Consider the following 72,089-nt stretch of genomic DNA (forward strand, 5'->3'; position numbering starts at 1 on the left):
TAGTACAATAATTAAAAAAGTAGTTTCTTAGAGCATTCATATCTGCATTTTTCATTCCACATTGCACTGCCAAAATGTGCAGAACCAGCCCTATCTGTTAAAAAGGGGCATTAAAGACTTAGAAAAACATATAATTTTCCAAAGCCATAGACCAAATAGCCAGTAGACCAAAGTCTGCAAGATGAGAACCTCTTCAGGGCACATGTACTAACTTGTTCAGGAATGTTCAAACTCTGCTTTATCCCATTGTTCTTTGGTTTGCGTGGAATAAATATTCCAGACTGATACACACCATACACAAAGGTCCCTTCCTGGCTTAGGGGACCAGGGACTGTATTGTGTTTTGTTTGGTCCTAGACTTGAAAACAAAAGGCTTCAATTAGAGATATTACTCATTTTCTGAGCAGCAGCAAAAGTAATCTGCACTCTAAAAATAGCATTCAGGTGTATTCCACTTCTTCAGGAGAAGTGTAGGTACTCAGCCTTGTGCTGCACTGTACTCCCTTGTCATTTGTGCTAGCATCAAAGTTTGCTGGGCTGCACTGTCAGCCAGGGTAGAGGACCGACATGGCTTCAATCCTTCTTGCTCCCCTTTTCTGTCAGAGCACAAAGACTTAGAGATGAGCCTCTTTACTTTCTGGAGGGCTTCAATGAAAGGACAATTCATTCGCTAGCTGCTGGCCCTCAGCCCTGGATTTGGTCATTCATTTGGGCCAAATTCTCCCCTTGGGCATGGCCTAATGGTCGCCGAGGAGACCAGCTCCAGTGCAGGTAAGGCCTCACTGGGGAAGGGGATCGCGGCGGGTAAGGCCGGCAAAAAGGCTCTTTTGAGGGCTTTCGTGGCTGGGAAAAGCGGCTACCTCGTGCCGGAACCGGCAGCTCGGGGGTGGGCTGCTGACGCGGCGGGGGCGGAGACAACGACACACGCGGCAGTTCTAAACGGACTGTCCCGGAGCCAGCACGCAGGCAGCTGGTGGGTGTCACCGCGGCGAGAGTGGGCGTACAGGACGCAGCTCCTTGAACAGTAAGTCACTGGAAACCTCTCGACCTGACCAGGACGTCATGGTAAGAACTCGGCAGAAGGCCATGCTATCCCTGAGCTCTGCACCGAGCAGCTCCGATGTGGCCACTCAGACAGAGCTTGCATGGGAACATGCTGCCACCCAGGTGTCAGGCTGCAGGGTATGCCCTGCTCTTGCGCCGGTGTTGAATGGTAGTGGTGAGCAGGCCTGTGGGAGGTGTGCCCAGGTAGAGGAACTCCTTCACCTAGTGATGGAGCTCCCTGAGGAGGTAAGTCGTTTGAGAAGTATAAGGGATTGTGAACAGGAGATAGACAACTGGAGTCGCATCCTGCCTTCCCTGAAAGAAGCACCTCAGGCAGACAGAGCTCCACATACAGAGCACTCCCCACCCTCTAGCAGCACAGCTGAATGTGGAGATTCAGAGGACAGGGGCCAGTGGCAACAAGTCCCCGTCTGGTGTGGCAGGCATGCCACCCAGGTAACCCCCACACCATCCCAGGTGCCCTTGCAGAACGGATATGATGTTCTGCAAAGGGAACCGGAGGATGAGAAGGACAACAGCTTGCTGAACTTGGAGTTGTCACCGAGGCCAAGATGGATTACGCCTTGATGTCGTATAACAACATCCTCGGTTATGAAAGAAAGATGGGCCCTTGTAGTAGGGGACTCGATTCTGAAGGGAGTGGAAGGTCCCATATGTAGACCAGACCCAATCTGTAGGGAAGTCTGCTGTCTCCCTGGGGCCAAAGTTAAGGATGTCCAAAGGAAACTCCCTACCCTAGTTAGGCCTGCTGACTACTACCCTTTATTGATTTTTCAGTTAGGCAATGATGAAATTTCAGGAAGAAGCCTGAGGGCAATGAAGAAAGACTTCAGGGCCCTGGGACGGCTGGTTAGGGGATCAGGAGCACAAGTAGTGTTTGCTTCTATCCCAACAGTTGCAAGGATTGATGAGAAGATTAACAGGAAATGCCAGCTGTTCAATGCCTGGCTCAGAGACTGGTGTCATCGGCAGGACTTTGGGTTCTCTGATTATGGGCTGCTTTTCAGGACGCCAGGCCTGCTGGCAACAGACGGCAAAAGCCTGTCTCAGAGGGGGAAAAGGGTTTTAGGGCAGGAGTTGGTGGGGCTCATTGACAGGGCTTTAAACTAGATTTGAAGGGGGATGGGGATAGATCCAAGCTTGCTAGCAAAAAGCCTGAAGGTGGCATGCTGGCACTAGACTTGGAAAAGATAGGGGGTGTAACCAGGCTCCTTAGGAATAAGTCTGGGGGTGGCAGAATTTCGGCTCCCGCCAGTAAAAAGGAGAAAGGACCTATAGCCCAGCTGAAGTGCTTATACACTAATGCACGTAGCATGGGCAACAAACAGGAGGAGCTGGAAGCCATTGTGCAGCAGGATAATTATGATGTAGTCGCCATCACAGAAACGTGGTGGGATGACTCACATAGCTATAGTGCTGCCATGGATGCCTATAGGCTCTTCAGGAAGGATAGGCAAGCAAGGAGAGGTGGGGGTGTGGCCCTGTATGTCAGGGAGTGTTTTGAATGCTTTGAACTAAATGATGGTGATAATGGGGTTGAGTGTTTATGGGTAAGAATCAGGGGCAGGGCTAACAAGGCAGATATCGTAGTAGGAGTCTGTTATAGACCGCCCAATCAGGATGAGGAGGCAGATGAAATATTCTATAAACGGCTGGGAGAAGTCTCAAGATCGCGAGCTCTTGTCCTCGTGGGGGACTTCAATTTGCCAGACATCTGCTGGGAATACAATACAGCAGGGAGGGAACAGTCTAGAAGGTTCCTGGAATGTACTGGGGATAACTTCCTGACACAGCTGGTGAGAGAGCCAACTAGGGAAGGTGCCCTGCTGGATCTGTTGTTTGTAAACAGGGAAGGTCTTGTGGGGGATGTGAAGGTTGGAGGCTGTCTCGGGAACAGTGACCATGAAATGATAGAGTTTTCGATTCTGCGAGAAGCAAGGAGGGGGGTCAGCAGAACTGCTACCTTGGACTTCCGGAGGGCGGACTTTGGGCTTTTCAGGAGCCTGGTTGACAAAGTCCCCTGGGAGGCAGTCCTCCAGGGCAAAGGAGCCCAGGAAGCCTGGATGATTTTCAAGAAGGAAGTCTTAAAGGCGCAGGAGCAGGCTGTCCCCATGTGCCAGAAGACAAGCTGTCAGGGAAAAAGACCGGCCTGGCTAAACAGGGAGCTAGTGTTGCAACTTAGGGGAAAAAAAGAGGATCTATGGCCTCTGGAAGGAAGGGCAGGCCACTCAAGAGGACTACAAAGAGGTAGTGAAGCTATGTAGGGAAAAAATCAGGAGGGCCAAAGCCCAGCTGGAACTAAACCTGGCTTCTGTTGTCAAGGACAACAAAAAAAGTTTCTATAAATATATTAGCAATAAAAAGAGGACTAAGGATAATCTCTGTCCTCTAGTAGATGGGGCCGGCAACATAGTGACCAAGGATGAGGAAAAGGCTGAGGTGCTTAATGTCGTCTTTGCCTCAGTCTTCAGCAGTAGGACCAGTTGTTCCCTGAGTACCCAGACCCCTGAGCTAGAAGACAGGGATGGGGAGCAGAATGAAGCCCCTGTAATCCAAAGGGAAACGGTGAGGGACCTGCTTCAACACCTGGAGGTGCACAAATCTATGGGGCTGGATGGGATCCACCCAAGGGTATTGAAAGAGCTGGCGGAAGTGCTCACCAGGCCACTTTGCATCATTTATGAGCAGTCCTGGACAACCTGGGAGGTCCCAGCTGACTGGAGGTTGGCAAATGTGACACCCATCCACAAGAAGGGCCGGAAGGAGGATCCGGGGAACTACAGGCCAGTCAGTCTGACCTTGGTGCCTGGGAAGGTCATGGAACAGATCCTCCTCAGTGCCATTACACGGCACATGCAGGAGAACAGGGTGATCAGGCCCAGTCAGCATGGGTTTGTGAAGGGCAGGTCATGCCTATCAAACCTAATATCCTTCTATGATAAGGTGACCCACTTAGTGGATGAGGGAAAGGCTGTGGATGTTGTCTACCTGGATTTTTGAAAAGCTTTTGACACCGTTTCCCACAGCATTCTCCTGGAGAAACTGGCTGCTCATGGCCTGGACAGGTGTACTCTTCGCTGGGTAAAAAACTGGCTGGATGGCCATGCCCAGAGAGTGGTGGTAAATGGAGTTAAATCCAGTTGGTGTCCAGTCACAAGTGGTGTCCCCCAGGGCTCGGTGCTGGGGCCGGTTCTCTTTAATATCTTTATCAATGATCTGGATGAAGGGATCGAATGCACCCTCAGTAAGTTTGCAGATGACACCAAACTAGGTGGGAGTGTTGATCTGCTTGAGGGTAGGTTGGCTCTGCAGAGGGATCTGGACAGGCTGGACCGATGGGCCAAGGCCAACTGTATGAGGTTCAACAAGGCCAAGTGCCGGGTCCTGCACTTGGGTCACAACAACCCCATGCAGCATTACAAGCTTGGGGAAGAGTGGCTGGAGAGCTGCCCAGCAGAAAAGGACCTGGGGGTGTTGGTGGACAGCCGGCTGAATATGAGCCAGCAGTGTGCCCAGGTGGCCAAGAAGGCCAACAGCATCCTAGCCTGTATCAGGAATAGCGTGGTGAGCAGGACTAGGGAAGTGATCATCCCCCTGTACTCGGCACTGGTGAGGCCCCACCTCGAGTACTGCATTCAGTTTTGGGCCCCTCGCTACAAGAGGGACATTGAGGTGTTGGAGCGTGTCCAGAGAAGGGCTACAAAGCTGGTGAGGGTTCTGGAGGACAAACCTTATGAAGAACGACTGAGGGAGCTGGGGTTGTTTAGCCTGGAGAAGAGGAGGCTGAGGGGAGACCTTATCACCCTCTACAACTACCTGAAAGGAGATTGTAGAGAGATGGGGGCTGACCTCTTCTCCCTGGTGACAAGTGATTGGACGAGAGGAAATGGGTTCAAGTTATGTCAGGGGAGGTTTAGATTGGATATTAGGAAACATTTTTTCACTGAAAGGGTTATTAAACTGTTGGAGTGGGAGACGGACCCAGAGTAACGATGGAGTCTCAATATGAGTATGATCGTTTTCCCTTTATTCAAGTTTTCACAGAGTATATATAGACAGGCAATAAGAGCATGCGCTAGCAGCAGCTATATGATTGGCTTACAGTCTCTGTTCACGCGCTGTCCATGCAGTTCATTCACAGATCAGGTTGGTTACAAGAATTCACATAGTAAATTGCTTAGTCATTAGCACAACATGTTTTCTACCTTCTCAGTTCCCGTTTTTCCCATGTACTAATTCCATCTTCTACCACCTGTTTTGCTCTTAATCTAATCTCTCATAGTAGGGAGGCTGGCTCACATGGCCATTTTCTCTCAGACACATTCCTACATTAAACGTTGGGATAGGCTGCCCGGGGAGGTGGTGGATTCACCATCCCTGGAGGTGTTTAAAAAAAGGGTAGATGGGGCACTTAGGGACATGGTTTAGAAGTGGCTTTTGTCAGGGTAGGTTAATGGTTGGACTTGATGATCTTAAAGGTCCCTTCCAACCTCAGCAATTCTATGATTCTATGATTCTAATGTGGTCACACAATGACTTCAGTGGAAATCCTGCTCACTGAGCTGAGAGCACAATTTAGATGTTAAAGCTGACACAAATCCTAATGCAAAGTCTTTCCTTTGTCCTCTGTTATCTCCGAAAGAATGTCAGCCTCCCTTGCAGCTGTTATTTTTATTCAACAATAACAACACCTTTGTGGTCTTTACAAAAAATTAATATCTGCTCCAAGCCTCTGCTTAAAATAGCACTGTACAGCATTTAATATATCATTTATCTTGCATTACTGCTTTTAGGCATCACTCTTAACTCCATGGGATGCCTTTTTATGTGTTGATTTAGGTAGTTGCATTTCCTGTTGCAGGGATGAAAACAAGACATATTTTTTTAGAAATACTCTCCAACTTCCAGTGAACAAAACATCCCAAATGGCACAGGACCAAGCTCTCATTCTGGTATTGAAGACTATTTTACTGTCCAAGTTTTCCTATTGAAATCAGTGAAACTATCTGTGGAATAATGCACCATTTGGGAATAGTGGGATACTGACTTTTAACTCTTCATTACAGCAGTGCCTCTGTAACTGTAGCCATGTACCAACCCCAAAACATTTCCTAGAATAATGCTAACCCCCCCCCCCCAACAAATTAACAAAAACCAATAAACCCTCCCTCATGGTTAACTGCATGCTCTTACATTGTCCTGGTTTGAGGTAAAACAGAACCAAGTTTCTGTTCAGTAATTTTACTTTTAGCTAAGCCTCTCCTAACTCTCTGAAATTAAAAGCATATTGTGGAGAAAACTGTTCGTTCTCAGAGTGATAAGACCAATGTTTACAGTTAATGCCAAGGAATGGCATGCAGAGAGACTCTTGCTTATACTTATTGCTATAACAACCAAGGTCAGCTAACTTTGTTATTTGCCCCGTTGGAGGGTTGGAAACGGAAAAGCGTAGAGGGGTCGCATCTGTGGGGAGGAATGGACAGGACAGGTGACCCAAAACTGACCAACAGGGGTATTCCATCCCATCTGCCCCATGCTCAGTATAAAAGCTGAGGGATCAAAGGGTCAGCCCTCTTTCTTCAATGGCGGACATCCAAGGAGGACCCTGTCTGTTCATCTGCCTTTGATCCCGATCCATGTGTTCCTGACTGCAGCTGTGGAATCCAGTTCCCACCCATCTCTGAGTCCAGCCTGGGACTTCCCCAGTGCCTGCCAGTGATGTCATCCTGGGAGCTCAATACGGTTTTGTATATACTGTATCTATTTCATTATTTTCCTTTTTTATCTTATTATTAATATTTCATTGAAGTAGTTTAGTTTCTTCTAAACTCATACATCTCTTTATCTCTCCTCCTCCTCTCCTTGGAGCGAGAGGTGGGGGACAGCATCTGTCATCCGTCATTGGCCGATCCAGCCTAAACTACAACATACATTTAAATGAGCAACAAATTATATATGAATTCCTGGATTAATATTTTCCAAACATAACACCTTTTATGTCTTTATTTTATACAAAGATTTAACGAAATGCTTAATTTTTAAAAATTATTAGGCAGAAAATTAAAGTCTGTTTATATGCTCTACTCTTTCAAGGTCTTAAAATATTGTTAAGATTTTGGGAAAATGGGTCAAGAAGTCAGGGAAATTTGAAGTTTAAAATGAGGTATTACCATTTTCTGAAGACTGTACACACACACATTTAGGCTTGTGATAATGTAGAATGGCTTGTTCTAGGGCATCACCATGGTTCAGATGTGTTATCCTTGGCTCATTGAAATAGCATTTTTGGTTGCTGATGATCTCTGCTAGCAATGAAGAGTGCTAGAAAATCAGTAATCTTATGTAGCTACTAGAAACACTCCACAGGCTGTGCAGGGTTCTGAACTCCTGTCACCCAACACTAAGGGGACAGACAGGTTCTTTTAGGGATCCTTGGCAGAATGATGATGGCACTAAATTGCAGTTACAATTAAATCTCTATTTTCTTAACAGGATATTATGATTAGTATAGCACAGAATTTATGATTAGAATGGCACAGGATTTCTACAAGCAGAATCAATATAGTACAATTTGTAAGCAGTGCAATACAGAATTTTTAATACAACTTAACTTATTATTTCTAATTACCGAGATCCTAACTTAACTTATGACTTCTAATCACCTGGACCCTCTGCAGATTGGGTCAAATCTTAATACATGGTTTGCTGTATCAATATAACAATCATAACCTAGACTCGAAAATCATATAAAAGAATACTTTTAAGGGCTGGAGCACCTATGCTATGAAGACAGGCTGAGAGAGTTGGGGTTGCTCAGCTGGAGAAGAGAAGGCTCCGGGGAGACCTTATAGCAGCCTTCCAGTACCTGAAGGGGGCCTACAGGAAGGATGGTGAGGGACTCTTTATGAGGGAGTAGAGCGATAGGATGAGGGGTAACGGTTTTAAACTGGAAGAGGGGAGATTTATATTAGATATTAGGAAGAAATTCTTTACTGTGAGGGTGGTGAGGCAGTGGAACAGGTTGCCCAGGGAAGTTGTCAATGCCCCATCCCTGGAAGAGTTCAAGGCCAGGCTGGATGGGGCTTTGAGCAGCCTGGTCTAGTGGGAGGTGTCCCTGCCCATGGCAGGGGGGTTGGAACTAGATGGTCTTTAAGGTCCCTTCCAACCCGAACCATTCTATGATTCTGTGATTCTAATACGAATCAGTCAGTTCTCAGAGGAAGCAGATGATGGTGGAGGCATCCCTGGACATGGAGGGGCATGAATCTCACTCTCCAGCAGCAGCTCCAGTCCAAGTTCCCCACTTAGGACTTGTAACTGCTTGATTTTATAGACAGTGCTCTGTGTGCTGTTACACTTCCCTGTTCTGTGACAGGGTCATCAAAAACACCTGGGTGGCCAGGTGCCTGGGACCTTCAAGGCCTGTAAGGAAGGGAGTAATCAGCCTGGCGCCCAGGAATCTTGAGTCTGGTAGGGAGGGGAAGAAGAAATCTGTTTAGTTTGTCTACGTGGTTCACAGGACCTTCAGGGCCTTATAATGAGGGAAAGGGAATGAATACGTGACCTGCTCAGTCACAGAGAATGGCTGCTTGCCTCATAAAATGGCTAACTGCATTACCAGGGGTCGGGATCAGGGGGTACCAGTCACAACTCCTTGCTGCTCACACCTAGAGAGCCTCGCTGCGGCAGATACCACACAGGAACCCACAGTGAGGGCCAGGGCAATTAAGCTTGTTGCTCTTGTTGAGCAGGGCGAGAGAAGTCGTATGCAGAGAAAGGAAGGCAAATGGACATTCTCACAGCATCTCCTTTGGCTTGTATATCTGTGACCAGCTTGGAAAAAACCAGCCCAGCCATTGAATGTAATCCTGAATTTGACAAGGAGTGCCCCAAGACTTTTTTTTCATTCATAACGATATGCCCCAGATTTTGAAGGAGTGGAGATTTTATATCGGACAAAAATTTTTCTGCATGTAAAGTAATTCTGTTGGAAACAGATGACCGGTTCTTAAATTTCAGAAGGGCTTTGGGACTAATACAAAGTTCTTCTTCAAGTTCAAGTTGAGTTCCTTACCCATCTCATTGCAGGGAGCAGGAGTGCTTACTACATGTACTTCAGCAAGCAGGCTTTTGCTTAAGATGAGCAGAAAGTGTGATGTACAGTGGGGAGCATGGGGGTCCTTTGCTTTAGTAGTCACTCATTTGCCCTGTCCTGAAGGCGTGCTTTTCATTCTAGGATGCTTCAGGGAATGGAAAGATACTGACTTTATTTTGATGGTCAGGATGACCTTTTTTTTTTCTCTTTATGAAAAAGAAAAAAAAAAATCTTGGAACAAGATTAAGCCCATGGAACATAGGTGTATACATAGAGAACATGGCATTTTCCACTACAAACGTATGGACAAAAAGCGAAATACTTTTGCAAAAATACTTTATGGACACCATAGAAAAACAAAGTTGTAATTGTCATAGGAGGTTGCAAGAGTGTGATGAAATATCTTGACATTTAAAATAAGACCGCTTTGTGGGTGCATTTTGCTTTCTGGGCTTCCAAATCTGCCCTGCCTCTTCCCTTTCTGTCACCTGGACTGTAACCTATTCAAGAGTAGAGGGGGAGGATGACCTCCCTCGACCTGCTGGCCACACTCTTCTTGATGAACCCCAGGATGCCCTTGGCCTTCTTGGCCACAAGGGCACATTGCTGGCTTGTGGTCATCCTGTTGTCCACCAGGACTCCCAGGTCTCTTTCAGCTGAGCTGCTCTCCAGCAGGTCAGCCCCCAACCTGTACTGGTGCATGGGGTTATTCCTCCCCAGGTGCAGCACCCTACACTTGCCCTTGTTGAATTTCATAAGATTCCTCTCTGCCCAAATCTCCAGCCTGTCTAGGTCTCTCTGTGTGGAGGCACAGCCTTCCGGTGTGTCAGCCACCCCTCCCAGTTTTGTGTCATCAGCAAACTTGCTGAGGGTGCACTCTATCCCTTCATCCAGGTCATTGATGAATATATTGAAGAGGACTGGACCCAGTACTGACCCCTGGGGAACACCACTCGTCACTGACCTCCAGCTAGACTCTGTGCCCCTAATCACGACCCTCTGAGCTCTGTCTTTCAACCAGTTATCTATCCACCTTACTGTCCATTCATCTAGCCCACTCTTCCTAAGCTTCCCTATGAGGATGCTGTGGGAGACCATGTTGAAAGCCTTGCTGAAGTCAAGGTAGGCAACATCCACCGCCCTCCCCTCATCTATCTATCCAGTCATGCCATCATAGAAGGCTATCAGATTAGTCAGACATGATTTCCCTTTCCTCCACATGCCTTCCTTTCCTCCACATGCCTTGAGATGATGCCCAGAACGAGCTGTCCCATGATGATCTTTCCAGGGATGCAGGTGAGGCTGACTAGCCTGTAGTTCCCCGGGTCCTCCTCCTTGCCTTTTTTGAAGACTGGAGTGACATTGGCTTTCCTCCAGTCCTCAGGCACCTCGCCTGTTCTCCAGGACCTTTCAAAGATGATGGAGAGCGGCCCAGCAATGATTTCCGCCAGCTCCCTCAGCACTCTCGGGTGCATCCCATCAGGACCCATGGACTTGTGAATATCTAATTGATCTAATTGATCCCTCACTCGATCCTCCTCAACCAAGGGGAAGTCTTCCTCTTTCCCTGTTACTTTCCCCAAAACCTGGGACTCCTGAGGGCTGGGCCGAGCAGTAAAGACTCAAGCAAAGAAGGCATTCAGTAACTCCACCTTCTCCACATCCTCCATCACCATGGCTCCTGTCTCATTCAACAGCACGCCCGCAACTTCTCTGGTCTTCCTTTTGGTTCCAATATACTTGTAGAAGCCCTTCCTGTTAAGCTTGACATCCCTAGCCAGGTTTAATTCCAAGGCAGCCTTGGCTTTCCTTGTTTCATCCCTGCATGCCCTGGCGTGCTGAGCTTGGATACAGCTAAGAGCTAGAGAAACATTGTTTTGGGCTACACCAAGTGCATCCACAATCAATTGGTGGTCCCTCTTATTAATTCTTTCCCACTGAAGCAATACATCAGACAAGAGCCATTGGTTAGTTCCCAGTGCTACTAGAGAAGACCGCAATGGGTGTTCCAACACATTTGTTGTTGTGTTCAGTTTATTTACAAATACTTTGGCATCTATACTGTTTAATACTCTCAATTCTGTCCCTATGATACCAGTCACATCTCTCCTTGTTTGTCTTGGAGAGGTGAGGGTTCGCCCATGTAACCATGCTAATCATCCTGCACAGGATGTACTCAAGAATGATGAACAGGTCAGTTTGATTGTAGAGATGTTAATTTGCATCAATAGTTCTACTCATTTGAGATCATGATGGATTAAATAACACTCATTGTTGGCTTGTATTTTTGATTGCGTATGGTCCATTTTCAGAAATTTGTGGGGATAGAGTTTTCTTATCCTTTACAATTGGTGCGGATGTTGCTGTACTAGGCTCAGTAATATCATTATCATCTTCGTCTTTATCCCAGCTCCATTTGTTTTCTAAGTATACCTCAGTTCAATGCATAACTATAGTGGAAAGATTTACGTCTCCCTTCCTAGAGTGTATTCCCATACTCCTTGTATACTTAAAACGAGCTTGAGACCATGGCCACTCTAGAGTCCTTTGACCACAGGTTAGAAGCAGCATTGTTAGGGTTTGGAATATTAACACAAACACAGCATTTCCATTTGCCATCCTGCAGGGTGCTGTAAGCGAAAATGTAGACTTGTTTTGGTGGGGAGAGTCCAAACAGGTTACCCCATTAACAAGAAGGAAAAATCCATCATGCATTAATTCCGTTTTGCACCACTGCTATCAGTACCATCCCAGTCATGTGGGCCTGGGTTTAGTTAAGGTCATAGGCGCAATATCTATGGCTGGTAAATTGACCATCACAGGCTGTCCTGGCTGTAATGTCACATATTCTCTTTCCTCTTTGGATGGGGCACTGAGCTCAGATTTTACAAAGAATGCTCAGTTTACATGGCTTCCAGTGAGCCCATATCGATTATTTAATTGATGGAGTACTCTGGGAAGTTACCTATCCCATTGAGCCTCGTGTGGTTTGAGATTCTTTTTCAATAAGCCATTAGCTCTTTCTACCATCCCATTTGATTGAGGGTAGTATGGGGTGTGGAATACCCATTTAATTCCCTCTTGTTTTGCTCAATTTTGCACTTCCTTACACGAAAAATATGAACCATTATCACATTGGATAACATTAGGAGTAAGCAGATTTGAGAACCAAACTGATAGTCCTTGCACTGTATTTCACCCATCGGCTCTACAACACATAGGGACAAGATTTGGAGTATAGATGCCGAAGTACTCATAAATAAACTCTCTGACACTTAGTTGCCACAAGCAAGCCAGAGACTACTTCAACCTCTGTGAGGATACATCAATATCTTGCAGAGGATTTGATTTGTGGTCTGATATAATCAATTTGCCATGTAGACCATAAAGTTTTCCCTTTGTTGATATGTAGAGGTGGTGCTTTAGCAGGATGATCTGCTTGTAATCTCAATCTACGCTGGGGACATTCTGTAAGAATAGTTTCACAAGTTTTCCTGTTTATAGGCCAGTCTTTACTCTGTGCAACAAAGTGCTTCTTTACCTGTGTGGCCTAAGTTTTGATGTAACCATTCTCCCAATTGATACCACTCCGAATCTAAGGTGATTTTCCTAATTTTGGTTAGCTCATCTACCTTTCAATTCCACTTTGTGGCTCGTTGATTATCCTTAGCATGAGCTTTTACCCATCCCATTTTGAAAGGTGTTTTCCTGGCTATATCCAGCAATAATTGCCAATCTTTGTTTCTCCAAACTGGGGATCTATTTACTTCCCAGTTCAAGGTTTCCCATTGACAGAGCCACTGTGTGGCAACGGCCCATACTGCATAAGAGTCTACATATATAATTTTTGCTCCATTCTGTGCCGCCAAAACAACTGCTCTTATTTCTCCTACTTGTGCACTGCCTTCACTGTCCTCTATTAGTTGTATGCCGGTGGTAATATCTAATGCAACAGCCTTATATTGCCATTTACTGTTTACCCTTTTTGCTGAACCACCCATAAAGCAATTGTTTTCTGTTGGTGTACCCTCAGTGAGGGGACAGTGCATCCAGAATGGGTGAAGGTTTAAAAGGTTGTTGTAACGCTAAAGGGTCTGTGTTTATGGGCATCTGCAATTTGGAGACCTTAGTGTGTCCTTCAGTTAATTGCATATTTTCTGCAACTCCTGTTAGGTAGGCATAGCATTTTCTGATAGTGGGGTTTTGTGCAACTCCTTCTGGGGGAGCAGTCCCCTTGAGGATTGCTTCTAGTAAATTAAAAGGTCCTCTAGTTTGCACAGGTTGTCCCTGTTTAACTGCTTGGACTAAAGACAAAAGTCTCTTTTCCCATTCAGAGTACCATTGTTCTGCTTCTTTAAATGTGGTTGAGCTAAACAATAAAGGTCTTTTTGGCCCATCAGGGCCAGTTTGGAACAGGTTACAGTAAGCAGCGTGTTCTGCAAAGCCCCATTCAGCTATAATAGGGTCATGGGGGTGTACTGGTCCCAGTGACCGATATGTTTTTAATTCTTCAATTAGAGTTTTGACTGCCTCTTTATGTTCTAATTTCCACTCCCAGGATTTGCCTTTCTGTAAGACTGAGTATAATGGATGGGAAATGATAGAAAATCCAGACACGTGCTTCCTCCAATATCCTAAAGTTCATATTAATTGTTGGAACTCCTTCCTTGATTGGAGAATTTGCAGCTCTTCGATTTTTCTTAAGGTATCTGGAGGAATCACAGCACTGTTATCCCAAAGCGGGGTCATTTACCCAGTGTGCAAGACACCAATGTACATACAGAGCAGAGTTATTTATTTATATAATTTCTGCGCGGAGATGGGTGCTAGGTGGCAATCCACAAAGCTAGTGCACTGGCCTACAAACTCCTCGGAATATTTATAGAGTTCAAAACACAGAAATACACACCCTTAATTATAATTATTGGTTAGTACCTTATCTTAACAATTTCTATTGGTTAGTACAGTATCTCACTTTCATTTAAAGCTACAATATCCTTTAATTGATGTGCGCACGCTCCAGTACAGTGCGGGAGGTAGTTCTGTTCAGTCTCTAATTGAGTCAGTGATCGTGATTTCCCACTGCTGCCTTTACCTTTCCCCCAGTTACTGCAGAACTTTGTTGACTTTATGATTCTTCTAGCAGCTGTCCAGTTTTCAGCCGGTTTTGGTGCCTCCTGCAGAGGGATGTTCCCTTGTTATCAGCCTTCTGTTCTTCTTCAAGGATATATTCATTTCCTAATGAATTGTTTATACAAAGTGTCCTGTTTCACAAGGCCTTGTAACCTTTTTACAGCTCTTTGCTCTTGCTTAGTGAGAGATTTTACCTTCTAAAATGCATTCCACCTTTTAAAAGTACATTCTTCCTTTTTAAAGTATATCAGCACTGCCCGCTACCCAACAAGTACCTAAAAACTTTACTTCTTTACTTGGTCCCTGACATTTTCTGTGTGAAATCTCAATTTCTGCTTTATTTACTGCTTGCCACACTGCTGCTACCGCTTCCCCCACCGTCTTAGGAGAAGTTCCTCCAATCAGAATATCATCTATATATTGGTATGGTTTCACATCTTGGGGGAGTGAGACTGTCTGCAAAGGTTCAGCAAGTGTGGCACGAGCAACTGTGGGTGAATGTTTATACCCCTGTGGGAGTCTGTTAAAGGTGTATTGTATTCCCTCCCAAGTGAAAGCAAACTTCTTTATCCTCCTCCTTCAAGGGAATCATAAAGAATATATATTTTACATCTAATGCTGCCATCCATGGGTGTGCAGCTGCTTGCAGAGTAGCTGTTAAAGTTGCAATGTTTGGTACAGCAGCTGTTAGCGGGGCTGTATTAGCATTCAGGCACTGATAATCAACTATTAAAAGCCGCTTCCCATCAGGTTTCCGAACCGGCCAGACAGGCGAGTTATATGGGGAGTGGGTTCTGGAGATAATTTGTCATTTCTCCAAATCATCTATGACTTCAGAAATTCCATTTCGTGCTGCAGCAGAAATCAGATGTTTTGGTACATTAGTGATCTTTGAACCAGGGAGTGCAGGGGCCATGCAAAGCACATGCACTGCGGCCTCCCGATTTCTGCTGGGGTTGAGGTTGATGTTTGAGACAAAGGACCACACACTGTCATTCGGCAGGTGCCAGGTTTGGCCATTTAAAACATCGAAACCTAAAATATTTTCATGATGATCTTTAATTGCAAAGCAAGTAGTTGACACGCGCTTCTCACCCAGGAGCCATAAATTGACCTTGGCAGTTTGGCACACAACACTCGCTCTGTTCGCACCAGTAATCTTAACTCTTTGCCATCTGGACTGCATGCCCAGCTTCGTGGCATCTTTTTGTGTTAGTATTGAAATTTGTGCCCCCATATCTATTAAAGACTTCACCAATTGTCCTTGAGGACCAACTGGAATTAAGATGTATGGGTCATCATCACTTATCCACTGATAAGCCTCCACTTTCTGGACAGGCAGGCCCAATTGCCTTCTGGACATCACTCATTTTTTGACTTCATGTCCTGCAATTCCTCCCCAAGTGGGAGAAAGGGATTATCTCCCTTTGGAGAAGTTGAAATGCGCTCTTTGCTTTCACTGTTATCTCGTTTCTGGAATGCTTCAATCAGACTCCAGATAATGCCAGTAGGCTGACCTTGAATCACAGCTCTGGGAATGCACACCGCCACACTCCTTTGCCATCAATATGTAGAAGTTGCACTGCAAGGGAATTCCTAGTGAGGCTGGTTTTGCATACACCAGCCATATTTTCTTCTTAGATGTATCTATTAACCTGGTTTTGCTCCACTGAAGTCAGTGAAATAATTACAGCTTTTCACTGATGCAGAGGAGATCAGAATCTACTGGCTGTGACATTAGCCTTCAGATTGCCTGTTCAAGCAAGTCCCGCATCATTAAGTAGTTTTTTTATTCAGAACAAACTACACTGCTGAGAGGGGCACATGGCTTTGTAGTTAAAGCTCCAGCACTGGTTTAAGGCCTCTTTGTGCTGCTGTTTAGGAGATTTAAGTGATTGTCCTGGTTCCGGTGGGGATAGGGTTAACTTTTCCTGGTATTCCATGCCATGTGAGCCACGCCCACCCTGAGCTGCCGGGGGAGGGGGCAGGAAGTTGCTGCTTAAAAGCGGGCTGGGGCGTCCCGGGTCCGGCCGGTCGGCGAGCGGCGGGGACGGCGGTTCCGTAATCGCGTTTGTATATTCCCCTATCCGTGGTGGTGGTGGTGGTGGTGGTGGTGGTGGTGTTTGCATGTTCCCTTTGCTGTTCTGTTAAACTGCCTTTGTCCCAACCCAAGAGTCTTGCCTTTTCTTACGATCCTTCCTGTATTAGGAAGGCACGTGCGAGCGGCACGTGGTTCTTTGTTGCCATCTGAGGCTAAACCACGACAGTCCTTTTTGGCGCCCAACGTGGGGCTTGAAGGGTTGAGATAACGACAGAATCCAACTAGAACATGGAAAAAACGGGTTTGTTTTTTTTTTTTCTTGTATGCATTTATTTTATTAGGTAAGTAGTCACTGGTCATCATGTTGCTTGGTTTGTTCTCATGGCTGTGTTACATAAATTCCTATATGGCTTATGTACTCCCTGCGATGCTGTTTACCATGTCTGGAAGAGGGATGAGGATTATCATTCTGCTGTCCTGTGCGATATCTGTTTATGATATGATAACATCACTGTTCAGACGGTTATTTTGGGGTGTTTATGTGGTTTTGTTGTCCTGTCCGTACATTGGACACCGTCTCTCAGAATTTGTTAATAGTTTCCCCAGCCCTTTTGCCTCCCTTTTCTCCTTCGGGTCAGGTATGACAGCTTTTGAGAATTTTGAATATCCTTGGGATACTCAAACCAGTGTGTTCCTAGTGCTATGTCTCCTGAATACGTTCCAGGTCTTGTTTAGGGTTAAGCGACTATTTAAGACTACCACCCGGAGATCTGCTCCGAGGCTGGATAGTCAGGGGTGGCATGGCATGTGGGAGAGCATGGGCAGGTACCTAGAGAACTACTCACCTCCAATGGTCTGGGACTTCACCCCTGAACAATTACAGGACCCTGATAAAGTGGTAGAATATTTGAAGGGAAAATGTTGTGGCTATTCTAGAGAGGCACAACTCACCGCGCTGTGCTGGGCCCTGGCCAGTATCTACCAGGCACTGCTCAGAATTATGCAGCACCCTCAAGGGGAAGAGATGGAAACCAGACCGGCAGCCCCTGCGGCTGCTGCAGCCCCTGCGGCGGCCCCTGCGGCTACTGCAGCCCCTGCGGCAGCCCCTGCGGCTACTGCAGCCCCTGCGGCGGACACTGCCACTGAACCAGAGAACCAACCCGTGCCGGTATCAGTTGCCCCCATACAGAAGAAGAAGTACACAAAGAAATCAGTTCGCTTAGTAAGAGATGATGATGAACCAGGGCCATCACGAGAGCAGGAGGAAGAGGCAGAACCAGAGATAATTACTCGATCCCTATCCTTGAGTGAGCTGCGGGATATGCGAAAAGATTTCAGCCGACTTTCAGGCGAGCACATTGTCACCTGGCTGCTCTGGTGCTGGGATAATGGGGCCAGTAGCCTGGAATTAGAGGGTAGGGAGGCCAGGCAGCTGGGATCCCTGTCTAGGGAAGGCGGCATTGACAAGGCGATTGGGAAAAAGACCCAAGCCCTCAGCCTCTGGAAACGACTCCTGTTAGGCGTGAGGGAGAGGTACCCCTTCAGTGAGGATGTTGTATGTCAGCCAAGCAAGTGGACTACCATGGAAAGAGGTATCCAGTACCTGAGAGAATTAGCCGTGCGGGAGATGATTTATTATGACTTGGACAATGCCAACTTACCCACAGACCCTGATGAGGTGCGATGCACAAGGCCCATGTGGCGGAAGTTTGTACGGAGCGCACCATCGTCATATGCCAACTCCCTGGCAGTAATGGAATGGAAAGGTGAAGAGGGACCAACGGTGGATGAGGTAGCTGGCCGGCTCCGGCGATATGAAGAAAGTCTCTCTTCCCCCCTTGTCTCAGCTGTGGAGAAACTGTCCCGGAAGGTCCAGCAACTTGAAGAGAATATGTCCTACTCCCCACCTGCACGGGCCAGCATCTCAGCTATTAGAAGCAGGCATTTCCCCACTCAAGAGAGAGAGTACAGAGGGTACACACCACGAGGCACCCTGTGGTTCTACCTGCGGGACCACGGAGAGGACATGAGGAAGTGGGATGGACGACCTACTTGGATCCTGCGGACACGGGTACAGGAGTTGCAAGGAAGGACAACCACAAAAGGGGATCCCTCCAGGAAAAGTGCCGCCCCAGTTTCCAGTGGGCCGTTCCCCAGACAGAGCAGAAGGCCTGATCTTGCTTCTGATCCTCTTGAAGGAACTTCCAAGTCATTTCTGCAAGAAGTGAGTAATGGATACTATGACGAGTATTAGGGGGGCCCTGCCTCCAGCCAGGTGGAGGAAAGGGACAACCGGGTTTATTGGACGGTGTGGATTCGATGGCCTGGCACATCAGACCCACAGGAGTATAAGGCTCTAGTGGACACAGGTGCACAGTGTACTTTAATACCATCAAGCTATAGAGGGGCAGAACCCATTTGTATTTCTGGGGTGACAGGGGGATCCCAAGAGTTGACTGTACTGGAGGCAGAAGTGAGCCTAACTGGGAATGAGTGGCAAAAGCATCCCATTGTGACTGGCCCAGAGGCTCCATGCATCCTTGGTATAGATTACCTCAGGAGAGGGTATTTTAAGGACCCAAAAGGGTACCGCTGGGCCTTTGGCATAGCTGCTTTGGAGACAGAGGAAGTTAAACAGTTGTCTGCCTTGCCTGGTCTCTCGGAGGATTCTTCTGTTGTGGGGTTGTTGAGGGTCAAAGAACAACAGGTGCCGATTGCTACCACAACGGTGCATCGGCGGCAGTATCGCACTAACCGAGACTCTCTGATTCCCATCCATGAGCTGATTCGTCAACTAGAGGTTCAAGGAGTGATCAGCAAGACTCGCTCACCCTTTAACAGTCCCATATGGCCGGTGCGAAAATCTAATGGAGAGTGGAGGCTAACTGTAGACTATCGTGGTCTGAATGAAGTCACGCCACCGCTGAGTGCTGCTGTGCCGGACATGCTAGAACTCCAGTACGAACTGGAGTCCAAGGCAGCCAAGTGGTATGCCACGATTGATATAGCGAATGCATTCTTCTCAATCCCTTTGGCAGCAGAGTGCAGGCCACAGTTTGCTTTCACTTGGAGGGACATCCAGTACACCTGGAATCGACTGCCCCAGGGGTGGAAACACAGCCCCACCATTTGCCATGGACTGATCCAGACTGCACTGGAACAGGGTGAAGCTCCAGAACATCTGCAGTACATTGATGACATCATTGTATGGGGAAACACAGCAGAAGAAGTTTTTGAGAAAGGGAGTAAAATAGTCCGAATCCTTCTGAACGCTGGTTTTGCCATAAAGCGAAGTAAGGTCAAGGGACCTGCGCAGGAGATCCAGTTTTTAGGAATAAAATGGCAAGATGGACGCCGTCAGATTCCAATGGATGTGATCAACAAAATAGCAGCTATGTCTCCACCAACTAGTAAAAAGGAAACACAGGCTTTCTTAGGTATTGTGGGTTTTTGGAGAATGCATATCCCAGATTACAGTCAAATTGTAAGCCCTCTGTATCAAGTAACCCGGAAGAAGAATGACTTTAAATGGGGTCCTGAGCAACGACAAGCTTTTGAACAAATCAAACAGGAAATAGTCCATGCAGTGGCCCTGGGGCCAGTCCGGGCAGGACAAGATGTTAAAAATGTGCTCTATACCGCAGCCGGGGAGAATGGCCCTACCTGGAGCCTCTGGCAGAAAGCACCAGGGGAGACTCGAGGTCGACCCCCTAGGGTTTTGGAGTCGTGGATACAGAGGATCCGAAGCCCGCTACACTCCAACAGAAAAAGAGATATTGGCAGCATATGAAGGGGTTCGAGCTGCTTCGGAAGTAGTTGGTACAGAAGCACAGCTCCTCTTAGCACCTCGACTGCCGGTGCTGGGTTGGATGTTCAAAGAAAGGGTCCCCACCACACATCATGCAACCGATGCTACATGGAGTAAATGGATTGCACTGATCACGCAGCGAACTCGAATGGGAAACCCCAGTCACCTAGGAATTCTGGAAGTGATCATGGACTGGCCAGAAGGCAAGGATTTCGGAATGTCACCAGAGGAGGAGGTGACGCGTGCAGAAGAGGCCCCACCATATAATAAACTGCCAGAAAATGAGAAGAAATATGCCCTGTTCACTGATGGGTCCTGCCGTATTGTGGGAAAGCATCGAAAGTGGAAGGCTGCTGTGTGGAGTCCTACATGACGGGTTGCAGAAGCCAGTGAGGGACAGGGTGAATCGAGCCAGTTTGCAGAGGTGAAGGCTATTCAGCTGGCTTTGGACATTGCTGAGTGAGAAAAATGGCCAGTACTTTATCTCTACACTGACTCATGGATGGTGGCAAATGCTCTGTGGGGGTGGTTACAGCAGTGGAAGCAGGGCAACTGGCAGCGCAGAGGCAAACCCATCTGGGCTGCTGAACTGTGGAAAGATATTGCTGCCCGGATAGAGAATCTGGTTGTGAAAGTACGCCATGTAGATGCCCATGTACCGAAGAATCGGGCCACGGAGGAACATCAGAACAACCAGCAGGTGGATCGGGCCGCTAGGATTGAAGTGGCTCAGGTGGATCTGGACTGGCAACGTAAGGGTGAACTATTCATAGCTCGGTGGGCCCATGACTCCTCAGGCCATCAAGGGAGAGATGCGACATATAGATGGGCTCGTGACCGAGGGGTGGACTTGACCATGGACACTATTGCACAGGTCATCCATGAATGTGAGACATGCGCTGCGATCAAACAAGCCAAGCGTTTGAAGCCTCTTTGGTATGGAGGGCGATGGCTGAAATACAAATATGGGGAGGCCTGGCAGATTGATTATATCACACTGCCACAAACCCGTCAAGGCAAGCGCTATGTGCTCACAATGGTGGAAGCAACCACTGGATGGCTGGAAACATACCCTGTGCCCCATGCCACTGCCCGGAACACTATCCTGGGCCTTGAAAAGCAAGTCCTGTGGCGACATGGTACCCCAGAGAGAATTGAGTCGGACAACGGGACTCATTTCCGAAACAGCCTCATAGACACCTGGGCCAAAGAGCATGGTATCGAGTGGGTGTATCACATCCCCTATCACGCACCAGCCTCTGGGAAGATAGAACGATACAATGGACTGTTAAAAACTACACTGAGAGCAATGGGTGGTGGGACTTTCAAACATTGGGATACACATTTAGCAAAAGCTACCTGGCTAGTTAACACCAGGGGATCTACCAATCGGGCTGGCCCTGCCCAATCAAAACTTCCACGTACTGTAGAAGGGGATAAAGTCCCCGTAGTGCATATGAAGAATATGCTAGGGAAGACAGTCTGGGTTAGTCCTGCCCCAGGCAAAGGCAAACCCATCCGTGGGATTGCTTTTGCCCAAGGACCTGGGTGCACTTGGTGGGTGATGCGGCAGGATGGGGAAGTCCGATGTGTACCTCATGGGGATCTGATTTTGGGCGAGAATAGCCAATGAATCAGATTGTGTGCTGTTAATTGATAAGTAACACTGTCACTGTATGTCCTCATTGCTATAATTGCTATCAGTTGTACTACAAGTAAGGCACAGGGATGATGGGATAAGAACTGATCTCAGCAGCTGGCGCCCAGCAACTTCCTCAAGATCTACATCTTCAGCCCACGGACTGCGTGCATGAGCCACACCAGGTGCACCAGTCACAAGCTCCGAAAAATACAGCATGCAACAGACCAGCACCACCCAGCATCTCACCTGCCCTGAGAGACTGTTCTAACAGATGGAGCCCAAAGCCGTGGATTAAAAGAATTCAACGGACACTTTGGAGGGATGACCCATAAACTAAGGGCATTATATGTGTGTGTATATATATATATAACAGGGGAAAGTGGTGGCAATTCATTGGAACCTGCTGGGCATGGCATAGATGGTATGGAATAAGGGGTGGATAATGTCTTGGTTCCGGTGGGGATAGGGTTAACTTTTTCCTGGTATTCCATGCCATGTGAGCCACGCCCACCCTGAGCTGCCGGGGGAGGGGGCAGGAAGTTGCTGCTTAAAAGCGGGCTGGGGCGTCCCGGGTCTGGCCAGCCGGCGAGCGGCGGGGAGCGGCGGTTCCGTAATCGCGTTTGTATATTCCCCTATCCGTGGTGTTGTTGTTGGTGGTGTTGTTGTTGTTTGCCTGTTCCCTTTGCTGTTCTGTTAAACTGCCTTTGTCCCAACCCAAGAGTCTTGCCTTTTCTTACGATCCTTCCTGTATTAGGAAGGCACGTGCGAGCGGCACGTGGTTCTTTGTTGCCATCTGAGGCTAAACCACGACAGTGATAAACACCTGTACTAAGCATGTAGCTCTGGTTGACTCAGACTCAGAGACTCAGGAACCCAAGGGCTGGTAGGGATGCCTTTATCGTCCCTTTTTGTATACAATGTGTGGGCATGGAGGGAGTGATCACCTGGAGGAACAGAGATCCCTCCACACCATAACCATACACAAAACTTAGAGCTGCCCTGAATGAAGTGCTCAGTTAGTGTCTGGACTTCAAAATCCTCTCCAGAGGATTCTGCTGTGTAACCTAAATTTGCAATAAAAATGCAAAGAGAACAGTTTAGTGTAAATGTGTCTTTACATAAGTATATACCTGTGTATGGTTCAGTTTTAATATACCATTGATATAATCATCAATAAGAAACAAAAACTGGCATCCAGTGACCCCATAATTTCAGAGGTGCTACAATCAGAACAAGAGAGATTATTTGAAAAACTTGAAAGAATCTTTCCCATTGCAGAATCAGATCTATTGCTGATATCTTAGTTCTTCCTCTGAATAATAATGCTGAAGCTTTATTAGTTAATCAGTAAGACATGATACAGGGTATGATTATCATAAGATAATCACACCCTGGAGCATTTTGAGGCACGAGCCTTATGACTCTGTCACGTCCCACTCAGAAAGGAGGGGGGGTAAGAGATTCGTAAATCCCCAGCGACTAAGGTGAGACAAATCTCAAGGTCCGTATACAAACATTTATTAGGTTAGAAACCAGGTCTTAACTAGGTCCACGATAATTAGTTAGGTATATAACAAATTATGGCAAGCAGTAAGGTATGCATTAAGTTAATTAGCAACAGGTATACAACAAACTATGGCAAGCGGTACTTAATAACAGATATATAATGAATTATAGCAAGCAGTATGGTATGCCTTGCATTACTTCTTTGAAAGGAGAGAGAAAGAAAGAAGAAAGGAAAAAAAAAAGAAGGAAAGAAGCAAAGGGGTAAAGAAGGAGAGATCGAAGGAGAGATCGAGAGGGAGAGAGAGAAAGAGATCACCGGTCCTGGTTTCAGTGTTACTTCGGTCAGCGTGGATCGTAGAAGTGCTCTTCAGGGAAAAATTTTCCCATGTCATAAATCTTCTTCTCTCTCTTCTTCCTTCTTCAGGGAAAGTCTTCCCCCTTTTATGTTCACCCACTCCTAGGGGCAGTTTCGTCTCAGGTTCCCCCCGCCTCCAGGTGCCATATACCATGATTTGGGTGGGGAGACAAGAGCTATAGTCATATATATTTAGCATGATCTTGATAATCTTCATTAGCATATGTAGGGGTGTGAACTTTAATATGTATTTCACAGATAATGAGGCAAGGGTCAACACTGGGCATAGTGTCTTTTTCGGAGAAACAGCTCATCCTTCATGGGAGAGAAAACAGGGCTGTTCTGTTTCTTTGACTGGTCCTCGAGGCGCCAGTGTCTCTCTCTCCCATGGATAGCACAAGAGATAAGCAGGTGTTAGCAGTTCCTTGAGCAGAAGGCCTGGTACTGCAGAGTGTTTGAGATATTAAAAGTCTCTTCAGGCTGCTTTGTTTAGGAGAAATTACGAGTGATCCCTTACAGCCTCTAATCAGACTGGGATGAGATTATCTTTTGATTATCACACCTTTGGGGACTGGCTCATTTCTATTATGAGAAAATTTTATGATTGGGGAAAATGTGAATTTGTGCTGTAGAAAAATGAAAATGGTAGTTTATAATTAGCAGCCATTTCTTCCAAACTGAAAAATCAGACTTCCTTTTAGAATGCTCCAGTGGAATTCCTCACTAGCCATGCTATTTTAAGGCAAAAATAATTTCTAAACAGGTGACATTCTTTAGAGTCAATTTTAACCTACCATATATATCAATATAGATACATATATATATATATATGTGTGCATCAAGGAGGCACACGGGAAAAAAATATCCAATGACAAGTTTGCTGTAGAGCTGAAAACCAAAGAAAGGCATTGCCTTGTTTTTGCTAAAAATAAAAAATAAAAAAAAGAAAAAGGCTAGCAGATTAAGTATTGGTTTTGGTGTCATATGCTACACATCAGATCTCTGTTTATATACATTAGAATCCTATCTGCAGCTGGTTTTTGTCTTCTATTTACTAATAGGAAATTGCAATATTGATAAAAGTTTCATTTCAACTTAAAAAAATAAAAATTAAAAAAAAGAAAATAGCACATTGCACTGAACGAGGAAGTAACCTTTTTGAATTATAGTCATTACAAGTAACAATTACACTTGGGTGTGTACATTGAAAATGTACACATACACTGTTTTTATAAACAAATTCACTGTAGACACTTTTAGATATTTTGGAAGTGCTTTACATGACTGTACATAAGAAGCATTAATGAAAAAAGTCTCATATTAGCAATTAGAGGTGATTGCAAATTTTAGATATTTATAACAAATATCTGTATGAAATGTGCGTGTGAACACAATCAATCCACAGAATCACAGAATGGTAGGGGTTGGAAGGGACCTCTGGAGATCATCTAGTCCAACCCCCCTGCCAGAGCAGGGTCACCTAGAGCAGGTTGCACAGGAACGTGTCCAGGCGGGTTTTGAATGTCTCCAGAGACGGAGACTCCACCATCTCTCTGGGCAGCCTGTTCCAGTGCTCTGACACCCTCAAAGTAAAGAAGTTCCTCCTCATGTTTAGCCGGAACTTCCTATGCTCAAGTTTGTGCCCATTACCTCTTGTCCTGTCCCCAGGCACCACTGAAAAGAGCCTGGCCCCATCCTCCTGACACCCACCCTTTAAGTATTTATAAGTGGTGATAAGGTCCCCCCTCAGCCTTCTATTTTCCAGACTGAAGAGACCCAAATCCCTCAGCCTTTCTTCATAAGAGAGGTGTTCCAGTCCCCTGATCATCTTGGTAGCCCTTTGCTGCACCCTCTCCAGCAGTTCCCTGTCCTTCTTGAACCGGGGAGCCCAGAACTGGATACAGTACTCCAGATGTGGCCTCACCAAGGCAGAGTAGAGGGGGAGGATGACCTCCCTCGACCTGCTGGCCACACTCTTCTTGATGCACCCCAGGGTGCCCTTGGCCTTCTTGGCCACAAGGGCACATTGCTGGCTCATGGTCATCCTGTTGTCCACCAGGACTCCCAGGTCTCTTTCCACAGGGCTGCTCTCCAGCAGGTCAGCCCCCAACCTGTACTGGTGCATGGGGTTATTCCTCCCCAGGTGCAGCACCCTACACTTGCCCTTGTTGAATTTCATAAGGTTTCTCTCTGCCCAACTCTCCATCCTGTCCAGGTCTCTCTGTATGACAGCACAGCGTTCTGGTGTATCAGCCACCCCTCCCAGTTTTGTGTCATCATCAAACTTGCTGAGGGTGCACTCTATCCCCTCATCCAGGTCATTGATGAATATATTGAAGAGGACTGGACCCAGTACTGACCCCTGGGGAACACCACTCGTCACTGACCTCCAGCTAGACTCTGTGCCCCTAATCACGACCCTCTGAGCTCTGTCTTTCAACCAGTTATCTATCCACCTTACTGTCCATTCAGCTAACCCACTCTTCCTAAGCTTCCCTATGAGGATGCTGTGGGAGATGGTGTCGAAAGCCTTGCTGAAGTCAAGGTAGGAAACATCCACTGCCCTGCCCTCCCCTCATCTATCCATCCAGTCATGCCATCGTAGAAGGCTATCAGATTAGTCAGACATGACTTCCCCTTGGTGAATCTGTGTTGAGTACTGTAGTGATAGCTTCCTTTTCCTCCACATGCCTTGAGATGACTCCCAGAACGAACTGTTCCATCATCTTTCCAGGGATGTAGGTGAGGTTGACCGGCCTGTAGTTCCCTAGGTCTTCTTTCTTGCCCTTTTTGAAGACTGGAGTGACATTGGCTTTCCTCCAGTCCTCAGGCACCTCACCTGTTCTCCAGGGCCTCTCAAAGAAGATGGAGAGCGGCCCAGCAATGACTTCTGCCAGCTCCCTCAACACTCGCGGGTGCATCCCATCGGGACCCATGGACTTGTGGATATCTAATTGACTTAATTGATCTCTAACTTGATCCTCCTCAACCAAGGGGAAGCCTTCCTTCATCCAGACTTTCCCTGTTACTTTCCCCAAAACCTGGGACTCCTGAGGGCTGGGCCGAGCAGTAAAGACCAAAGCAAAGAAGGCCTTCAGTAACTCCGCCTTCTCTGCATCCTCCATCACCATGACTCCTGCCTCATTCAACAGCAGACCCACAACTTCTCTGGTCTTCCTTTTGGTTCCAATATACTTGTAGAAGCCCTTCCTGTTGACCTTGACATCCCTTGACAGGTTTAATTCCAAGGAGGCTTTGGCTTTCCTCGTTTCATCCCTGCATACTCTGATGGCATTCTTGTAATCTTTCCACGTGGTCAGTCCATTCTTCCAATTAATGTAAGCTTCCTTCTTCCACTTGAGCTTTTTCAGAAGCTTCCTGCTCAACCATGCAGAATTTTTAGTAGCTCAAATCCAGGATCAGTAGTGACAGAATTCAATAATTTTGCCGAAATTTCAAAGGCTTCACCCTCAACCTAGGTTTGTTTATCATTGGAGCTCACCTCTGTGTTTCCCTCCAACCCCTCCTTCAAGAGACTGGGAAAGGAAGAGATGAAATAACTAGTCCCAATTTACCCAAGACCCCAATAACAGAGCCAGAAGTAAAATCATAGTCTCAGTGTGGAGCAAATCATTACACTATGACTTGCTATGTGCCTGAGAGGACCCAGTGACTAAATTGAGCCCATGTTAGGGCTCTTACTTATGCCTACTCATGGGAAAACATTCCCCTGGTGAGAATATACAAATTGCCTTTGTGCAGAACCACCGAATCTGAGCCTTACTGCAGAAAGCAGAGAGGACAAGAGGTGAGCTGTGACCTTTTGAAGAAGATCCATCCGGTAAGAAGCATCCAAATCAAAGAGAAGTTGTGGCAAAGCAACAGCTGCTTCACAGCCCATGTTTCTTCTTCCACTGTGTTCTTCTATGCTCACCTCCATTCTTTCTGCTGGTTATGATTTTTCTAAACTTTGTCTGCAATTTGTAGGTACATGTGGTTCTTCTTCCATAAAATGAAGGAAGATATTTTAAAAAGGGGATTTTTCTTGCTCTTCCCTTCAGCACAAGCATCTTTCCCACCTTTATTTGCTGCCATTATTCTTAGCCATAGCTGTTTGTACAGTCCAATAACATGAGAGTTTGTGACCACTTAGGGATCAGAACAACTACTAAAACTATTGCAACTAACTCAGGACCTTTTGTTGATCTACCAGGACAATACTTTGTTCCTACATATTTCAATATAGAACTATTTCAGTTATTCTGGTATTATATGTTTTGATTATGATCTTCCTTACTGCAGATTTAGGTTAATGTAATGCTACTAAAATATAGTGGAATGTGTGGAAACTCACAAATACAGGATGAACAGGATTTAACTCTAAGGAGGTATAAGCAGCAGGATCAGGTCTAATACTTAGATGCTTAAAAAAAACCCTCAAACTTAATGGAAAACCTCATAGGATTCAAATACTCAAAAGAATCTTTTCTGTCTTACAGCACTGAACTGAGAGCCTATGTATGATTTCTGTTCCATTTCATGATTAGTCACACTCACACCAGCAGAAGGAAGTGTGCACCAGAATTTTTAAGACCTCAAATTGTTCTGTGCCATTGAAATGTTTAAGACTCAGCCTATGATAGCTCTGTCCTGGCAAAATTTTTGAATTGCTGTTATACTGGCTGCTGGTGTTGTAAATGGACAAGGCTGTAACGGAACCAAAATCTGGGCCATATGCTGTCCAATTAGCTAAATAAACTTGGATTTAAAAAAGCAAAGATGGCAAGGGGATCATCTTTGACACATATGCTAAATTTGCATTTGGCGTTTGTTAGTCCTAGGTCCTTTCTTCTTTTTATTATTATTACAACACAAATCTTATTATTAGAGCATTTATTTTTAATTCCTTGTTGACCATAATACCAGAAAAATTGAAATTAACATGCATTTGTTTGCCAGCTTTGTTTTGGCAAATACTGCAACAATCTTTTTTTAGGGGGAATTATATAAAGAGATTCTGCTTTACTTGTTTCTTATCTTAGGCATGTATGATTCCAACATAATTTGGGGATTAATAATGATTTATTAGTCTATGCTCCATTTACTGACTGGCTGACTTTGTAACAGCAGAGCAAGTGTGCTGGATAGAGCCACATTAGCACAGAGCATTTTTTTGACAAACCACCAATGGATTAAAAAGTAAACCAGAAATGAGAGGTCATCTCATGCAGTGAAACAGTCTTGGAAACGTTCCCCAAACTATTTACCAGCATCTCCTTAATATCAAAGCTGCACAGACACACAACTCTATTTTCTAATTCATCTAAAATTGATAGCTATGCAATATAGATACAAGAAATGTATATTAATACAACAGGGAGGAATTAGTCTGTTATTAGTAACAATAAGCATACTATGACCATGTGTCATCAAAAGAATTATCAGAAACTTTGATTTATCAAAAACCACTGTGAACATTTTAAATGTCATTAGAACTGATTTACAATGCATAGATGAACCTCTAGGACAATAACATCATTGTTTCTCTGGAAAAGCACAACAGAGGGAGGAGGAGGAAAAAACTAAATATAAAATAAGTTCTATAAGCAAACCAGTAATGCTCACAGGTATCGTGAAGGTTTAACTACTAAAAATTTTAGATGATCTGCATAAGAAATGTATGCCAAAGCATGCTTGCCCCAAATTCTTGCCATTAAAGTCTTACTGGACTTTGCACTATTACAATCTAATATACTGATTAAATGTGTGTGAGAGAAATAAAACACGTTTTTGTAAACACTGCAGTGCGTTTATAAGAGTAGTAATTTTCTAAACTGTCAGATCAGCTATTCAGATGTGGGATTTTTTATTGAAATAATACACTGGAATGTCCCCCAAACTCATTTTTGTCTATTAGATAAATGATACATAGAGTAAACATTAACATGAGACTGAAAAGGATAGTAACATTTCTATCTAGCCTACATGGATATCTAAAAACACTAAGGGTACAGGAAAAATGAAGGAAAACATACAAGCTTAAGAGGTGAGACTCATTTTGTCCTTAAGTCTCTCTTTGAATAATGTGGTGTCAGCTTATACTGCATGTTTCATACTTCTGCTTACATGAAAACTTCAGTATTATGTACCTGTCTCTCTTAAGTATTAAACACTAGTCATTTTTTTCTTCACTAACAGCTATTTGCAGCATGAAAACAGATCCCTCTTTCCTGCTGTGCTCTCGGTAAACAACAAGCAATCATGTCACTTGCCTTGACAACATGTCTTCAGAGTGTAGCTTTTTCAATATGATTTTTCATTCATATGGAATTTCCCTTTTAAAGGAAGTATATTCCTTCATTTTCATTTCAGGATGTGATTCCCTTCTAGAAATTTTTCCCTTCTAGAAAATATTTCTTATAAACTGTTTTTAGTGACATTGTGTTTGTGGCATAGTAATGGTCATTCACCCAACTTAAAGGATAAAAAGTAATGTATTTTCCTAGTTTTGTTAGCATGAGAAATAATTGAAGATCTTGCTTACTAAAACACGACCAAAAAGAAAAACCCTCAAGCCATTGGCAGCAAGATACAGAATTCACAATAATATGAAACTGAACTCTGGAGAAAAAAAACATCCTGAATTTTAAAGCGGCCATTATTTGTCAATGCTAGTGAAATGAAATACACTTTGCTATTTCTTTGGGATTTTTTGAAACAATGCACTTGAAAATAGTCTACTCTGAGTCTCTGCCACTGTTAGAATCATTAAAGACAGGAAGGGACCGCTTGAGATCAACTAGTCCATGCCCCTTGCTCAAGTGGGGATCTGCTACAGCAAGTTGCCCAGGACCATGTCCAGTTGGGTTTTGAGTATCTTCACAGATGGAGGCTCCACAGCCTCTCTGGGCAACCTGTTCCAGTGTTTGTCAATAAAAAGTGTTTTCTTGTGTTCAGATGGAATTTCACGTGTTTCAATTTGTGCCCATTGCCTCTTGTCTTGTCAGTGGGCACCACTGAGAAGAGTCTGGCTCCCTCTTCTTCATTCCCTCCCATCAGGTATTTAGACACATTGAGATTCCCCCAATCCACTCTGTTCACTGGGACAGAGAAAGCTGTGTGAAACATTAAGGATCTGCCCCTATAGAAAAGTACCACATGATCTCTAATTGCCACCTGCAAAACTATCTGATTGGCAAAGTGAATTTCTAACAATTCATTGAAATGACAGAAGTACTGCTTTCTTTAGAGCTGCACCGTTCTACCAGCACTTCCCCAGGTTTTCTGATTCAGAGGGGAAAGTCTTGACAATTTAGCTTTGAGTTGTGCATGCCATGAGAACAATGTGTTTCCACAAATAAGATTTCCAACCTTTCACCAGCACACATCCATATGACAGGATCATTTGGGCATTTTTTTCTGGGCCTAGCTAACCTGAATACAAAGCCTACTGCTGCAGCTTTCAGAATGCACTTTATTTCTCAATTTCAAAAGCATTTTCAGAGCACAGGAGTCCACCATGAGCTACTGAAGGGGCTGTATGTAAAGATGAGAACACTGATCTGTCTCAACATCCGGTCATTCTCAGGAGACAATCTGTATAGCTGGTCAACAAATGACAGTGGCTACTGATACAGAGATACAAGTGTATTTGGAACTGAACTAGACGGGCACTCTTTCAATTCATAGACAGTGGCTGCTATGTAAAGGAGAGCATGTCAGCTCCTGCTGTAGATATCTATTTTTCTATTGATACAGGAAACTGGTATTACTGAAAAAATTCTGACCCAAGCAGATGAAAGGATTTAAAATAAAATAACTGAGACTTAAATCTAAGATAGTATTATATTAAAATGTCCAGTGGCCTCCATACTGTCCATGGTTTTTTAATGAGAGAGGTTTCAAGGTCAAGAACAATTCTAAAGGCTGAAAATTAAGGAAGTCAAAGACAGTCAATTCTGCTGCTTGGAATGTATGTTCCATGCACTCCATAGCATATTGGTTGGACACATCTGGTTGGCTACTGGTTGGCTAGTGAAAACATGTAGTATCTTAGAAGCTTTGTATTGAAGTTTTTGTTTGGTTAGAGACTTTCTGTGCAAGGGGAAAAGACAGAGGAATTGCATTCTCCAAAACAAGTAACTTAACTGGAACTGTAACTTGACAGGCCAGTCCTGTCCCCCAGAGAGGGAATGATAAGCAATAAACTTTCAAGATTTTTCATCAAGTTTAAATGCCACCCTAGTTCTTGTCACAAGATTTATAAACACTTATCATGAAGACATTACTTCGTAGCCTATTAGGTAAGTTCTTCAATGAGAGAGAAACAGGTTGCTAATATCAAACTTTGCTCAAAATTCTTTCTGATGGCCCTCTCCAATGCATGAAATCCTGATCTGCTTAAGTCAGTGGCAAAGCTATGCTGAGTTTAATTGACAGGATTTTGCTCAGCCACTCTTAAACACTTTATGGCAGACATCCAATAACTTACTGTAAACTCTACATGTGCACACTTTGCAACTTGCTAACAACTTAATGTTTTTGCTCTCAGGGGAGCTCTCAGCAGACATGTTAATCATTGCCCCAAGACCAGTAAAATCATGCAATACATATTATAATAATTTATTTAAAACCTATAAAATAAAGAATGCATTTGTCCTAGCGAAATGGACACACAGCTAGTAACGCAAGAAATACAAGGGAAATAACATGTGACAGCTCTCCTGTTTCGGCATTCCTTTGTAGTTCTGATGTTTGCCATTACCAGGACTGGTGTAATTGCCTAGGAATCCAGAACTACATTTACCATTCTTTGCTCATCATTACAGTGTATTGTGTATTTTTCACAAAATTAAAAATAAAACAATACACAAAACCACAGTAAAACTGGGAGGGAACTATAACTCTTAGAACAGAGATGGGCTGCCAGCTCAGCTGTCATCAGCAAAGCTGATTTCATATCCATTTGTGGCTGCTTCTGCAGGATTTAGATCAGGCACTTTCCTATAAAGGAACTATTTCGTGATGGTAAGAATCGAGCTCACCCTCAAACTGTGAATACACTAGGTTTGGTCCACAAAACTGTTAATAGAATGAAACCCCCATCACTTATGATTAACGAAAGGATCTGAATTCACCGGCCTCCGTTACACAAGACACAATAGCACCAAATTTGATTTAACTTTAAAAAACATGTTGTTCTATGATGTATAATTTAATCACAGATACAGAATCATAGAATTGCCTAGATTGGAAGGTGTCCTGGTTTGGAGTGAAGCAGAGACAACTTTCTGTTCAATGAGAGAGGCTCTCGCTTACACTTGTTGCTGTGGCAACCAGGGTCAGCTGACTTGGTTGTTTACCCTGTGGAAGGGTTACACCTGTGGACAAGTCACCCAAATGCCCAGGATACAGGCTATGAAGCCAATGTAAGCAAAGAAGCAAGATTTACTGGGTAGCAGAATAGTGAGCAAAGGGCATGATTTTGCAGTGCTTAGTGGCTCTCAGGCCTTCTCCTGGGGAAAAAGTCAGAATTGACCTTGTGTTTCTCTTCCAACTGGAATCTCCAAACACATTTTTAGGGGAAGGAGTGAAACGAGCATAAGCACAGCGTTCATTTTAAGGCTCATGATATTTTTGCTATGCAGGCATGCTTCTTTGTAAATATTATGCCTTTATCACCAAAGCAATCCTAAATGGCTACTCTATCAGAGAATTTTCTAGCTGGCTAGCTAGTCAGCTTACTTCTATCTTTTAGTTTCTGGGATATGCATGTCACATTCACCAACTCAGCTCTGCCTAATTTCATGCCAGAAGATATACAAAACCCATACACAGGGAATCAATTATGTTGTAAAAGGGAATAAGAGTTTAAGGATTCCGGTGGAGCAATGGCAGTAGTAATGTTAATGAGTGCTACAGGTGCCTCTGTTCTAATAAAGCACACAAACAATGTGCTAGCTCTAAAGATATTATGCTCTGACTTAGCAACACAGAACAGTGCAAAAATGGGAAAAAAAACAGTGGTGTCTTTACTGAGGAGCACAAGAGGAAAGCTTCATGTAAGGAAGGAATTTTAAAGATGGGGTTAATGGCGATAAAGAAGAGTACTTCTTTAAAAGAAGTATTGAATTATACCTTTTTTCTACAGCTTTTAAAAAAAGCCATATTGAACAGGAAGCACTAAAAAAATACCTCACTGAGATTGTTTATACTGTTTAAACAGTACTTTCCATGCACAAAAATTGTGAATCCAGCAGTGAGTACACAAAGAAAACAACCTGTTAGGATTTTATTTTTTCTTCATGTTTATTTTATAACATACTGCACTTCTATTTATAGGCTGTGGTGGTTTGGGCTGGACCGGCCACTAAATGAATGACAAATGCTCTCTTTGACCTCTCTCCCTTGAGAGGAGAGGGAATGAGAGGAAGAGAGAACTTATGGGTTGAAAAAGAAACTTTAATGAAATATTAATAATAAGAAGAAAAGAATACTATTAATAAGAAAATAATGAAATAGATACAATATATACAAAAGAATATCAAGCTCCCAGGATGACAATCACGTTACCGGCAGGCACTGGGAAAGTTCCAGACTGGACTCAGCGACGGGTGGGAACTGGGTTCCACAGCTGGCATCAGGAACACACAGATTGGGATCAAAGGCAGACAAAGAGACAGAGTCCTCCTCAGATGCTGGTCACTGAAGAAAGAGAGAGAACCCTTTGATCCCTCAGCTTTTATACTGAGCATGGGGCAGATGGGATGGAATACCCTGTTGGTCAGTTTTGGGTCACCTGTCCTGTCCATTCCTCCCCACAGATGCGACCCCTCTACGCTTTTCCGTTTCCAACCCTCCAACGGGGCAAATAACAAAGTTAGCTGACCTTGGTTGTTATAGCAATAAGTATAAGCAAGAGTCTCTCTGCATACCATTCCTTGGCACAAACTGTAAACATAGGTCTTATCACTCTGAGAACAAACCATTTTCTGCACAATGTGCTGTTAATTTCAGAGAGTTAGAAGAGGCCTAGCTAAGAAGTAAAATTACTGAACAGAAAGTTGGTTCTCTTTTACCTCAAACTAGGACACCCTTTGCCGTGCACAGGCCTTAGCTTTGTACTCCCTCACTGAGAAAAGTCAAAAAATAATTGAGAAATGGGTCAAGGTTCCTCCCATCCAGATCCTAAAAGCCAGTTAGGCTCCATGTGCCACAATTATGGCGCATGACTGGGAAAAAATGGGGGCAAGCAGTCGGTCCAACTTGTCCACCAGCGGAAGGGCTATACTTTTGCCACATGAGAACTGCAGGTTCCAGAAAGAGGGAGCCTTTGACCAGGACAAATTAACTTCTCTTTGTGAAGACAAAAAACAGACACAGATGGATGCTTGTTTTTTTGTGGGATGAGGAGGCGAACGGTTGCTGGCAGAAATCTGTTATAGCTAGCTTACAAAATAATGCAAAAATGAAAGAACAAATTGAAAAGATAAAAGGCGAAATTAAGCAAAAATAAGGATCCTTCTAAAGCTTCAGCTGCAGCACCTAAATCTCTGTACCCAAGCTTAGTACCTGGTACTACTGCACCCTGTATCCCACTCCTCTGGGGATGCCAGACATCCCATCTTATAGACCAGGTGGTGCAGGGTTAAAAGAGGGCCAAGATCCAGGCAGGGATACTGAGAGGACAGAAGGTCCATGCTGGTTTTGGGGGATTCTGTGAGTGTGCATGTGCTTGAAAATCTAGAAAGTAATGTGCATGTGTGTGTGCGTGCATGTGCTTGTGCTTTCTCTAGTGAACTTGTATCCCATCAGAAGAAGAGGAGGAAGGGGACTTGGTTGGCTGTGGTTGTGTTATAGAAATTCTATATGTGGGTGCTGTTAATAACACTGCCTTGTGTGTTACAGTTTGTGTGACCGGCCATGTCAATGTCCTGTGTATGTCTGTGTGTGTGTCTCTGGGATATGTGCTCAGCTTTGCTACTGGTTGAACCTGTAACTGGGAAAGCAGCAGCCGCATCCCTCAGCCTGGGCAGAGACCTCAGTCCTCAGGGCTGGGCTGCAGTGGCTGGGCAGGAGGGTTCTGTCTGGGGCTGCTGGAGGAGGCAACCATGCTTCTAACATCCTTTAACAGTTTTGTAGCCAGAAGAATTTGGTCAAGTTGTGAGTACTCCTGAGATTACGCATATATAATTCTTATGTGATAGGGAACTGATCCTTTGTAGTTTGGGAGATGAAGAGAGGCTTACCAAAGTATGTACAAGACATCCTGTAAGTAACAAATCACTTCCACCTATCAAATCAATAATGATATTTGCTATAAAGCAAGAGGAACCTTGATAAGATCGGGATAAAGCTGAGCTCTCTACAGATTGAATTTCCAAATTTGTGAAGAATCAGGTAGAAAAGGGAAATGCACAGTTGCAAAGGAACAGCCTCATCTTACAGAGATTTAAATCTAACAAAGCCAAGTAGTAGAACCAAGTATTACAGGGGGAATCGGTGAATTATAGGGGGACAAACATCACTTAGCTCTACAAATAATGTACCTAGTGGAAATTTAAATCTCCTTAGACAAGTGCATACCATCCTGCTTATAAACAAGAGGTGGTTGGACAGGACAACCCAGGGTCAGCCAATCCGATTGCCAGCGGCACAAGAGATCTGCATCTCCAAGGATGCTCAGATAAATCCCTAATCCAAGGAGATATATGATTGGTTTTTTGGTGTTTTTTTTAACCTTTTCCTCCCCTAAGGAGTTGGGACCCTTATGGGGTCCTTGAAAGATTCTGACCTCAAGAACGCCAACAATCCGGGCACAGGGACGGGCCAAGTGACAGTTTCGGTGCAGTCCTGCAGTGCCGTCGTCGTCCCCGTCGTCCCCCTCCCCCCCTTGAATGTCAACGCTAAAGGCGGCCGCGGCAGCAGCACTCGTCGCCGAGGGGGGTCAGCGAGGGGGAAGGGGCTGAGGTAACGTTCAGACCCTCCCACCGGAGAGCTAGGGATACCAGGTTCATTCACCAAAGCAGCAGGAACTTTGCTTTAACAGTTTCAGTTCATACTGAATACGAGCTAAAGTAACTACTCAACCAGCACTGATTGAGATGAGTGTTTTAAGGATGAATAAGGTGGGGATGCTCAAACTCCTGTGATGCGCCCAGGGATTACTCCCTAGGAGATATTACTGAGAAGATAGTAAAGTAGAGGTAGGGAAATTCCCCTACTGCTGTAAAAAAACTTCTCTCCCACCCCGGTTTCAAGCTATAGTTCACTGATTACTTCACACTAATTGTATTACAACAACACAAGGCGGCAGGAAATACCCTGCCGTGAGTGATTTACAGTTCCCTGCAAACTGCAGGCCAAATGGCTTTGGGAGTACAGTGAGAAGAATAACAGATAGACCTGCCTTTGCTCGTGTGACCCATTCAGTGGCCCATGCCAGCAAAGGGGACCTATATGACAGGATTGGCTTGATCCAAATTTTTGATTGGTTTGCCCCAATTTTTTCTTGTGCGTTTATTTTTCAGTTATTTGTCTATTCTCAACATTATTTGGGAATGGAATGAGAGCAATAGAATGCTTTAGTGAAGTCACTGAGCTAATGACTACATCATAAAAATGTTGGTATATCTGAAAATACAGCTAATACTGAAAAATGAATGTTAAAGAACTGTATGATTTCATTTTCTTATAAATAGTTCACATAAATTTAAGATTTGTATATTTCATACATATTTTTATTTAATCAAATAGTCCTATAGCTTGAACAATCAGGAAGGGGATTTCATTTTGTCAGAAATTAAAGTGTAAATGACTAAAGCTTGCTAGCAAAGTACTGTTTAAATTCTTGAATCTTCATATTGTTAGGACACCTTTTCAACAAAATAATATAAGGCAGAAGGAGAAGACAAATATAGCTGCACACCCTAAACTGTGGGGACCATTTGTAAATTTGCAAATTGACTTTATTCAGATACCTAAATACTGTAATTTTGAGTATGTCCTTGTCATTTTAGATATGTTCTCACAATGGAGGCCTGTCCTTGTAAACATGCAGATGAAACAACTGTTGACAAAAAAAAATGCTGTTTACTATTTCCCTAACACTAGATAGGGGGGAATAAGGGGACCTATTTTACTGGACAAATAATGCAGAAAATTTGTGCAACCCCACAAAGAGAACCAAAGTGTCATTTTGCCCATCATCCCCAATCTAGTAGGGCTGTAGAGAGGAAAAATTCTGGTTTTAAAACCAAATGAGCAAAAATTTATGCAGAAATTGTCCTGAAATGTCTGAATGTGTTACCTCTCCCATTGATGCATATGAGAAGCATTGTGAATATGAGCTGTCACCTCACAAGATTTTAATTGGCAGACCCATGTGACTATCTTACACAGCACCTTAAACTTTCATGCAGTCAAACTTAAAACTAACAGATAATGCTCTTCTAAAATATTGTCAGGTATTGATGAAATGTTTAAGGACTTTCCACACACAGATGAAAGAAGTTTTACTAGAACTCACCACTGAAGTCTCTCACTCCTTGAAACCAGGAGACTGGGTCTACATTAAGGTACACCAGTGAAAACATGTCCTTCAGCTGTGCTGGAAGGGACCTTATCAGGTACTGGTAATTGCTAATGCTACAGTAATGCGCAAAGGCCACTCAACTAGGTCAGTACTTCCCAGTGTAAAAGGGTTACACCAACTTCAGACCCAATGCAGAGTGTATCACCTGTCACAGCAGAGCTGGATGATCTGGATGAACTTGCTTTGATCAAATGTCAACAGAAGTACAATCTACAACCCTGCAAATAGATTTTTGATAACCCTATTTTTATCATCTGAACCTGTCGATTGTTTTTAGAAATTGTAGCTTTGTTTGCTCTGGGATTTTGCATTTTGGTTTATATTATTACTGGTCATATACTAACCCGTTGTGGTCAGTAAATATGGAAAAGAACATTAGATTCTGGCATTTACATTCTGCATTAGTGCATCACTTTTTTCACCACCTGTGAAATGTTTTCTTGTAGGCAGGTTCCACTTTTATCTTGGTTGCACTTCTCTCATATATTTGGTGTTCAATACAGAAACTCCTTTGACGCTAACTTAGCAAAGAGTTCTCTCATGGCCCCGCTTCTCTGCTAACTGGGGAAACCTACAGTGAGAGTGCTATATAATGGTGTGTGCTGCTGTACTGTTAAAGCTCTAATTTTAATAATGCACGAGGTAGGAAATTTCAAATTTATTTTCAGAGATGTTTCTTCTGTCATTTTTCCCTTTTATACCTTGATAGGGCATTGAATTGCATAAGTCCAAAACATCAGATACTGTGGTGGGTTGACCTTGGCTGGATGCCAGGTGCCCATCAAGCCACTCTATCACTCCCCCTCCTCAACTGGACAGGGGAGAGAAAATATAACAAAAGGCTCGTGGGTTGAGATAAGGACAGGGAGAAATCACTCACCAATTACTGTCACAGGTAAAGCAGACTCAACTTGGGGAAAATTGATTTAATTTATTACCAATTAAATCAGAGTAGGATAATGAGAAATAAACCCAAATCTTAAAACACCTTCCCCCCACTCCTCCCTTCTTTCCAGGTTCAACTTCACTCCTGATTTTCTCAACCTCTTCCCCCCTGAGTGGTGCAGGGGGACAGGGAATGGGGGTTGTGGTCAGTTCATCACACATTGCCTCTGTCACTCCTTCCTCCTCATAGTCTTCCCTTGCTCCAGGGTGGCATCCCTCCCACGGGAGACAGTCCTCCACTAACTTCTCCAATGTAGGTCCTTCCCATGGGCTGCAGTTCTTCATGAACTGCTCCAGCATGGGTTCTTTACACATGGGTCCTTTCCACAGGGTGCAGACCTTCAGGAACAGGCTGCTCCAGCGTGGGTCCCCCACAGGGTCACAAGTCCTGCCAGAAAACCTGCTCCACCATGGGCTCCTCTCTCCATGGGGTCACAGGTCCTGCCAGGAGCCTGCTCCAGCACAGACTCTCCATGGGGAATCTTTTGGGCATCCACCTGATCCAGTATGGGGTCCTCCATGGGCTGCAGGTGGATATCTGTTCCACCGTGGACCTCCATGGGCTGCAGAGGCACAGCCTGCTTCACCATGGTCTTCACCACGGGCTACAGGGGAATCTGCTCCGGTGCCTGGAGCACCTCCTTCCCCTCCTTCTTCACTGACCTTGGTGTCTGCAGAGTTGTTTCTCTCACATATTCTCACTCCTCTCTTCTGGCTGCTGTTACACAGCGTTTTTTCCCCCCTTCTTAACTATGTTATCACAGAGGCTCTACCACCGGCACTCAGCCTTGGCCAGTGGTGGGTCCGTCTTGGAGCCAGCTGGCACTGGCTCTATTGGATATAGGGGAAGCTTCTGGCATCTTCTCACAGAAGCCACCCCTGTAGCCCCCCCCCCCCCCCAAAGACCCTTGACACACAAACCCAATACAAATACCAACGTCAGCAGGGCAGAACTGGTCCAGGAATCATGAATATCCTTCATCTAACAAAGGAGTCTGAGTGCTATTCTTTCCACTGCTGGAGTGGGCAATGCGATTACTGGGGCAGTTTGTGGGAACCGCCAGAACTCACATGTCTTTCTGTTGTCCATTCCAAAATGGAGAGAGCAAAATTTCCAGTGGAAATGTTTGACCAATTAAATAAACACAACAAGCATGGAGTAGTTAAACTTTGGGGCTAAGTATAAACATACTTGTTTGTTTCAAAATGTTTTAAGAATGAAAATTAAGGGCCCCACCTCTCCCTGCCTTGAAAAGGACTGTGACTAATGTGAAAAATGTTTTTGAATCAGAGCAGGAAAAAGTGTGTTCTCTGTGTTTTGGAATACTTCCTTGGTATTTTTGATGAATTGAAAGCTTTCCTTGGAGAAAACACTTTGCCTCCTGTAATGTATGCCTGATGGGAGCAGGGAGGAAAAGGCTTCCCTTTTCAAAAGCACATTGGAGGAAAAAGCATAAAATTAAAGGAGAGAAATTAAGTGAAACTTTGAATAGTAGAAATAGTCCTAGTTATGCATGTGTTTCTTTGTTATCACAATTTACTGGCAAGTCTCAGAATCAGGAACATTGTATCATATTAGGCTGAAGGAATCTCAAAAAGTAACTGAGAGTAGGTAATTCAGTATCCATGTGATATAAAGGTTAAGCTGAATTATAGTCTTTAATCACATTATGAAACACTTCCATTCAAAAAGGACACCAAAGCCATTTGCTTTCTCCAGCAAACATTATATGATGTGTAAAATAACAGACCAAACATCTTTAGGAGATGTGACAGAGAGCATGAACACCTACCTCATCATCCAAGTTAGCTGAAAGATAGTATTGTTGGGAAAGAAAAAGAAACAGAATAGCAAAAATATCCTGTCCCTTAATTTGGAGGATCATTATGCAATGTAAAATACTATTGACTAAGACTATTTCAAAAGCAATAGTGATAAAATTACATTTTCTAATTGAAAATAAAAGCTAAGTATAGGAGGCAAAAATTTTCTTCAGGTCCCACTATCAACTGTCATCATTGTCGCTAGAAGCACTGGTTTCAATTCAATAGAATATTCACTAAATACGTAATATAAGAAATCCCCTGTGGCCACCTATTCTACCTCCTGTTTAATTCTGGCTACAAGTTTTCTTCGAACCAATCACTTTATAGAATCATTCTTTCCCTGTAAAAGAGTCCTTTTGAGATATGTAAACGTAACCTATCCTTTTATAAGTATGTGCATGCACATATTAGGCCATGTACAAGACTCTTCTCCAGATGTAGATCATAAATATTTACTGAACATTTCAACTGTTCCTGGACCAATTATTTTATTAGAATAGAATATAATCAAAACTCCTAGTTATCCTTAACTCTGCTGGCTGTAAGCTCATCCTCCTTTACTTACTTCTCTTACCACCTTTCTGCAGTTCCTACTTTCTGCTTTACAATATGAATTAATGTTTAGTTTACCCTTTCTTTACAGCTATTATTTCTGAAATAGCTGCTTTAATTTTCTCTCTAAATGGGGTTTTTAGTCCATTTCATCTGTTTTTTATTCTGGGATTTTTGGCTTCTGGGGCATCTAGTAAAATGTTCTTTAAAAGTTTCCAATAATAATTCAAATTTTTTGTTCTTTTTCATAAGTTGTTTAGCTTTCAAGAATTTACAGCATTTTTTAATGAAAGAGGAAGATATGAAGCACAGATTTAGGAAAGGTACATATTACCCAACACAGTTTTTGATAAAAAGACTTTTTTTAAACAAAATAAATGCTGTAAGCAAAAGAAAGTGGACAAAATAGGGTTTATTGTAGGTAAAGAACTGCTAGACGACAACAGTTTTTGTTGAAAAATAAATTGAAAAGGTTCCTAGTAGAATTGATTAAACTTGAAAATCTGTTTTGTTTATTCTTTATTAATAAGATATAGTTGCCTACAATAGCTTGTAATAAGACTAACACACTCAGAAAATACCTTCCAGTCTTAATATCCAAAACTAGAGTTTTTAAAGCATGAAGTATGTAAGGACATTTTAGACATCCTGATCTAGCCACAGTCAATTTGAATTAAGAGGTTGCTTCCCCTAAAGGTCTACCAGCATTAGTGCATATGTAATTGCTCCCTAACACAGTTCTGTTAAAATGACTCAGTTTATCTTAAACGTGGTTTTAATAGATGTTTTTAACCAGATAATTTTGACAGAACTGTTAGAGAGCAATTAAAAACACAGGTCCAGTTGGACAGTGGCCTGTGACACAAAAGCTTTGGCAAGCAACACTGGGGGCCAGCTTCTTAACTTGTATCAGCTATAGGCAGAACAGCCCACCTGACATGCCCAAAATTACAGGTATGGATCTTATTTTCTTTTCTAGAAATTAAAGCAAGTCCATCTCAGACTAAATACACATGCAGCTGGTGTATCAAGCTTTGTTAGGGCCCCAAATGCACCTCTTCTCCAAGGACTTAGCTGCCTATGGCTCAAGCTTAGTGCTGGCTTCATGCAGCTCCATGCACCTGATTTTCTTGCAGGGATGAAACATCCTGACAGCAATTTTCAGTTGTCTGAGCTCAACTGTCTAAGCTGTGCTAGCTAGGCTACCAAGCTGTTCCTCAAGCAAATCACATGTATACTACTGTATTCGGTGACAATCTAAGTTACACAATTTTAGATGGTTGTTTTTGCTGACTGATGCCTGTTTTAAGTACATACTCCATATGCTTGAAACTTAGGAGCAGACCTGACATTGGTAAAGATACGCAAGCTGACAGTTACCCAGATTGATATGCATGTCATTAACAACTCAATTTCAAGAACATATATTTATACATTTTGCAAAACTGACCACTGCTGTTACAATAAAGGTAAATTTATGTTAGTGAGATATCACAGTTGTGAGGGCATTTCATAGAATTATAGAATCATGGAATCATAGAATAGTTTGGGTTGGAAGGGACCTTTAAAGGTCATCTAGTCCAACTTCCCCTGCAGTGAGCAGGGACGTCTTCCACTAGACCAGGTTGCTCAGAGCCCTGTCCAACCTGACCTTGAAGGTTTCCAGGGATGAGGCATCTACCACCTCTCTGGGAAACCTGTTCCAGTGTTTCACCACCCTCACAGTAAAGAATTTCTTCCTTATATCTAATCTAAATCTACCCTCTCTTAGTTTAAAACCATTGCCCCTTCTCCTATCGCTACAGGCCCTATGAAAAAGTCTGTCCCCATCTTTCTTATAAGCCCCCTTTAGGTATTGAAAGGCTGCTATAAGGTCTCTTTGGAGCCTTCTCTTCTCCTGGCTGAACAACCTCTCTCAGCCATTCCTCGTAGGAGAGGTGCTCCAGCCCTCTGATCATCTTTGTGGCCCTCCTCTGGACCCACTCCAACAGGTCCATGCCTTTCTCATGCTGGGGGCCCCAGAGCTGGACCAAATACTCCAGGTGGGGTCTCACCAGAGCAGAGGGGCAGAATCACCTACCCCAACCTGCTGTCCACACTTCTTTTGATGCAGCCCAGGATAAAGTTGGCCTTCTGGGCTGCGAGTGCACATTGCCAGCTCATGTCCAGCTTTTCATCCACCAGTACCCCCAAGTCCTTGTCCACAGGGCTGCTCTCAACCCCTTCATCCCCTAGACTGTATTGATAATGGGAGTTGCCCAGACCCAGGTTCAAGACCTTGCACTTGGCCTGGTTGAACCTCATGAGGCTCACATGGTCCCACTTCTCAAGCTTGTACAGGTCCCTCTGGATGGCATCCTGTCCCTCAGGCATGTCAACCCATCACTCAGACCAGTGTCATCTGCAAACTTGATGAGGGTGCACTTGATCCCACTGTCTGTGTCATTAATGAAGATATTAAACAGTACTGGTCCCAATACAGAACCCTGAGGGACACCATTTGTCACCAATCTCCATCTGGACATTGAGCTGTTGACCACTACCCTCTAGATGCAACCATCCAACCAATTCCTCATCCACTGAACAGTACACCCATGAAATCCATACATCTCCAATTTAGAGAGAAGGATGTTGTGGGGGACTGTGTCAAAGGCCTTGCAGAAGTACAAATAGATGATATCCGTAGCTCTTCCCTTGTCCACTGATGCAGTCACTCCATCGTAGAAAACCACTAAGTTGGTCAGACAGGACTTGCCCTTGGTGAAGCCATGCTGGCTATCTCGAATCACCTCCATGTCCTCCATGTGCCTTAGCATAGCTTCTAGGAGGATGTGTTCCATGATCTTCCCAGGCACAGAGGTGAGGCTGACAGGTCGGTAGTTCCCAGGGTCCTCCTTTCTCCCCTTTTTAAAAATGGGTGCGATGTTTTCCTTTTTCCAGTCACCGGGGACTTCTTCACCTGACTGCCATGACTTTTCAAATATCATGGGGAGTGGCTTGGCACTTCCCAATTCCCTCAGGACTCTGCCAATTCCCTCAGGACTCTGGGATGCATCTCATCAGGTCCCATAGACTTGTGTATGTTCAGGTTCCTCAGGTGGTCATGAACCTGATCTTCTCTTACAGTTGGAGGGACTTTGTTCCCCCAGTCCCTGCCTTGCAGTCCATCCACTCGAGAGGTGTAGGGAGAAAGGTTGCCAGTGAAGACTGAGGCAAAATAGTTGTTGAGTACCTCAGCCTTCTCCTTGTCTGTTGTTACCAGTTGGCCAGTCGTGTTCATTGTGGGGGTGTACGCTTTCTTTGACCTTCCTATTCTGGCTGACATACCTGTAGAATCATATAATCATAGAATCATAGAATCTTCATGGTCGGAAAGGACCTTTGAGATCATCGAGTCCAACCAAACAACCTACAATCTCTGCCACTAGAGCATGCCCTGAAGTGCCAAATCTAGACGTTTCTTAAATACCTCTAGGGATGGTGACTCAACCACCTCCCTGGGCAGGCCGTTCCAGTGCCTGACCACTCTTTCAGTAAAGTAATTCTTCCTAATATCTAACCTAAACCTCCCCTGCCGCAACTTCAGACCATTTCCTCTGGTCCTGTCATTATTCACCTGGGAGAAGAGGCCAACACCCACCTCTCTCCAACCTCCTTTCAGGTAGCTGTAGAGGGCAATGAGGTCTCCCCTCAGCCTCCTCTTCTCCAAGCTAAACCTGCCCAGCTCCCTCAGCCTCTCCTCATATGACTTGGTCTCCAGACCCCTCACCAGCCTGGTAGCTCTCCTCTGGACACGCTCCAGCACCTCAATGTCCCTCCTGTACAGAGGGGCCCAGAACTGAACACAGTACTTGAGGTGAGGCCTCACCAGTGCCGAGTACAGAGGCACGATCGCTTCCCTGCTCCTGCTGGCCACGCTATTCCTGATACAAGCCAGAATGCTGTTGGCCTTCTTGGCCACCTGGGCACACTGCTGGCTCATGTTAAGCTGGCCGTCCACCAGCACCCCCAGGTCCTTTTTCTGCTGGGCAGCTCTCCAGCCACTCTTCCCCAAGCCTGTAGCGTTGCTTGGGGTTGTTGGGACCGAAATGCAGGACCCGGCACTTGGCCTTATTAAACCTCATACAGTTGGCCTTGGCCCATCGATCCAGCCTGTCCAGGTCCCTCTGTAGAGCCTTCCTACCCTCAAGCAGATCAACACTCCCACCTAGTTTGGCGTCATCTGCAAACTTACTGAGGGTGCATTCGATCCCCTCATCCAGATCATTGATAAAGATATTAAACAAAACTGGCCCCAAAACTGAGCCCTGAGGGACACCACTGGTGACCGGCCACCAAGAGGATTTCACCCCATTAATCACAACTCTCTGGGCACGGCCATCCAGACAGTTTTTAACCCAGCAAAGAGTACACTTGTCTATGCCATGATTCGTCAGCTTCTCCAGGAGAATGCTGTGGGGGACAGTGTCAAAGGCCTTACCAAAGTCCAGACAGACAACGTCCACAGCCTTCCCCACGTCCAGAAGGCGGGTCACATGGTCATAGAAAGAGATCAGGTTGGTTAAGCAGGACCTCCCTTTCCTAAACCCATGCTGGCTGGCCCTGATCCCTTGGCTGCCCTGCACTTGCCCTGAGAGCTCACTCAAGATGATCCTCTCCGTGATCTTTCCTGGTACCGAGGTCAGGCTGACAGGCCTGTAGTTCCCCGGATCCTCCTTCCGACCCTTCTTGTAGATGGGCGTCACATTAGCCACCCTCCAGTCATCTGGTGCCTCCCCTGTTGACCAAGATTGTTGACAAATGATGGAGAGAGGCTTGGTGAGCTCTCCCGCCAGCTCCCTGAGTACTCTTGGGTGAATCCCATCCGGCCCCATAGACTTATGAGCGTCTAGGTGCAGAAGCAGATCGTTGACTACTTCCTCCTGGATTATGGGTGGGTTGTTCTGCTCTCCATCCTTATCTTCCAGCTGAGGAGGCTGAACACCCTGGGGATAGCTGGTCTGACTATTGAAGACGGAGGCAAAGAAGGCATTAAGTATCTCAGCCTTCTCCTCATCCTTGGTTGCAACTTTCCCCCCAGCATCCAGTAAGGGATGGAGATTCTCCCTGGCCCTCTTTTTGTTGATGTATTTATAAAAACTTTTTTTGTTGTCCTTTATGTTAGTGGCCAAGTTGAGCTCCGGCTGGGCTTTTGCCTTCCTAATTTTCTCTCTGGATAACCTAACGAGATCTCTACTCCTCCTGAGTTGCCTGTCCCTTCTTCCAAAGGTGGTAAACCCTCCTTTTATTCCTAAGTCCCATCAGAAGGTCCTTGTTCATCCAGACTGGCCATTTTCCCCGCCCTTTAGACTTGCGACACTTGGGGACGGCCTGCTCCTGGGCCTTTAAGATTTCCTTCTTGAAGAGCGTCCAGCCTTCCTGGACCCCTTTGCCCTTCAGGACTATCTCCCAAGGGACTCTCTCAACCAGTGTTCTGAACAAGCCAAAGCCCGCCCTCCGGAAGTCCAAGGTGGAGGTTTTGCTAACCCCCCTCCTTACATTCTTATTATTCTTTGTGTCCCTTGACAAGTTTGGCTCCAGCTGTGCCTTGGCCTTCCTGATCCCATCCCTCTTTCCCCTTTGAGAAAGGTGAATCCCAAGCAATGACAGCAGGCCTGGTGCTGTGTAGACCATCCCGTTATCGAAAAACCCAAAATTGTGGCAGTGATACCAGCCACAGAGCCACTGGGCCCATCTGTTTCTTCCAGCATTGCTGCCTGCAGCTGTGAGGGAGAGGAAAAAATTACCTGTGCCCCAGATCCCCTTACCAACCATCCCAAGGCCCTGAAGTCTCTTGATTGCCTTTGGATTACATTTTGCAGCTTTATCACCACTCACATGGAAGAGTAGTAATGGGTAATAGTCTGAGGGCTGTACCAGGCTAGGAAGTTTCCTAGTGATGTCCTTAACCTGGGCCCCAGGGAGGCAGCAGACTTCCCTAAGAGGAGGGTCTGGCCAGCTCCTTCCTAGTCCCTCCAGTTCTCTCACTCATCCACTTATAACTGATAGATACGAAATTAAATAGTGTCTGACTTAAAATACACACTGGCACACACATAGGTACAAATTAACAGAACAGGGTCATTTAAAGGAATTCTAGATGAGATGTAAAAGAAAGTACATATTTACAAAGTAGCAGTTAACTGCCAAAATTATAGTGAACATAAACATATGCCTAATTTGGTCTTTCAGAGTATTCTGATGGTGTGCTAAGGGTTGTGCTGCTTTGTTCAAGTTGCAGTAAACTCTGGAATTTCTGTTCTCTCTTTAACTACTTGAAGTATAACAACTGAGTAACTCAGAAAAGCAAAACAAGTGGCCTGATCTCCTGTAGCCTTGTGGTTGAATTATTCTGAATTCAGCGTGGTGCAAGCCCCAAATGAAGCCTTCCCACTAGGTGGTAATTTGGTAACATCTCTTTGTTCCTAACACAGATGCACTACAGCTTTCAGTCAAGGTTGTAACTTGGGCCTCTCTTCTCTGTCTAGCTGCCTATTTTCACAAATCTTAAAGGAGCAGAATTATTATGTATGAGACCTCTACTACTATGCCGATATAACCAGTCAACAACTTCAGAAGCTACTAGGGGGAGAAGGACACACAGAAAAGGTAATTACATAAGATCTGTTTTCTTAGAAAAGCAAATTAAAAATCCCTACTTTTTATTTCTACCCTGCCACAATGAATCAGGCACTTTTCTCTTTAAATCAATAAGACAGAGATGACACAGAAAGACAGATAGATGATACTATTACTATTATGGGAAAGACTGGAACCGGAAATTAATTTTGCAGTAGGTCTAAAGGTGGTGATATTAAGCAGCTTGTATAAAGCTGTTGACTAAGGTCAATGTTTATTTTGGCATAGGTACCTGAATTTGACATCCAAGCATCAAAAATATAACTGTTTCCCCTCTAGCCCAATATGCAATTTTACCAGAAATAGACTATACTTATGTAATAGCCCATCTACTTTTAAGTTGGCTGCATAGCATGTAAAAAAATCTTATATGATACTAATAAATACAACACCTCAGAACTAATATCTAAGTTCCAATAAATTTAGATTGTTATATTTTGCTAATGTTTGCAAATTACAGATCAAAACTCTCTAAGAGTTTTAATGCTTATGTAAATGGCTAACACATATACAGAGATATTATTTTTAAAAGATGTTACAAGAGCCTGAACACTACAGACAAGTTTTGAATAAGAATGCACAAGTAGTCTATAATAAAAATTTGCACATAGCACAAAATTGCATTCAACATATTAAATCTAAAGCATTTTAGACTAGTTAGACCTCTTGTCAATGACTCTCTCCTTTGACAAAATATATTTCTTATTTGCCTGTCTGCTGTCCTTTGAATAACATAAATATTCACAGAAAGAAAACAGACATACAAAAGCAGAATGCCCTTATGGTATTTGCTGTTATGCTGCAGAGAAAGGAACTCCTGAATTGATCAATACAATTTAAGTGATTGCAAGATCTTCTCATGTACTAAACTAAAACTCAGTCTATGCTTAACTTTGGTTTGGAGGCATAACGAAGAGTTTTTATTCACACCAGTGTGTGTGTGTGTGTGCATGCACACATGCATACAAAGGAAGAGGGAAAGGCTTGGTGCAACACACACAAACCAAAAATTCAAACTCTGAATTTTCAATATGAGAAAATTAAGGGCTGTAACAGTCACTCAGATTATACTGCGATCAGCTGAGTATTTTTTTTTGTGAGGTCAGTTCAGTAGGGAGCAGTGCAACAAACAAAGCTCTGATAGCAGCACACAGCTATTGCACAGCACTCTTAGCCCTAGGAACTGCATGGTGCACTGCAGCTAGTCGCTGAAAGACCAACAGAGAGGGCCAGGTTTTCCCACAAGGTGCAGGAGATACATGTGGGATCTTGCCAAACTATTGGCAAAAGTTACTTGTGGTCTACATCTAGATTGTACTGTGCACTTGAGTAGCACTATAACAGAAGAGAAAATGGAGAAGTGACAGACCAGTGACACCACTGTACATGCAGGGCACTGATTCCCAACCTTGCTCTGGCCTGAGTAAGTGACTGATCACTGCTAGACTGTCACTGGGTATGAGCTGCATCCTGCTACCATCTTCAACAGGATTATTTTACAATGTGAAAAATCCATCAGATACCTTGGAAAGTCAGTTTTCCCGACTAGATCTTTTGTTAAACGAAGAATAAAAATCTTAATGCTACAACAGCACAGGGAATCATCAGTGGGATGTAGGTGGTGCCCACCAGCTATCGGAAGCACGGCACGGCACTTCGGGGCTTTGAATGGGAAGCACCGCCCGGACGGGGCGGGGCGGGACGGGACGAGGTCCACCCCCGCCCGGAGCGTGTGAGGGCGGGGCCGCTCCGCCCACGCCCAAGTCTGTGTGTATGTGTGGGGCGCTACCCCACCCCCACAGTCACCTGAGGCGGGCGGCCTTGAAGGAGTGGGGTTGCTCTAATTAGTCGTAGCGGATAGGTTGTTTTTTCGGTATCCGGACGGTATAGGCAGAGTGGGCCCTTTGTTCCTGTTTCTGCTCGGTAGGCTGGTGCCCTCTAAGGCACCGGTACTGTGGGGCAGTGGTGGGGGGTGGATGAGGAAGATGGTGGCGCGGCCGGCGGGAGGGAAGTGAGACGAGACGGCCTGCCCCGCCCCGGTGATGCCCTCCCGCCGCTGATGCCGCTATCCTCCTCTCTCCCCGCGGAAGTGCTATCTGCGTGCACTATGCTGGGTGAAGGTGAGTGCTGCTGGGGGAGGGCGGTACTGGGCACCTTTCCCTTATGGCTTGTGTCTTCTCTCCGTAGGAATCTTGGCGCCACCCTTCCGTCGCTTGACGCGCCTGGAGGATGCCCTAGGTGGCGTTGTGCCCCCGCCGCAGGTGAGGGTAGGGCGGTTGTCTCCGCTGTGCGGCCGTTGGGAAGGGGTGAGGCGCGTGGCCGTACTTTGTGGGGAAGGGCGAGCGTAACGGCTGTACCCGGAGGACACAGTAGGGAGGGAGTCACCGTGAAGGTGACGCGGGTGGCCCTAGGTGAAGCCTGGCGGCTTCCTGGCTCCCCCTCCTTGTCGGGACTGCGAGCCCCCTTGCCTGGGCGCTCGCAGGCGACCGGCCTGAGGCAGTCTGGCGGCCTCTACGTACGTGCGTGCCTGTGCACAGGCTCGCGCACGCTGGCACCTTAATACTCGTTTCAGACACAGTTTTTACGTTGTTTTTGACTTACCGACTTACTATAGTTAGCTTATGATTTAAAGCACCAGCTTCCTCCTCTCCCCAGTAAAACCTATAAAAAGATAAACCAACTGGGCTTTTTTTTTCCCTTCTTTTCCAAATAAGCATATACCTCACTCTATCTTTTTTTTTTTTTTTCTCTCCATGTAGCAACTTTTTCTTGGCAGTATCTGAAGTTCTGTTGGATGAAATGTCTCGTTGCTTTGTAAACGTCATACTTTAAGGTAGGGTCAACACTTCATTTGTATTGTGCTCAGTTTCACATACTATGCACTACTTCTAGTAAAAACGAGCTTGCTCTTTAATAATGAAAGATGATGACATATTACAACGGTAATCTCTTTTATTTTTCTGAATAGTTAGAAATTTTTTTCCTTATTATTCCATAGGGTTTCCCCAATAGAAAAACAGAAAAGATGTTTGATATTAAACCTTGGGCTGAATACATCGTGGAGTGGGCTGCAAAGGACCCATATGGCTTGCTTGCTTTCTTCAGTGATCTTTGCCCTTACACCATTGTTTGTAATTAGTGCAGCACTTTCATGGAAGCTTGCAAAAATAATTGAGGCCAGGGAGCGAGAGCAAAAGAAGAAACAGAAACGCCAAGAGAATATTGCAAAAGCCAAATGAACAAAGAAGGATTAAATGGGCAAAAAAAGGCCTTCCTTGTGCAAAGAATCCACTTCTTTAATGAAGTACTGTTGTACACTTTGTGTTGTAACCTTCCTTTGATACTTGATCCTATGAATGACTCCTTAGTACTATGACCTTTGCTTTCTAAGTGTAGCGAGCCATTCTCCTTGTTTCCATTCCTGTAGGAACCTTCATGTTGGTCTTACAAAATACTTGTAATTCCTGGTAAACTGGATTACAGAAAGGCAAGTTTTGGTATACCTTTAGCAGAGCTGTAGAGATAAGATAGCTTCAGCGTTTACCGTACTGACCACTGCATATGACCATGTGGTTCATTCAGCTGTGTGCCCATAGGGGCTGCTGTAGCTGCTTTGATGGTGGGGCTTGTCTGCACAAAGAACCTAACTTGGCTTTTCCTGTTTCCTGAACTACCAGCCATCTAGAGTCTTTAAATTCAGCCCAAACTCCAGGAAAATGATTACTTGTTCTTAATACCTTCATTTGTCTTAGGCCACTCATGTTCTACAAAATACATTCTGTGTTTGGTTTTCCCTAACGATTGTGTGAATGTTCTACCTGTAACTTATTTGTTTCTGCCTTCATAAACTTTTTATGCCTCAAAAGAATAGCAGTAAATGGGGTGAGGCCAAAGGCCCAGGTGGCCTAGTGTTCTGTGTCCTAGTGACCTATAGCAGGTGGCTGTAGAAGAGTACAGGAGGAGGATGTGCACACTGGTGATAGTAGTTCTTTCTACTTACTAACCTTCTGGCTACCTCTGATCTAGGACCTCCTGATTTTAGGTGGGATGTCTGTTCTCATGGCCCTTGAAACTGCTGCCTTCCAGGTTGCAAAATGCTGGCATACTGGAAAAAGTCCAAGTGGGGGTTGTGTTGTAAATATGCCAAAATTATTTAACCTTAATTCCAATTCATATTGGATTTTTTCTAGCAAGTGATGAATTTTTACTAATAACACTTTAAATTTTTGTTAATAATTTATTAATAATTTTTGTTTATTTTATTGATAATTTTATTAAATTAATTTTTATTAATAGTCTAGTTTTAAAGAGCTTGTGGCGGTCACTAGATTTTTAGAATTAGCATATTTCTAAACAGCAGCACAGTTGTGCTTTCTAGCAACTAGTCTTTCATTATATGTTTAAAAATAAAACCTTAAAATAATACCGTTGTTCAAATGAGGAGACCTAGAGAGAGGTGACTGACACTAAGGGATATTAGAAGTGAGTTTAACTGAAACAACTTAAAGTAAATGTGAAGTACTTGTATGCAACTGGTAACTGTTGACCGTCTTGCAATTTTGTTAGTCAAAGCAAACATTATTAGAATATGACACTTCTGCACTTTATAATACATGGGATTGTCTCCACTGTTTTGTCTCAAATGTTGTCAAATGTGTATGTATTCCACCTTTGATACATACATAGCTTAAAACACATTCAAGAGAACTGATCAAAATGTACTGCATAAATAAACTTGATATTTTTTTTTAAAAAGTGTGAGTTTTGACTCAAAGCTCTCAAGCATCATCTCTAAAAAAAGTTTTATGTATCTAAACTATGGCCAAATAGATCTAATAATTTTGGGAAGTCCCTGCATATACCAGAAAAACTTTTTTTTTTTTGTTAATGACAGTTTCCTGTTCCAAAACCTCTTTGTTACTTTCCAGTGGCTTTACCAAGTACTTCTAACCTCTATTATAGTAGTTATATGTAGCTTAACTCAGCCTGACTTTATCCTGTGCTTACTGCTGGCTGCAAATCAAACATTATTCAAATATGTTAATTATTTTATTAAAATAAGTTAAAAGAATGTTTCTAAATATAATAGAGTGCATAATCACTGTACTGTCATGGTGATTCCTGTTAATGAAATCAACTTTTCCATCCAAGTGCCAGAGGAAAGCTTAGAACTTCAGCATATGGGTGCTGTTTAGAGAATTAACAGGAGTTCTGGAGAACTATCTTAAATGCCTAGGTTTGTGAAGATAACTTAAGTGCACTAATTAAAGTCCATTTTAATTTTTTTTTGATGTAATAAAAATCACTCTTCAAGGAAAAAACAATATAGAATTATTTAAGAAAATAAAGTTAGCTAGAAAGCCTTCTACCTAAAACGATTTCAAGAGTAATTGATGAACAGTAACTGTTAAAAACAAAATTCCTTCATAACTGTCCTGGTTTGAGCACTACAGGACTAATTTCTCTTTCTAATGATTGGGAAAACTAGGGTTTCTCAAAACCATAAACAGTATAAATCCTGTTTTTTCACTAAATATAAACATTTTATAGTAGTTTGTCATGATTAAGCCTATTTGAACAGTTCTGCAAAAATAAATGGAAGTGCTTTAATACTACTTTATTGCACACTCACTACATAAAAAAGCTGTCGTCTGTTAAAATATTTATCTGTTAGCAATATCTGTACACTACAATTATTAATTTTTATTGTGACTACTGCCACTGCCTGGTGGCATCCAGGAGCCTGGTTGAAAGGTATTTACAGTATTTGTTGGAAATTGTTAAGGCTTGCCCTTTCCATAGTAAGGGGCTGATGCATGGCCCCCTTGTTCAGCAACAAGTCCCTCCTTGTATTCCTTGGCCTGAAGGTGCTTGTCCTTTTTGGGTACATCTTTGATTTTCTGTTTTGTTTCTTGTCTAGAGTTTTCATTAAGACTCTCCTGCGAACACAGTAGAAAGGCAGATAAAGCAGAAGTAAATGCGATGTACAATTTTGGAATAAAGTATTTTTAACAGTCATTGTTTTTCTTAATTTTATAATCCAAATTACAATACAATAATTTTCTAATCAGGTATGTAGGTAAAATTAATTGATTTTCCTCTACAACTGCAATTTCAGACCTAGTTTAAAATGTGTCATGGTTTTGGCCAAATCGGCCAATGGCTGATGACAGATGCTCCCCCCCAGCCTCTCATGCATGGAGAGGAGGAGGAGAGATAAAGAGAGATTTACAAGTTTAGAAGAAACTAAGCTACTTTAATAAAATATTAACAATAAAATAAAAAGGAAAATAATGAAATAGATACAGTATATACAGAACCGTATTGAGCTCTCAGGATGATGTCACCAGCAGGTGCTGGGGAAGTCCCAGGCTGGACTCAGCAACGGATGGGAACTGGATTCCAGAGTTGGAGTCAGGAACACATGAATCGGGATCAAAGGCAGATGAACAGACAGGGTCCTCCTTGGATGCCAGCCATTGAAGAAAGAGAGCGTTGACCCTTTAATCCCTCAGCTTTTATACTGAGCATGATGCGTATGGGATGGAATACCCTGTTGGTCAGTTTTGGGTCACCTGTCCTATCCGTTCCTCCCTGCAGGTGGGACCCCTCTATGCTTTTCTGTGTCTGACCCTCTAATGGGGCAAATAACGAAATTAGTTGACCTTGGTTGTTATAGCAACAAGTATAATCGAGAGCCTCTCTGCATGCCATTCCTTGGCACAAACTGTCTTATCACTCTGAATGAACCATTTCAGGCACAATATGCTGTTAATTTCAGAGAGTTAGAAGAGGCCTAGCTAAGAAATAAAATTACTGAACAGAAAATTGGTTCTGTTTTACCTCAAACCAGGATAAAATGTTCTTAATGTTTTGATCATGTTGTTGAAGAAAAACCATTGTGGTATCCCAGTTTCACTATTCTATTGGATCAAAAAGGAAAAATAATTAAATGCAGTCATCAACAAATGTAAAAATGTGTTACAAATCAGGTTACCTTTCACAGTGTTTTCGATGTAGGACGTGCTACTATATAGCTATACTATATAACTATTTATCACTTGTATTTCCTCCTGTAACTCGCTATGTTTATGACTTCAGGTATCTGTGCCCTAGGGCACAGTTTTGGGAAACACAGATGTGCAACTTAGACTCTGCTAGTACAGAAGCCAAAGCCATGCAATATTAATAAATAAAATAATAAAATAATAATATTTTAAAAGCTAGGACAGAACTGAAATTTCTGAGATGGTACTAGTAACTCGGGAGAAAAAACATTGGCAAAAAACCACAATGCATAAAACTTCCCAAGGGGAGCCCTGGCCCAGAGATTCAGAAGACAGCTCAGTAAGGCCAAGGACCAGCATAGTCCAAGAATCAAGGGAGGCTGACACATCCTCAGCTGATGACTGCTTGGCCAGCAAAGGTGAACTGTGTTTTGCAATGAGGACATTAAACACATCACTGCTTAGGCTAGCTGTATATTAACTCTAGGTGTTTACCAGGTGTATTAGCTAAAATAAGTGTACTGTATTCATAAAGGGCTTAAAATCATACCTACTGCCTCTGAAAAGGTAAAAATATCAAATAAAAGTGATCTAGTGAAGATGTTTACTTCCACCCCTGATAAACTGAAGCAGCTATCTGATGCATGATCCTATTGCAAAGCCAAACAAAACCCATGAAGTGTATTCAGAGAAGGCTCGAACATCTTGCTGATTCAACTTTATGAAGCTCTGTACTGAAACATGGTTGGGTACATGTTAAAGCTTGAAATTCACTAATAAAGATGACCTGAACTGCGATTTTGCTGCTTCCACTGAGAAATGCTGAGGCTATTGGTTGAAGCAAGTGCTGATTTGTCCCCAGGCATAATAGAAAAACAGCTATTAGTAGATCTTGCCATCTTGTTCAGAGGAAAACACAAAGAACTAAAGTAAACACAAAGAAACAAGTCCTGAAAAATACTGAAGTTTGGGTTTTATCTGTTTTATCAGCAAATTTTAAAAATTAAAAATAAAAAATTAAAAATAAAAAATTAAAAATAAAAAATTAAAAATAAAAAATTAAAAATAAAAAATTAAAAATAAAAAATTAAAAATAAAAAATTAAAAATAAGCAAATTTTATTGGTTTTATCAGCAAATTCTGATAACAAGAGTTCTCTGTGCTTTTATTAGGGCAGATAGTGAAGAGTATTAGAAACAAAAGCAGAAGGGTGATAAAAATTTTTATAATACTTTGAACCCAAATACAACTTAATTGTAACCAATACCATGTAATGAGGAAGCTGCTAATATCCACATTTAGACTGTGATACAGGAGGAAAAATGCTGAACAGCTTTCTCCAGGTTACAAGTATATGGTAGAGCTAAGGAGAAACTAGACCAGTACACTTTTCTGAGCAGACAACCATGGTATTATTTTAGGAATGGCATTAAAATGCATGTGATATTGCCAAGAGTTGACATAGCAAGTGTGTGCAACATTTAAGAACATTAAAAAAGGTAGTATTTAAAGAAAACCTTATCTTGAGATATCATGAAAACTAACATCTTAGTCCTTAATTGCCTCTATACTTAAATTCACAGATGCACAGAGCAGAGGCACAACACTTCATATACCTATATAGCATGAAAATACAGAAGCACATAAATGACTTCGCAAACTGAAGGGGGAGGGAAATTCTCCCATACTCAAATAAAAATATTGCCAAGTGTAACAAGGTCAAATTTTTTAACCATCAGTATAGCAAAACCTCATTATAACATCTCTCAATTCTGTGCTTGTTTACCACATGCCTGTATAAATCTACCATGACCTTAATGATTTCAAGGACATTACTCCTATGGTGCTTGTATTACCCCACTCCTAAGAAACAAGGGCATATACCTTTGTGATATCTGAAGACTGCATCATAGTTTCTGCTAAAACAGCATGAAATTATTTCATAGAATGGTTTAGGTTGGAAGGGACCTTAAATATCATCTAGTTCCAAACCCAAGCCATGGGCAGGGGCATCTCCCACTAGACCAGGTTGCTCAAAGCCCCATCCAGCCTGGCCTTGAACGCTTCCAGGGATGGGGCATCCACAACTTCTCTGGGCAACCTGTTCCAGTGCCTTAGCACCCTCATAGTGAAAAATTTCTTCCTGAGATCTAATCTAAATCTACCCTCTTCCAGTTTGAAGCCATTGCCCCTCATCCTATCACTACATGCCCTTGTAAAAAGTCCCTCTCCAGCTTTCTTGTAGGCCCCCTTTAAGTACTGGAAGGTTGCTATAAGGTCTCCCCGGAGTCTTCTCCAGGCTGAACCACCTCAACTCTCTCAGCCTGTCTTCACAGGAGAGGTGCTCCAGCCCTCTGATCATCTTCATGGCCCTCCTCTGGACCTGCTCCAGCCCTCTGATCATCTTCATGGCCCTCCTCTGGACCTGCTCCAACATAGGAATGTAATTCACTTACTGTGAACAGCTACTAACTAACTTCATAGAATCGTCTAGGTTGGAAGGGACCTTTAAGATCATCATGTCCAACCATCAACCTAATGCTGCCAAATCTTTTCCAGTGACTACTTTAACAAAATTATCTTAGTCAGGTAATAGCAACTGTAACTAAATTCCAGATGCTCCAAATTCATTTAAAATGCTGATGTATAATTGTCATCTGGTTTTCAGACTTAACTAAGGGTCTTTTAATCAGCTTTCACTGGCCAAAGTATAGTTGTGATCTAATAAAATAACCATGTAGATCTTGAAAAAAGAACGAGGAATGATCGTCATTAGTCAACAGAAAAAAATACTGGTGTGGTTTGTTCCTAATCTTCTATACAATCCATACCAGAACAAAAAAAATTTCAAGTTCAAAGTGTATGCACACATCCATTTTATACATTAAATTAACGCCACAAACCTATACACTGAATTCAGGGTTCCTGTGCTCAAACTAAAGAAAATGTGAATCAGGAACCTTTTGTCAATTGGTGTGTTAGAAAAACTGGGTCAAATAGATGAGTTTTCTTAGCATAAATATCTTGTCCTTTGATACTGGTAGGTTTGTTCTGTGGAAGTACCTCATGGGCACTGAGTCCTTCCTGTTTCTAACATTATCACAATTCTCAATTCTCACTAGAACATATACCTTTTTTTTTTTAAACATTGTGATTGTATTTCTAAATGCTATTGGTTCAATTACCATATCTACTGCAGTTTGAAGCACTTATGAGACTGAAGTTTCCCTGCCATTACAGGCATTTAAATAAGAGACCCCAGTAGTTCCAAATTTGAATAGGATAATAACTTGGTTCAAAATGTAAACTTAATGAGACTACTGCATGCATATTTATAGAAGGAATTATCCTTAAAACACTAGAAATGTACAGGATCTTTCTAACTAATCTTCTATATTTGGCTTCAGTTTATCTGCATGGCTCACCGCAGTTAAATACAGTGTAAAGTTCTTCCACAGACACCCTCCTGGTTCTGCAGGGCTTCCTATCACCTGCTGAACAGCGGTAGAGAAGTCAACATCTGCTGGGCTCTTCTACCCATGACAAATAGTCTGTAAATCTGCATGGCACCACAGGCTCTTCCAACTCACCTGCACACGGCTGCATTTTCACTTTAAGGCTCCGTTGCTACCCAACCCTAACACAGAACTAGCTGAATCCAGCAGATGCAAGCAGAATGAAGAAGATAATGACCAAGGAAACAATTCCAAGAGAATGAGGTAACTTCAGAAGAAAGCCAGCCCAGTGACAAAGAAAACCAATAAGAAATTAGGAGACTACCAACCAGAATTAAGTTATTGGACTTAGGGATCGGGTGCTGGGTGGTACGGGTATAATTGGGGGGCGTGATCTGGGGTAGGGATCCCTCCTTGGAGGCTCCCAGCTTGAGCTGCTCTGCATGTCAGATAAGTAAACCACTTAGAGGACTGGCGACTCCTCTTCTTCAAGCAGGAACCTAGGGGCAAGCCCTCCTGAGGTGGCACCTGCATAATTCCTATCATGGTCTAGGTGTCAGCTGCATAATTCCTGCTATGATTACATTGGCAGGTTCAGAACAGTTATTTATCTTCTCTCCTCCTCCAAGATGAATTGAAATATTTTATAAAATGTCTAGTTTCACTGTAAACTGCCCCCCGAAACATACCATTTAGGTTTTCTGCTGAAATATAAGAACATGAATATGTAATGTGCTCTGACGCTTAGGGGAAATATAAAATCATTCCACCCAACACAGGTGTCGTGGTTTAGACTGGGCACACTACCAGGTGTCATGGTTTAGACTGGGCTGGCCACTAAACAAATGACAGAGTGTGTCTCTCTCTTCCCAGAAGGGGAAGGGAGAGAGAAAATAAGTGAGAGAGAATAAGGAAGAGAGAGACTTATGGGTTGAAAAGAAACTAAACTACTTCAATGAAATATGAAAATAAAACTATAAAAAACTATAAAAAGATAAGATAATAATATTCATAAGAAAATAATGAAATATATACAATATATACAAAACCAATATCAAGCTCCCAGGATGATGATCACATCACCTTCAGCTGCGTCTGCGACTTGTTGTGTAAGACTCCACACAGCAGCTTTCCACCTTCAATGTTTTCCTACAATATGACAAGACCCATCAGTGAACACAGCATATTGTTTCTCATTATCTGAGAGTTCATTATATGGTGGGGCTTCCTCAGCAGGAGTCACCACCTCCTCAGGTGGCATTGTGAAGCCTTTGCCTTCGGGCCAGTTTGTGATCACTTCTACAATTCCTGGACTATTGGGGTTTCCTATTCAAGCTCGCTGCGTGATTAAGGCAACCCACTTACTCCAGGTAGCATCGGTGGCATGATGAGTAGAAGGAACCGTACCCTTGAACATCCAGCCCAGTACTGGTAATCGGGGTGGCAGGAGGAGCTGTGCTTCAGTGCCAACCACTTCTGAAGCAGCTCTAACTCCTTCATATGCTGCCAAGATCTCTTTCTCAGTTGAGGTATAGTTGGCCTCGGAGCCTTTGTATCCTTGACTCCAGAATCCTAGGGGTCGACCTCGAGTCTCCCCTGGTGCTTTCTGCCAGAGGCTCCAGGTAGGGCCATTGTCCCCAGCTGCGGCGTAGAGCACATTTTTAATGTCCTGGTCCTGTTCGGACTGGTCCAAGGGCTACTGCATGTGCAATCTCTTGTTTAATTTGCTCAAAGGCTTGTTGTTGCTCAGGGCCCCACGTAAACTCATTTTTCTTTCGAGCCACTTCATAGAGAGGTTTCACAATCTGACTATTACCTGGAATATGCACTCTCCAGAAACCCACAATGCCTAAGAAGGCTTGTGTTTCCTTTTTGTTAGTAGGTGGGGACATAGATATTATTTTGTTAATCACATCCATTGGGACCTGACGATGACCATCTTGCCACTTAATTCCCAAGAACTGGATGTCTCCTGCAGGTCCCTTGACCTTACCTCTTTTTACAGCAAAACTTGCTTTCAGAAGAATCTCGTTTATTTTCTTACCTTACTTGAAAACTTCTTCTGCTGTATTACCTCACACAATGATGTCATCAATGTACTGCAGGTGTTCTGGAGCTCCAGCCTTCTCCAGTGCAGTCTGGATCAGTCCATGGCAAATAGTAGGGCTGTGTTTCCACCCCTGGGGCAGTCCATTCCAGGTGTACTGGATGCCTCTCCAGGTGAAAGCAAACTGTGGCCTGCACTCTGCTGCTAAAGGAATAGAGAAAAAGGCATTAGCAATGTCAATTGTAGCATATCACTTGGCTGCCTTGGACTCCAGTTCATACTGCAGTTCTAACATGTCTGGCACAGTAGCACTCAGTGGTGGTGTGACTTCATTCAGGCAATGGTAGTCTACTGTTAGCCTCCAGTCTCCATCAGACTTTCGCACTGGCCATATAGGGCTGTTAAAGGGTGAGTTAGTCTTGCTGATCACTCCTTGGGTCTCTAGCTGTTGAATCAGGTTCTGGATGGGAATCAGGGAGTCTCAGCTGGTGCGATACTGTCATTGATGCACCATGGCAGTAGCAATTGACACCTGCTGTTCTTTAACCTTCATCAATCCCACCACAGAAGGGTCATCTGAAAGACTAGGGAGGGTAGACAGCTGTGTAATATCCTTGGTCTCTACAGCTGCTATACAAAAAGCCCACTGATAGCCTTTTGGGTCAGTTCTTGAGACCCACCTGTCGCTCCAGAAATAGTGACAGATTCTGTCCCTTTATGATTCGATGGTAATAGGGTGCACTGTGCACCAGTGTCCACTAGGGCTTTATAATTTTGTGGCTCTAATGTGCCAGGCCATCAAATCCACACAGTCCAATGAACTCAGTTGTCCCTCTCCTCCTCCTGGCTGGAGGTAGGGCAACCCTAATGTTGAGCATCGTACCTGCTATTAACAGATGGGTCCATGTGACTTGTGTAGCTATCAACAAATGGGTCTGTACTCGGACTGGATAACTGCTCACCGTAGACCAGAGTGGCCATCCTCCTGGAAAAACTCTTCTATTTGTTTTACCTTGCAACTTGTGTACTTGTGCCTGTATGTTCGAGGTAGGTTGTCCTTCCCACATTCTCATGTCCTGTCCGTTTTCACGGAGAGTAGACCACAGGGCACTTTGTGGCGTGTTCCATCTCTTTTGAGCTGCTGTCATAGGAGGGTGTCTTCTGCTAACAGCTGCAACACGGGTCCATGCAGAGGAAGAGTGGGATCTTGTCTCCATCCTGGACAGTTTATCAATTTTTTTCAAATAATTTCTCTGTTTTCTCAGTCATTTTCTCAGTCATTTTCTCAGTCATTTTCTCAGTCATTTTCTCAGTCATTTTCTCCACGGCCGCAACAGTGAGGGGACGAGAGAGACTGTCTTCATACTGTCTGTAAGAGATAGCCTGTAAATTCCCTGCAACAAATGTTGGGGGGGGGAAGGAGGAGGCCCTCTGAAGAATGCCTCGAACACTCGTAAGTAAGGATGAATAATACAGGCCTGGTGTTCAAAGAACGAATAAGGCTAACAGGACCTGAAAATCGGTGGGAGGACTGCCTTGTGAAGACAAGACAGTTCTGCCACTCATGTGGTGAATTTGTTAGTTCTCTGTTCTCAAGGCCATTGTGTCTGATAAGTGACCTTCGCTTCATTATCCGCGAAATGCATATGAAAGCACACATCCCAGCATATGCTAATGCCTTGCAAGGGGGTGGACCTTGCTAATTCAGCAAACATAAAAGGGGAAAATAAGTGCCCCTGTGGGGAACAAAGAAAAAGATTGTGCCTTGGAAGATTTTTCCCAAGAAAGAAGATAGTGCTTGGGAAGATTCCCTGAAAAGACACTGGAACTCTGTCTTTTTCTCTGTGTTTTCCTTTCTTTATCCTTTGGTTTCTCTTTTCTCTTAGAGTTTTTAAGTAATGCAAGGCATACTGTACCACTTGCCATAATTCATTGTCTACCTGTTGCTAAGTAATGCAAGATATACCTCACCACTTGCCATAATTTGTTATATGCCTAACCAATTATCATGGACCTAGTTACTCATCTAATAAATGTTTGTATACGGACCTTGAGATTTGTCTCACCTTTATCTGCGCTTTTGGGGATTTACGAGTCTGAGTCACTTACCCCCCTTCTTTCCTGAGAGTGGGACATGATACTGTCGTGCTCTGTTAGGCACTTCATTTACAGTTGGTGTGTCAGCATCAGATCATCACCCATCACCAGATCATTGCTGACAATGTGTGGGAATACATTGATGGTGCACTCTGCACAAAGTTCTGCAACATAGGTCACTTGCATGGCATTTCATCAGGGTCTACAGTCACTATAAATCTCCTCTCGCACAGCCAGTTCTCTCAGGTACTTAATACCTTTCTCCATGGTGGTCAATTTGTTCAGGTGGCATTTGATATCATCCTTAAAGGGATACCTGCCCTTTACAGCTTACAAGACTCGCCTCCAGAGACCGAGAGTATATGGCTTTCTCTCAAGCGCTTTATCGATGCCTCCGTCTCTGGACAGGTTTCCTAACTGCCTGGCTTCTCTGCCTTCTAAGTCTATGGTATTGGCCTCATTATCCCAGCATTGGAGCAACCAGGCGATAAGTGTCTGACCTTCATGGCGGCTAAAGTCCTTTCTCATATTTTGCAAGTCCTTCATAGGTAAGGATTGAACTATTACCTCTGTGTCTGATTCCTCCTCCTGTGTTGATACTGTCTGAGAAGGACCCTCTCCCTGATCTGCTTGAGAAGGACCCTTTCCTGGATCTACTTTAGAAGGACCCTCTCCTGGATCTTCATCAGAAGAACTCTCTCCTGTGCAATCTGACTTGAGCTGCTCTTTGGTATAAGGGGCAGGGGAATGAACTGACCTCCTTTTTTGCTTCCTGGTCACAGGGGCAACTCGTACCAGTACTGATGGAATTGGAGTAGCGGCAGTACTTGTTGTCAGAGCTGGACTAGTGGCAGTACTCATTGTCGGAGCTGGAGTAGTGGCTCATACCAGTATGGGTGGCAGAGTGGCTTGTGCCGGTACAGGTGGTGGAGTAGCTCATGGGGTTTGAGTAGCAGCGGTGCATGTCTTACAACACCTACTCCTGCACCGAAGTATAATATAAAACCCCTGAAACACATTCAGGAGAGTCAATAATGAAATCATGATTTTGAGGAAGTAACAATCCCCAAGCTCTAGTGGCGTCAGCTTGGCATAAAAAAGGGAGGTAAACTTTCCCAAGGTAAAATTAAATGTGTAATTAGTAACAAAATCCACCAGGTGACGCCCGAGGTGCGCGGGTAAAGTGTCGTCTCAATTTATTCCAGCATAAATTTCGTTCAAAAACCTTAGCCAAATAGTATGTTTTGCCCAGGACTCAGAACCAAACCACCGCAAATAAACACAAAGCACAAATGAATAATGACACAACGCATACATCAGGTTAAGCAGCATTGCATCAACTAATTTTAAACAAAACTCTATAAAGACACAATATAATATTTTGCTCAAGAATGACATGATGTGAGCTGTCTGTTTTAATTTCCAACCCCTCAAGACTCTCAAAGGAAAAAAAATCTGATACTCACTCAACTGAGCAAGCCAGAATTCAAACTATTCAGGGAATCTGTCACAGCCCTGGTCGAGCCCCACATTGGGTGTCAATAAATCTGTCATGGTTTAGGCTGGGCTGGCCACTAAACAAACAACAGATGCTCTCTTTTAACCTCTGTCTCTTCCCAAGAGAAGGGAGAGTGAATAAGGGAGAGAGGCTTATGGGTTGAAAAGAAAACTAAAACTACTTTAATGAAATATTAATAATAAAAAGAAACTATAATAATATCAAAAAAGAAACTAATGAAATATATACAATATATATACAAACCCAGTATGTTCCCAGGATGACAATCACAACATCAGCAGGCACTGGGAAAGTCCCAGACTGGACTCAGTGACGAATGGGAACTGCATTCCGGATCTGGATTCCGGAACACACAGATCAGGATCAAAGGCAGACTAACAGAGTCCTCATTGGATGTCCGCCATTGAGGAAAGAGGGCTGACCCTTTGATCTCTCAGCTTTTATACTGAGCATGATGCAGATGGGGTGGAATACCCTGTTGGTCAGTTTTGTGTCACCTGTCCTGTCCTCTTCTCCCCACAGATGCGACCCATTTGCACTTTTCCGTTTCCAACCCTCCAACATGGCAAATAACTAAGTTAGCTGACCTTGGTTGTTATAGCAATAAGTATAAGCAAGAGCCTCTCTGCATACCATTCCTTGGTATTAATGATAAACATCAGATGTTATCACTGCTAGAAGCAGACACTGTCTGAAAAATATGCTGTTATTTTCAGAGAATGCAATTAGTTAGAAGAGATTTAACTGAAAAGTAAAATTACTGAAAAGAAACTTGGTTCTGTTTTACCTCAAAGCAGGACACCAGGTAACTGCAGTTTTCTAAGGGTTAACTTGTTCTTCCAACATTCTCTTTATACAAATAAATGCTATAAGTCTGTATTGGGTCTGGCTAGGATGGAGTTAATTTTCCCCATAGCAGCCCTCAGTGCTGTGCTTTGTATTGGTATCTAGAAAGGTGTTGATAACACAGCAGTGTTTTGGCTATTGCTGAGCAGTGCTCCCACAGCATCAAGGCTGTCTCTCCAACATCCCCCCTCACCCCTAAAGGCCAGTAGGCTGGGGGTGGGCAAGAGCTTGGGAGGGGACGTAGCCAGGACAGCTGACCCAAACTGACCAAAGGGATATTCCACACCATATGACGCCTGGTCAGAAATCAAAGCTGAGCGAAAGTGGGGGGGGATTTGTTATTACGTTTGTCTTCTGGAGCAACCACTACACCTACTGAAGCCCTGCTTCCCAGGAAGTGGATGGACATCGCCTGCTGATGGGAAGTAGAGGATAAATCTTTTGTTTTCCTTTGCTTTTGCTTTATTAAACTTCCTTTATCTTGACCCATGAGTTTTTTTCCATCTTATTTTGTCCTTCCTGTCCTCATGACGAGGGGAGTGATAGAGTGGCTTGGTGGGCATCTGGTATCCAGCCAAGGTCAACCCACCACAAAGTCCTTTGAACCTGCAGTTCTCAAGAGGCACATAGTATCTAAAGAGTATCAGAAATGCCTTTTATCATATCTATTAAAAGAGAAATCTAAGTATTGGGATTATGCTGCAAAAATACAAAATGAAAAATGCCTTAAGACATCCAGACATGTTTTATACCATTTGTAATCTCTACATGTAGATCTTCAACTTGAAATGCATCAGTTCCCAGCATTTGGAAGAAGTATACACAATGCATCCAGAACTAGGTCTGACTACAAGTTCTATAGTTTACTTTTAAGTGATAAAAGGAGATTTACTCATTGCAGGTAATTACTTGTACAGCTTTGGTGATTATTGTAAGATCTATGAGGTTTTTAATGATTGGAGCTGCATACTTTCCCTCCTTAGAAAGGCAGGGTTTTAGAAAGTTATTTCAAGGTTTTCTTGAAGAACCTAACATTATTATTAAGGAAATGCCAAAGTGGACCTATGTCGCATTTGAGGCAGCTGCTTTTCATCCAGAAACTGATGACTTCTGCATATTTTGACATCTTAGTAGTGGTAATAGCTGTATGAACAAAGAATGAAAGAAGGCCTGCTCATGGGGGCAATGCAGCCCAAGACCTGTTGCTGTCTTCCAAGTGCATTGCTGCAATAGGGATCTGACTGTATTTCATGCCACTGGCATGTAACCCTCAATGTGCCAGTTTCAGCTGCTACATCTGAGTGGGTTAATGAGGGATCTTCTGTAATTTCCACTTTTTTTTGCAAACTGTGGCAAACTATATTTTTGTTTAAAGCTCTTGCTTATCTCTGGCAGCTGAGATGTATCACCAAGCATCCTCTGCTACTTGGAAACTGTATTCACCTCTACTAGAAGGAGAAAAATCTAGAAGTCTGTCTCCAGTCAAAGGACTTTCAGTGGCTACCTGGCTGTACATGTATCGTGGTTTAGCCTCAGATGGCAACAAAGAACCACGTGCCGCTCGCACGTGCCTTCCTAATACAGGAAGGATCGTAAGAAAAGGCAAGACTCTTGGGTTGGGACAAAGGCAGTTTAACAGAACAGCAAAGGGAACAGGCAAACAACAACAACAACAACAACAACAACAACAACAACAACAACAACAACAACAACAACAACAACAACAACAACAACAACAACAACAACAACAACAACAACAACAACAACAAGGATAGGGGAATATACAAACACGATTACGGAACCGCCGCTCGCCGACCGGCCAGACCCGGGACGCCCCAGCCCGCTTTTAAGCAGCAACTTCCTGCCCCCTCCCCCGGCAGCTCAGGGTGGGCGTGGCTCACATGGCATGGAATACCAGGAAAAGTTAACCCTATCCCCACCGGAACCAGGACAACATGGAAGAGGCACTTTTTAGGCTGAAGATTTGGAGTGGAGCATTCTTTCACTCTTAAAGGATCTCATATTGTCTCTGCTTTCCCTTTTCTGAATAAACTAGCAGCCTTACAGAATAAATAAATGTTATGGTTTGAGAAAACCCATAACAATTTATTGTCGTTTAGACAATTATTCTATCACCCAATGTCCCCTCCGCACCTGGAAAGGGGAACTGGGGAAAGCAAGGAAACACAAGGGTTGAAATATAAATAGATTTAATAGGATAAGACTAAATAATTAACAATAATACTAAAGAACCAGTACTGATCCCAATACTAATATAAGATATACAAGAATTATACTCAGCCAGTTCTATCAGTAGGAAGCTGTGCACTCCCAGCAGTGGACAGTAAATGTCAGACACTGCGAGCGCAACAGCTTTGGGAAGAAGGGAAGGCCTCAGGGGTCTGACGCTGGGGCAAGAAGTTCTCTGGACTGCCGCCACCAAGGGAGGGAGAAACCACGCAGCAAATTTTCTAATTTATATGGAATGTGACGTTCATGGTATGAAATAATCCTGTTGGCCAGCCTGGGTCAAGTGCCCAGGTCTCACTCCTCCTCATCCCTGCACCTGGCAAGGCTCAAAAACACTGAGACCTTGAATCCCACATAGCCTAGCTGGCTATAAAGTAAACATTTTCACAAATTCAGACACTAGAGTCTTCTAAAAGTGCAGTTTTCCCCAGCATTAGAAGAGAAATTAGTCCTGTGTCGCTCAAACCAGGACAATAAAATTATTTCCTCCTGGTAGGAAAATGCCATAAATACAAAAGAGGTTTCTTTAGACTTGCTTATTCCCACAGCTGGGGTCTTGCTCAGTAGTGACTAGTCTTTGGTGAACACTTCTTGCTAGTCTTCTCCACAGGCAAATGTCTGTACTTAACCCTTTCTATCCTGCAGCACTCCTGAACCCCACAATCTGAGGAACTCCTTCCCTTCCTCTTACTTCCTTACTGTTTCCCTCTAGGTCCTCAAGCCATCCATAGGTTATAACACCACTTACCTCTCATGGAGTGTTTTCAGTCTCCTGAAGGCAAAGGACAACCCACAATTGGTGAACAAGTAGCTCTAAAGGATGCAGATGGCTAGACATACAGTACCAGTGTAACAACGTCCAAGAGGGATTGTTTAAAGGTTATTTTAACAGACTGGTACTTATTTTGGTTTTGTTCTTTCCAGATGATTTTCTAAAGACACTATACCCAAACCCATAAATACAAGGGTTTTATATATTATTAATTTTGAGCAAAGATGTCACATTTCATTTCAGATAGGTTTATATTTTGATTAAATTAAAAATAAATAGCTTCTTAATGTTGTCTTAGAAACTGTTCCAACTTCCTAAGTTATCTTACATACTTTGAAATACTCATGATTTCTCTTGATTTGAATAGGGTTAGGTAACTATTATTTGATGCCAGAACTGAAAAGTATTTGGACAAATTCATGTCCTTTTTTTGAACTGTACATACACTACATATTCACAGAATACTTGCATTTTGGTGTCTAGTTTGAATATTTTATGTTTAATCAGGAGTGAACTTGAACTTTGAACTCTGCTTGTTAAAAATAGATATATAAAAGTTAGCAGAAATCCTCTTTTAAAATAAAAATAAAAAAATACAAATAGAAAGTAAAATTCTGTTTTGAAACAGTATTCAAAAAGGATATTGTTATATAACAATTTAACATGTCAGATATTTTTATTCACTGACAAATTAACTAAAAGTCCAGGAAAATGCTAGAAATTAAGCCAAATCACCTGTTTTTATAATATCACCAAACTGGTTAATTAAACTCCATTTTCCAGTTCCACAACTTAAATGGAAAGATTAAATAGTAGGATATCACATCGTATTTCAGGAGTAGGAGTCAGAAAGAGGACCTCATCACTGGGAAGTAATTGAATGTTCTGATCCAGGGCAGGTCTTGTTAACTCAGCAACTGAGCACGAGCAGGTTGGGAATAAGAAATAATGTAGAAAATGAAGGGCTGTGTCAGTGCATAGCAAAAACAGAAGAGCAGTTTGAATTAGAAATACATATCTGGCTTTGCTAAAATACTTATTTAAATCAAACACTGAGCCAGCTGACTGCTAATTTTGTAAAGAACATACTTGCTAAATATCTTTGGTCAATCAATGTTAGTCAAATCAATATAAGATTTGCTTTATTCAGGTTTTGTTTTAGAGCAAATCTCTGACCAGTTGCAGTATTAAAATATGGACTGTTCTGTGCACTCAATGTGATTTTTTAGAAGCATGCACCCTGCATAATTCAAAAGTAAACTGATCTGACTGTTTTTTGTTGGATACATCGCAATTTATGGCATCTTTTGTTGTCTAGGCTTTGTAGAACAGCTTTTTTGACCTTTGAACATAAATCAGACAAATTGCCCAAACAAATTACTAAACTAACATAGCTGCTTTTATAGAACAGTTACTTTTGATTACAACCTGCAACAACCCCTTAAACATAACCAGAAAACATACAGAAAACATATATATACCATAAACATATAGAAACAGACCTCTAATGGCACCACAGGTTTTTGAAAGGGGAAACTCTGACTCCCGTTCTATTGTAAGGGAAAGGTAACTCCTTAGGATCATCTGTTACAGTTCACCCTAGATGAAGGCATTTTGGGTTCCTAATCCTGTAAATGAGAGGTGCAGTAATTATCATAGAATCATAGAATGGTTTAGGTTGGAAGGGACCTTAAAGACCATCTAGTTCCAACCCCCCTGCCATGGGCAGGGACACCTCCCACTAGACCAGGCTGCTCAAAGCCCCATCCAGCCTGGTCTTGAACACTTCCGGGGATGGGGCGTCCACAACTTCCCTGGGCAACCTGTTCCAGTGCCTCACTGCCATCATAGTGAAAAATTACTTTCTGATATCTAATCTAAATCTACTCTCTTCCAGTTTGAAGCCATTTCCCCTCATCCTATCACTACATGCCCTTGTAAAAAGTCCCTCTCCAGCTTTCTTGTAGGCCCCCTTCAGATACTGGTAGGCCACAATAAGGTCTCCCTGGAGTCTTCTCCAGGCTGAACAACCCCAACTCTCTCAGCCTGTCTTCATAGGGGAGGTGCTCCAGCCCTCTGATCATCTTCATGGCTCTCCTCTGGACCCGTTGCAACAGGTCCACATCCTTCTTATGTTGGGTGCACCAGAGATGGACACAATACTCTAGGCAGGGTCTCATGAGAGCAGAGCAGAGGGGCAGAATCACCTCCCTCAACCTGCTGGCCACACTTCTTTTGATGCAGCCCAGGATGCAGTTGGCTTTCTGGGCTGCAAGTGCACATTATTGGCTCATGTTGAGCTTCTCATCCACCAACACCCCCAAGTCCTTCTCCTCAGGGCTGCTCTCAATCCATTCTCTGCCCAGTCTGTATTTGTGCCTAGGATTGCCATGACCCAGGTGTAGGACCCTGTACTTGGCCTGGTTGAACTTCATGAGGTTTGCACAGGCCCACCTCTCAAGCCTGTCCAGGTCCCTCTGGATGGCATCCCTTCCCTCCAGCGTGTCGACCGCAACACACAGCTTGGTGTCATTGTCAAACTTGCTGAGGGTGCACTCAATCCCACTGTCCATGTCTCTGACAAAGATGTTAAACAGCACTGGTCCCAGTACTGACCCCTGAGGAACACCACTCACCACTGCTCACCACTTGGACATCGAGCTGTTGACCACAACCCTTTGAGTGTGGCCATCCAGCCAGTTCCTTATCCAACGAGTGGTCCATCTGTCAAATCCATGTCTTTCCAATTTAGAGACCAGGATGTCATGCAGGACAGTGTCAAATGCTTTGCACAAGTCCAGGTAGATGATGCTGGTTGCTCTTCCCTTATCCACCAATGCTGTAACGCAATTGTAGAAGGCCACCAGATTTGTCAGGCACGATTTGCCCTTAATGAAGCCATGTTGGCTATCACCAATCACCTCCTTATTTTCCATGTGCCTTAGCAGAGATTCCAGGAGGATCTGCTCCATGATCTTGGCACAGAGGTGAGACTGACCGGCCTGTAGTTCCCCGGGTCTTCCTTTTTTCCCTTTTTAAAAATGGGGGTTATTTTTGCCATTTTGTTTTTGGGTTTTTTTGACTTGGGTCAGTGTGAACTTCACCATATTGCCACAACTTCTCAAATATTTTGGGTAGTGGCTTGACAACTTCATCCGCCTGTTCCCTCAGGACCTGTGGATGAATCTCATCAGGTCCCATGGACTTGTGCACCTTCAGGTTCCTCAGCTGGTCTTGAACCTGGTCTTCTCCTACAGTGGGTGGTTCCTCATTCTCCTAGTCCTTGCCTTTGCCTTCTGCTACTTGGGCAGTGTGGCTAGAGCCCTTACCCATGAAGATCGAGGAAAAAAGTCATTGAGTACTTCAGCCTTCTCCATATCCTGGGTGACCAGGTCTCCTGTTTCCTTCCTGAGTGGGACCACATTTTCCCTAGTCTTCCTTTTGTCACTGATATACCCATAGAAGGCTTTCTTGTCGCCTTTGATGTCCCTGGCCAGGATTTAACTGTATTGGGGCTTTAGCTTTCCTAACCTGATCCCTGACTGCTCAGGCAATTTCTCTGTGTTCCTCCCAGGCTACCTGTCCTTGCTTCCACCCTCTGTAGGTTTCCTTTTTCTGTTTGAGATTGTCCAGGAGCTCCTTGTTCATCCATGCAGGCCTCCTGGCGTTTTTGCCTGACTTCCTCTTTGTTGGGATGCACTGCTCCTGCGCTTGGAGAATGTAGTCCTTGAATATTAGCCAGCTTCCTTGGGCCCCTCTTCCCTCCAGGGCTTTATCGCATGGCACTCCACCAAGCAGATCCCTCAAGAGGCCAAAGTCTCCTTTCCTGAAGTCCAGGCTAGCAAGCTTACTGTGC

This window comes from Larus michahellis, chromosome W, assembly GCF_964199755.1.
Source record: "Larus michahellis chromosome W, bLarMic1.1, whole genome shotgun sequence".
Lineage (NCBI taxonomy): Eukaryota > Metazoa > Chordata > Aves > Charadriiformes > Laridae > Larus > Larus michahellis.